Source organism: Pipistrellus hanaki, assembly GCF_964339955.1.
Source record: "Pipistrellus hanaki genome assembly, chromosome: 2".
NCBI classification, from domain to species: Eukaryota; Metazoa; Chordata; class Mammalia; order Chiroptera; family Vespertilionidae; genus Pipistrellus; species Pipistrellus hanaki.
In genome coordinates this window covers 52,676,517-52,744,932 of record NC_140504.1, presented here as the reverse complement: position 1 = coordinate 52,744,932, position 68,416 = coordinate 52,676,517, and the positions used below count along the sequence as shown (strand labels likewise).

Sequence of the window (68,416 nt, the reverse complement as noted above, 5' to 3'; positions counted from 1 at the left end):
TGGAATGATGGATTTGAGATGTATGCCTGCCACTGCATCATTTTGTGACTCTAACTAAGTACAACACTTCGTGCTCTGATTCTCCACCTGGAAGATTATGATAATAGGACTGTCTGGAAAGTATGGCAAACATTCTGAACAAGAGTCTGGGAAATTAGAATCCTTGTTAAACCCGAAACATTTTATCCTTGGTTAATAGAGTTTGTAATATTTGAAGAGCTTCTTTTCAATTATAGGATTTCGCCAAATTAATAGTACTCATGCATTGTCTAGCCAAAGAGACAGGTAAATGAGCAGTTTACAAAAGTTGAAACACATTTGGCCAAGAAGCATATAAAAACAATTATCATCCTCGCTAATAATATACAAATTGCAAATTAAACAATGAAGTAACATTTTTCCCCCACTTTTCAAATTAGAAAAAAAAAGTAAATAGTCTAATTATACAAGTCCAACTTTGATGATGATTTGGAAAAATGTACACATTATGGGTGAAGATGTAAGTAAGTATAGGATTTTCTCCTCCTCTTCTCTCTCCCTGGTCCCCAGGAGGGTAAAAATGATTCCAGCCTGGGAGTTGACACCCACAGCAGTCGCTCCCATCTGTCTAGAAGCTTCCATGACATGGGTATGAGAAGATGGGAAGAGGGTTGTTTTGTTTACGCCTATCCATGCTTTGGCGCGAAACACAAACTTAGAAAGAAAAAACAGTCCCTCTTCATTTCTCCCCCATGGATAATAATGTTTTTAGCAGATAGTAGGAAAAGGTCAAGATCTGGGCTTATTTAAAATAGACCAAGAAAAATGGGGATGTAAGGAGAAAAGTGTATCTAACTGCTTTAGGGTAAGGTTCCTTCCCCACAACTCACCCTCAACCAGCAGAGCCTTTTCAAGACCCCCTACAGCACTTGCTTCACAGATGACCTCTTTTAGGTATTGGCCCAGCTGAATCCAGAAGGAAATGGGACACGGACAGAAGCGAGAGCAGGGTATGGATCAGGTCTCTGTGGCGTGGCTGTCTGGGGGTAGGCATAATGAAAACAGGGGTGGCCACAGGCCATACCTGAGTGCAACATGTGGTCTCTTTCCATGGACTTCTTGACATGGTCCAATTCCCCAGTTAGAGCGCTCTCATCAATCTTGAGATCATTCTCCTGGTTCAGGATTCCATCTGCAGGCAGCAAATCACCTCGTACACAGAGAGGAAGGGGCAGCATGGAAAGAGGGGAGTTGAGAGGCTTGGGAGGGTGGGACCATCCAACCCCATCTTAGGGCTGCCCGCATGGCTCATCCTTTAGGGCAATGTCCCAGCTGGAAAGCCTTTGAAAGACAACTTCAGCTCTAACACCTGGGACAAAACTTCTTTCCAGGTATCATAAATTCAAACAATTACTGATCCCCAAACACCTTCTCATGGCCTGAATATTATATAATTTTAACCCTAATACATACAAGGTTCAAGTCTGATAATCTTTTGGGAGAGTTCCAGTTACTTCTTTCTTTGAATTTCCTTCCCATAACTTCCTTAAATGCTAATCTGGAAGCCAACACAATTTGGGGTTATATATAGACATTTCATTTGGTTCTTTTTACATTTTCTATTTCTTTTATTATACTTAGGTTTTCCTTTAAATTCTTTACCACACATATAATAGCTGTTCTTATCTGCTAATTTCATCATCCTTGTCATTTCTGGGTTTGTTTCTATTAACTGATTTTTCTCCTGCTTATGGTTTACATTTTCCTGTTCTGCATGTATACTATAGTAATTTTTTTTTAAAAAATAGATTTTATTGATTTTTCACAGAGAGGAAGGGAGAGGGATAGAGAGCTAGAAACATAGATGAGAGAGCTACATCGACCAGCTGCCTCCTGCACACCCCCCACTGGGGATGTGCCTGCAACCAATGCACATGCCCTTGACCGTAATCGAACCCGGGACCCCTCAGTCCGCAGACTGACGCTCTATCCACTGAGCCAAACCGGTTTTGGCATACTATAGTAATTTTTTATTAAATAATGGACATTGTGGGCATTACATAGTTTAGTGCCCCGATTTTGTTGTCTTCCTTTAAATATTCTTAAATTTCGTTCAAGCTAGCAGTAAACTTTTTCAACTTTGAGTGAGTCTAGAATAGCCTTCACTCTTGGGCTAGATTAGCTTTATCTCTGTAACCTGAAAAATTTGAAAACATTTATTTGCAAAGAAAAAAATGCACCCCTATGTTCATTGCAACATTATTCACAGTGGCCAAGACATGGAAACAACCACATTGTCTTTTGCTAGGTGATTGGATAAATAAGATGTGGTACATACATACAATAAAGATGAAATACTGGCATTTGTGACACATAGATGGATCTTCAGACTTATCATGCTAAGCAAAATAAGTCATACAGAAAAAGTTCAGAACATATGATTTCACTCTTAGGTGGGATATAAAACTGAAAGCAGCCAATGAACAAACAAGAAAAGAAAACAACAAAATACTCAAAGACACAGACAGTGGTTACCAGAGGAAGGGGGTTGAGAGGCAGTAATGGGTAAAGGGGGTCAAATATGGTGATGGAAGAAGATTTGACTTTGGGTAGTGGGCACACATTGCAATATACAGATAATATACCAGAGAATTGAACACTTGAAGCCTAATCTTTTAAAAAAAATAATAAATATTTATTGTTCATATTATTACAATTGTTCCTCTTCCCCTCCTCCCCTATAGCTCCCACCCACCCGGTTCACACCCCACACTATGCCCTTACCCCACCTCCCCATTGTCCTCATGCATAGGTGTACAATTTTTGTCTAGTCTCTTCCCACACCCCCCACACCCCCAGAGAATTGTCAGTCCACTCCCTTTATGCCTTTGATTCTATTATATTCACCAGTTTATTCTGTTCATCAGATTTTTTTATTTACTTGATTTTTAGACTCACTTGTTGATAGATATGTATTTGCTGTTCATAATTTTTATCTTTACCCTTTTCTTCTTTTTCCTCTTAGCATTTCATATAATACTGGTTTGTGGTGATAAACTCCTTTAGCTTTTTCTTATCTATGAAGCTCTTTATCTGACCTTCAATTCTGAATGATAGCTTTGCTGGGTAGAGTAATCTTGATTGTAGGTTCTTGCTATTCATCACTTTGAATATTTTTTGTCACTCCTGTCTGGCCTGCATAGTTTCTGTTGAGAAATCAGCTGACAGGCATATGGGTGCTCCCTTGTAGGTAACCAACTATTTTTCTCTTGCAGCTTTAAATATTTTTCTCTTTGTCTTTTGCTCTTGGCATTTTAATTATGATGTGTCTTGGTGTGGTCCTCTTTGGATTCCTTTTGTTTGGGGTTCTGTGAGCTTCCTGGACTTGTAAATTTATTTCTTTCACCAGGTGGGGGAAGTTTTTGGTCATTATTTCATCAAATAGGTTTTTAGTATCTTGCTCTCTCTCTTCTTCTGGCACCCCTTATTCAGATGTTGGTATGCTTGAAGTTGTCCAAGAGGCTCCTTATTCTATCTTCATATTTTTAAAAATATATATTTTATTAATTTTTCTACAGAGAGGAAGAGAGAGGGATAGAGAGTTAGAAACATCGATGAGAGAGAGTCAACGATCAGCTGCCTCTTGCACACCCCCCACTGGGATGTGCCTGCAACCAGGGTACATGCCCTTGACCGGAATCGAACCTGGGACCTTTCAGTCCACAGGCCAACACTCTATCCACTGAGCCAAACCGGTTTTGGCTATCTTCATATTTTTTAATTCTTTTTGCTTTTCCAGTTGAGTGTTTTTGTTTCTTTGTATTTCAAATCTTTGACTTGATTCTTGTGATCCTCTAGTTGCTATTATGTCTTTGTATAATATTTTTTATTTCAGTCTTGTATGCTTAATTTCTAGTTGGTCCTTTTTCATGTCCTCAAGGGTCTTGCTAAATGTATTGGACTTTTCTACAAAATTATTGAAAAACCTTATAACCATGGTTTTGAACTCTATATCCAGTCATTTACTTTCCTCCAATTCTTTCATTTATGATCTGTTTCTTTGTCTCTATATTTTGTCTGCTTCCCTGAATTGATAGTGGCTTTGTGTGCTAGATGTCCTATAGGGCCCATTGGCTCAGCCTCCTCAATTAGCTGAGGTGGAACTCTTGGGTCACCCCTTTGTGGGCTGTGTGCACAGTCTTGTTGTAGTTAAGCCTTGATTGTTGTTGGTATCACTGGGATGAATTGACTTCCTGGCCAATTGGCTATAAGGATCAGCTGTGTCTACGATGGGAGAACTTCTGTGCTGACAAGACTTGCAAAAGCCTCTTAGATGGGGCAGAGTCTCAGGTTGGAGCAGACAGCATTGGTTTCCCATCAGCCCTGCCCTAATAGGCCCCTGTGTCTCAGTGTCCCATGGTAATTGCTACAAGCATCTCTGAGAGAAGGCCACCCTCGAGTTCTGCCTGCTGCCAGACAGTCCAGTTTGTCCCCTAATGAGTCTAGGTCCAGAATCAGGGCCCCCCCTGGAACTGGAGTTCAGTGCAGTTGGGAGCTTTTGTTTCCCTCCAGCTTGAGAAAGCCAGCTGTGTACTCAATTGCCATTTCTCTCTGCGCATGTGTCTCAGTACCTCTGCCTCCTGCAGCTCCTCTCAGTGTGCTTTTCTCTTTCTTTCTAGTTGTATAATTTCCACTCAGCCAGCCTTCTGTGGTTCTGGATGATGTCCGTTTTGTCTTTTAGTTGTAGTTTTGAAATTGTTGTGCGAGGCAGCAGTTTAGGTGTTTACCTAGGCCGCCATCTTAGTTTCTCTGAAGCCTATATAATCTTATTAACCCATCTCACCCACAATTTAGTTAAAAATAATATAAACAGACTCACTTTAAAATAGAATCAGAGATGTCATCCCAGAGGAATTACCTTGCACATCTTATGTCTTAGACCTTAGGAATGTAAAGCAGGGCTAAATAACCTTTGGATTAGGCCTACAGCAGCATGTGTCCCAAAGAATTGTCTGTAGGGATAACAAGAAAGTAGATATTATGACTACCAAACTGAAAATTTAACTGTGTTAGCTTATTGGTATTCATGTAAACGCTTTATTTCTATTGATGTATTGTTCCCCTTCCCTTTCTCATAAATGCCCCTTGCCTTTGTCTTCTAATTGGACCACTATTTGGGTTTCTGCCTGAGTCAGTGCTTTCCTATTCTTCTTTTTAAAAAATCTTAAAATAAATGCTTGATGCCTCTCACTTTGGCCTTTTATTTTTAGGATAACTTCTCCAAAGAGTGGCCTTTCTGAGGTCTCTTTACAAAATGCCCACGTGTTTAATAAGGTTTCTCCATTCTAGTTGGTCAATTATTAAAAGCTTCCTGACTCTCTTCAAGCTCCAGGAGTTGTTCAACTTACAGTTCTCATAATAGTTGTTATTTAATCAGTTTCATAAAGTCTATTCTTAAATCTACACCAAAAATTCAAGGAGACCTTATGCATATTTCTCTGCCATGGAAACTTCAATTGACTCTATCTATCTTAATTTCAATTTTTTTTCCTCCCCAGTTACTACAAGTACTGTATTCTGCTTGACTTTCTTCTATCCTGTCCTTAGGTAAATACCCCCAGGAAGAGATCTGCAGAAATCTTGGGGTCATTTAATTTGTTTTCCTTCTTTCCAGGATCATAGAGTCTTACTGTACCCATTGTCCAATGTCTGAAAACATTTATTTCATAGATCTGGTCCAGTTTTCTATCATTTGTGGCAGGAATGTAAGTCTGGTACAAGCTACTTATTTATGGCTTGATCACTCATAACATTTTAGAAATGTAACCTTTTTATGGAATAATAAAATGCATATTATTGTAAAATGCATAAATATTAAGTACAGCTTGATGAATTTTCATTAATTAAACACACTGGTGTAATCAACACCCAGATCAAGTAGAACATTATGAGAGCTCCAGAAGCCCTCTGGTGACCCTTTCCAAACATTAATATCACCTAAGGATAAGCAATATCCTGACTTCTATTACCATATATTATTTTTGTCTGTTTTTGAACATTATATAAGTGGAATCATGTAGTATGCAATTGGTGCATCTGACTTTTTTCACTCAATTTTAAGATTGTGAGATTCATCCATGTTTTATGTGCAGTTGAAGTTTGTTCATTCTCTTTCCTGTGTACTATTCCACTATGTGAATATTCTAAATTTTTTTTCATCCTATGAACATTCTTATATATGTCTTTTGCTGAATATATGAATGCTGTTGTATATACATATAGGAGTTGAATTATTGTGTTAACCTACAACCACTACATTTATATAATTAGTTCTGACATTTCTGAATTCCAGACTTACATATCCAAATATGTTTGATATCACCATTTATAAGCACCTCAAATTTAACATATTCCAATCATTTTCTCTGCCTTCTATGTAAATGTCTTCTTAATCCATCTAGTTACTTAAGGAGTAATCCTTAATGCTCCTCTTTTCTTTAAGCTTCTTAGCAAACCAATCCATTAGGTCCCTTGGATTCCACCTCTGATTTCATCATGTTTCAAAATTATCCATCTCTTTGTGTCTCTACTGTCATTACCCTCGTTCAAGCCATCATCATTTCTGGCCTTGACTAACATAATTGCCTCCAAACTGGCCTTCCAGCCATCCCTCTTGCCCTCTTCCAAACTATTCCCCACAAACAGCCTGAGTGAGCTTTTAACTATGTAAATCAGATCTCTATTAGTTGCCCAATGACCTTAGGATACATTCCAACAGGATAGTGTCTAAAATTTATAATGTGGCCAATAAGAGCCTGCATAGTCTGGCCTTTGCCTCACTACAGCCCAAACTTGCTTCCTACACCCCAACCACAGACTTCCTTTCAGTTCCTAGAACACATCAAGTTCTCTCATGCCCCCCAAATCTCACATATAATATTCCCTTGGCCTTTAACATTTTTAAAGACTATTTCATATGTCTGGAACTTAAAAGGCACTTCTTCAAAGAGATTTTTTGATAGCCCAAAATTAATCCATCATCACATCCAATAATTTTACTTCAGAGTAATGGTCATAATTTATAATCTATTTATAATGATTTATGCTTTAACGTTTCTTGCTCCTGTTAGGCTTTAGATTCCACCCAGTGTTATGTTCATTCTTGTAACTCAATGCCGAACACGGTGTGTGGCACATGGTAAACTATCAGTAAGTGCTTGTTTAATCATGCACGGCAGGTGCAAAAGCTGGAAGGGGATGCGTGAGAAACAAACTGCTTCCCGAAACAGGTAGTAGGCAGAAGAGGTTTGTCTTATTTGTGTGTGTGAGTGTGGGGTGGGGGTCAGCATAGACCAGTAGTCGGCAAACTCATCAGTCAGCAGAGCCAAATATCAACAGTACAACGATTGAAATTTCTTCTGAGAGCCATCTGTTCTAAACTTAAACTTCTTCTAACGCCACTTCTTCAAAATAGACTTGTGGAAGAGCCACACTGAAGGGGCCAAAAAGCTGCATGGGGCTCGAGAGCCGCGTTTTGCCGACCTCTGGCATAGACTGTCAGTACCGAAGTTCAACATCTCCTTCAGCAGGTGCGTGAAAACCTGCCAATCCCGGAAAGGGGCGGGACTACCTGCGCCCCAGGAGGGGGCGGGTTGGCGCGTCCTTCCCAGAGAACCTAATTGGCCCGGGCACGCAGAGGGAAAGGGGGCGGGGCTTGATCCCGCCGGGAGCCAGCCACGTCGGAAGCCGGTTGCCCCGTGCTCAGGCCACGCCCTGGTCCCACAATGCACTGCAGGCCGCGTCATTCGGAGCGGCAGGTCCCCGCCGGACAGGTACGGACTGGCCCCTCCCAGTCTTCGTTTCTTCCCTCTCGGGGTCGCTCAAAATCCTGGCGGGCCGCTCCCCCTCCATTTCCCCGCCCCCCGCACGGCCCTGGCCCTCGCCAGCGTATCTACAGACCTATTCCTGGGCGGGAGCCCAGCCCGTGCCGCGGGGGCGGGAGCCGGGCGTTGTGGGAACCACGGAGCGCGGGAGGAGGGGGATTGCGCCGGGGACTTGGGCCCCTCCGACTGGCGGGGTCTTTGGGGCCGCGTGGGCGGCGGTTGCCCCTCGGCCGACCTTCCCTGGGTATGGCATAGCCGGGCCGGGGGCCGACGGGGAGGGGCAGTCGCCCTGGGATGTCAGCGGCGGGGGGCATTCCTGGGCGCCCAGGTGTCGCAAACCCCGCGATCCACCTAAGCGGCTTAGACGCCCCCGAGAGTTTGACGTGGCATTTTCCATTTCTTTTAAGCAGGGTGGGGTTTGAACCGGTGGCTAAATGTGCGTTTTCTGTAAATGTGCGTTTTCTGGGGACTGAAGGAGCCCTGAGCCCAGAGAGTCGCCCGCGTTGGCTCTCAGAAACCTCATCAGGCCTTGTTGTTATTGGCATTTTGGGGACGATGCGCCTGGAGACCTGAGCCGTCGTTGGCCTGACCGATGGAAAAGGGCTTCAGATTAAAAGACGGAGCCCCAGCCGGCTTGACTCTCTCTGCCCGTGAAAGCCGTTTTGGACTTTTCTGGTGCTCCTTAAGTTTCCTGGGTTGTCCATCTGGGGGTAGTTGGCCAGCTTTGAGAACAGTCCTTTCTGTGCCTGTTGAGCCAAGGCAAAGCCCAGGGGCTGAGGTGTCAGCCCCTAGACTGGAGATGTTGGGATCCCAGCTGACAGGTGCAATAGCCACTATTAAAAACTTCCTGAATGATGTTACTCATGTGCTGGCATTATAAGGAATTAGGCAGTATCTTGGAACATGGCATCTGCTCATGTGCTGACATTACAAGGAATTAGGCAGTATCTTGGAACAGTACCTACGATTTCTGGTATATGAGGGTTGTAGTTCAGTAATTGAATCTGACATCTGTGACCATACCCTAAGTTAATGGGACATCTGGATATTTCCTGTGCTTAGGACCCATGATCTCGGTTTAGTGCTTCTTTTGGTGTATGATTTTTAAAAAAATCTAGGTATATTTTGTATTGGTGTATGAAAGACGCCCAGCTCTTAGCAGAGCAGGGGTGCCTGTGACCTTCCTCGCCAAGTAGTTGAATAAGAAGCTTGGATATGTTGAGAGGCAATGCCTCAGAGGGTGGTTAGTGTTAGGCCTGAGTTTAAGTCGTCGATCACTTGCTAGTTTAGCGACTGAATAAATGAACCTTTCTGAGCTTGAATTTCCTCAAAGATAAAATGAATCAGATAATACCTACCTCACAGGTTATTGGAAGACTTTCCATGAGGTAATGTGTATAAAGTACCTGGTAAATAGAGGGTAGTAAGTAAATAATAATAATAATAATAATAATAACAACAACAACAACAACAACATCAGCAAATGCTTAATATCAGGTTCTTTACATGTTCCTGTAAGGTAGATACTATTAGTTTCTTTAAAATAATCCTATGAGATATGTACTGTTAGTAGCCACACTTTATAGGTGAGGAAATTGAGTATAGAAAGGCACAGTTAATAAATAGTTGAGCCAGTTTTGGAATCCAGACAATCTAATTCCAGAGTTCATCCTGTTAATTACTGTACAGCCTCTTAATAAAGAAAATGTAAACTGGTCTTTTATTATTACTTCAAAATGAGTAGCTAGATAGTTTGTCACTGGGTTCTTGCCCCTTGTTGGTTTTAGGTGGCTGGTGTAGCACAGAGATGTAGAGATAGAAGAAACTTAGGTTTAAGCACCAGTTCTGCCATATATGAGCAGTGTGACATTGAGAAAGGGAGCCTTCATTTCCTCATCTTTAAAATGAAGATTATACCTACGCACTGTAAACTATGAGGTGCTACACAGATGTTGGGGATTGATACATTTGTGCCTGTGTTTGGGGCCCTGTTCCTAGATGTGGCGATAATCTACTCTGGAGCCTGAGGTCTTAAACATACTGCTCAGTGCAAGCTCCTATAATAGGAGTATCAAAGGCTGCTGGAGAGGTTGGGGGTGGGACAAGTTGCAAAATAAATTCTTATCCTTGGTACGCTTTACATTTTTCTTCTTCAAACTGTTTCCCAAGTGTCTTCCTGTTAATGTATGGCTGTAGAAAGAACTTCCCTTTCCCCTTAATCTTGCTCCCATCCTGTGCATCACAGTTAGTACAACTTTCTCCCCAAATAACCCCCCTCCCAATTCTCACAGATCTGTTAGCATTTTTCATAAAAATTATATCTACCAGGGTGGTGTTTACCAAATTTTGGTATAATCAGATATGCAAGATAATTTGAGTAGTAGGCAGATGAACATTAAAAAAATAATTCTTGCCGAAACCAGTTTGGCTCAGTGAATAGAGCGTCAGCCTGCAGACTGAAGGGTCCCAGGTTCAATTCCGGTCAAAGTCATGTACCTTGGTTGTGGGCACATCTCCAGTAGGAGGTGTGCAGCAGGCAGCTGATCAATGTTTCTCTCTCATTGATGTTTCTAACTCTCTACCCCTCTCCCTTCCTCTTTGTAAAAAAATCAATAAAATATGTTTAAAAAAATAAAAAAAAATAATTATTCAAAAATTTCACACACTCATATTTGGATGAACCCCCCCAAAGTTCTTTTTTTTTTAAAAAAAATATATTTTATTGATTTTTTTCAGAGGAGGAGAGAGGGATAGAGAGCTAGAAACATCAATGAGAGAGAAACATCAACCAGCTGCCTCCTGCACAACCCCTACCGTACAAACCAATGTACATGCCCTTGACCGGAATCGAACTCGGGACCTTTCAGTCCGCAGACCCACGCTCTACCACTGAGCCAAACTGGTTTCGGCCCCCGCAAAGTTCTTTATTTTAACTTATTAAGTTGGGAGAAAATCCTAGCACATTATCACTGATTTCACAGATACTATTGCTAAGGATAGGGCAAAAAATAAATCAATTGAAAGACATATTAGGTAGATAAATAGTACAGGTAGTATATAGATATGGTAAGAATTCTGAAAATGATACTTGGATGCCTAAAGTTTGGGAAATAATGAACTAAAATAAAATGAGTGATTAACCCAATATAAATGTTTTTGTCTTAAAAGGCATTTATGAAGGCATCTTGCTAGAAAATAGATATAAAGTATACTTGTATCTTAAAATAGATATAAAATATACTTACAAAATATATTGGGTTTTATTTATTACTTTTGAGAGGGTTGCTTTCCTGGTACCTTGGGCCCACCGTGATTACCCCACTAGGTTCTGAGGAAGAGAGATCAGCATCTTATTATCTTGGGTCTAAGAGGTACTAACCACTGCTAGAGTAGTTTGGCATTGTGGAACTTTCTTTTCCTCAGCCTTTACATAAATATTTACCTAGACCTACCTAGATTTCAACCTTGGGCTTTTTCCTCTACAATTGCTTTTCGGGGAGAATATAGAGTTCAGTACTCAGATTCTCTGTGACTTTTCTGCCGCTGTCTAAGGCATATGCAGTATTTTTCCAGTGTAAAGGTGAGGGAAAATGACCAGGGGCCTAAAAATGTATCTGTGGCCCTTGTAGAACTACCATTGCTCCTAAATTTTCCCATGCCAAGTGTTAACTTTTTGCTTTCCCCAGTTCCCACTGGGCCACCATCTTGCCTACATTCTACGGGTACTCTAATCCTAGGTTGGCCTCCATGTGGGCAGATTCGTCTTTCTGCTAGCACAGTCCAGATTAGATGAGAGTGATTTTCTTTTTTCCCAAGCAACTGCATTGAGAATCCATGGTAAAAAGAAAAAGGGATGGGGGAGAATGTTAATATTTATTGAGTTGATAGAGGAGAGATTGCTTATTCTAAGATTATTGAAGTCTGTCTACACTTAGTCAAGCCTGGAGTTGCTCACTGGACAGTCATCACAGTTTCTTTTGCTAGTTAACTGGTTTGGATGGTAGGTCAAATGAGTGAAGAAGAAATGTTTTTATCTCAGAAAAATCTCACCTTCTGATAATTCTCTTGACAACCTTTTAAGAATTTTGACAGGGAATATCACTGCTGTATTGTATTAGCCTAAAGGCGTGTATAAGGAATATCTGAAACGCAAATTGTCTAGCTAGTTTTACAATTAGTAAGGTGGTAGTCAATGTAGCTTGCATTGTGTTTGCTCTTTTAATCTGAATTTCTTTAATTTTGGATTGATACCTCTTTTTTTTTTAAATGTATTTTTATTGATTTCAGAGAGAAAGGGAGAGATACAGAACATCACTAATGAGAGAGAATTATCAATTGACTGCCTCCTGCACACCCCACACTGGGGATCGAGTCCGCAACCTGGGCATATGCCCTGACTGGGAATTAAACTGTGACCTTCTGGTTCATATCGATGCTCAACCACTGAGCCACACCTGCCAGGTTGGATTACTGCTTCTTGATGTTAGGAACTATGTATTCCTAATGTCTGGCATACAGTATGGACTGTTACAAAATAAAACTTGAAGATGTAATTGGCTTTATTAAGCTAGTCATGAATACAGCTGCATATTGTCTAGCAACTAGTGGAGTGCTCTGAATGCCTATACAAAATGGAGTGTTTTTAAGGCAGAAGGAGGGTTGAGACTAAGAAGTTAAGAGTGGCCGGGACCGGTTTGGCTCAATGGATAGAGCGTCAGCTTGGGGACTGAAGGGTCCTAGGTTCGATTCCAGTCAAGGGCATGTACCTTGGTTGCGGGCATATCCCCAGTAGGGGGTGTACAAGAGGCAGCTGATCGATGACTCTCTCTCATCGATGTTTCTAACTCTCTATTTCTCTCCCTTCCTCTCTGTAGAAAATAAATAAAATATATTTAAAAAAAAAAAAAAGAAGAAGAAGAAGTTAAGAGTGGATTATGTTAGTTGAGGACAGGCAGTGGGGGTCTTACCTGGCATAACAGCCTCACTCATGTGAATCAGGAAATTTCAGATTGATTGGTTTAAAATTACACTCCAGGGAGATTCTGAAACTAAAATTAGGGAGGGTATTTACTCTAGCTTTTGGTATCATGGGCTTTTAGCACAAGTGAGCACTTCTGGCCCTGTGGCTTTTCTTTTTAACAATAATCAATAAATGTTTGTTGAATGAACGGAACTTACAGGTTGTTATTCTTTTCTCATATATGTTTTAGGAAGTATGGATCTTATCTTTTTGTCTTTTAAGTCACGAAGAAAGGAATAACTTTAAAGATTACATGAAAGTTATCACCTTGTAATAAAGATAATTTCTAATATTTCTGTTGGGATCCTAAAAAGGTCAGGCATGAAAGAATACAGTTTGCTTTTATTTTATTTATTTACTTTTCTTAAAAATCTTTAAATTGATATTTAGAGAGATGAAGGAAGACAGAGAGACAGAGAGGGATAGAGAGAGGGAGAGAGAGAGGGAGAGAGAGAAAGAGGGAAAGAGAGAGAGGGAAACAGTCATACAATTGCCTCCATCAGGTGCCCCAGCCACACTCCGACCTGCAACCTGGTATGTGCTCTGACCCAGAATCGAACCCACCACCTTTTGGTGTACAGGGCGACACTCCAAGAACCAAGCCATATTGGCCAGGGCCAGTCTACTTTTAAATACTAAGTATATGGATGTTTGGAAACTATCATTACAACCCTTTCCTCTTATTATCAGAGTAGTCCTTGTGTTGCAGTATATATCTGTAAAGATAAAAGTTTTACATTTAATTAATAAATATTTAAAGAGTATGAAATGACATTTTCCTGCTTTCTTAAAGCTAAATGTTGCACCTGTGATTTAATTAAATAAAACATGGTAACACTTTTAAAAAGGGGATTACAATATAGCTTTTGTCTCTTGAGAAATCCCAGTTTTCTCTTGCTTCTGCTTTTAGAGAAGAAATTGGTTGAATAGGGAAAAAAATGATTTTATCTACGTGGCGCAGTGGTTGAATACTGACCTATAAACCAGGAGATCACGGTTGATTTCTGGTGAGGGCACATGCCTGGTTTGCAGGCTCAACCCCCAGTAGGAGGCAGCTGATAAATGATTTTCACTATTGATGTTTCTGTCTCCCTTTCCCTCCCTCTCTGAAATCATAAAAAAAAAAATTTTTTTAATTCTTTTATCCAAATCATTTATGTCATGTTCGAACTTTAAAGAATCCATTATGGTAAAGGCTAATTTAATTCCTGCTGGTTTTTTCCCCCCTTTTAAGTAAATAGAAGAGAAAAATATAAAGGGTAATGACATTAATACCTAGCTATTTCTGTCATTTCCTCATGAGAACAGGAAAAGGGGAGAGTAAGTATAATGCTTTAGCATTATTATCTGGGTTAATGTTTATTGTCAATCAGTTATCATCGTCAGTGGGCAGTCAGATTTTGACTTCACACAGCAATAAAAACTAGGGATTCCTGATTTCCAAACTCAGTACCAGTTAGTTTTTTTTTGATATATTACTAACTCAATTTTTCATTTTGGAATGAGATAAAATTGACCTACCTGAACTGGGCAGGCAAAGATTAAATTACTCTCTGAGATATAATAGCATGAAAAAAAAGCATATGAAATTGTTATCAGATTTTCTCAGTTTTTAGTTGCCTGACTACTAGTGGAAAAAAAAAAGCATTCAGTGGAGTAGTGCTCTGATGGCCTAAAAGAAAACAGTTATCACTTAATTTCACACTGTCAACATGTTTAATTCAGTGTTTTTCAAAGTATGATCTTTAAACAGTAGGATAGTAATTATCTGGGGAACTTGTTAAAAATTGGAGGTTCTCAAGTCAATGGATCAGAATATTTTGGAGGTTGGCCCAGAAATTCTAACCAAACTACCAGTGATTTTTTTTATATAAACTAAAATTTGAGAACTACTATTTTTTCAAATCAAAGTTTGACTATTTACTTGATTTATTTCAAACCCAGGTCTATGTAGATCTTTTATTTTTATAAAACATGATCAGAATCTAATAAGATAGGCTATTATGATTTACTTTCATAATAAATGAAAAAGATTGAGGATAGTATTAAAGTCATTAATTCCTTTAGCTTTGAGCTTTACTTTAAATAATATTTTTTTCTGGGTATAAAAGTAAGATGTGACCATTGTGAAATATTATGAAAATTTAGGAAATTATAAAACGATAACCATCATACTATTTCCTGGAGTTAAGCATTATTCTAATTTTGATATGTTTCCTTCCTGTATTTGTTTCTGTATTTATCTTTCCCTTCTTCCTTTTCTTTGTCTCTATGGAACATAACATTTGGTGTTTTTATCATGCCTTTTTTTCTACCTAACAGAGAGCATTTTACCACATTATTAAACTATTTTTCACAAACATAACTTTCAGTATCTGCAATATATTCTGTCATATGGGTGTATCTTAATTTATTTAACTATCCCCCTGATATTGGATGTTCATGTTGTTTCAGTTATTGCTGTGAAAGGATACCTTTCTGTTTAAAATTTTATCTGACTTCAATTACTTTCCGTTGGATAGGGTTATATAGTATTTACTTTTTTTGTGTGTGGTCAAAGGGAATAAATATTATTAAATTCTGTTGAATATTGCCCAATTGTTGAGAATAGTGTTTATTCCAGTATTTTCTTCCACACATACTTGGGAAAATGCCAGAAAGAAACAAGTAGTTTTTTAAAAAAACTAATTTGTTAAGGAAAGCATAGTCATCATTTTAATTAGTATATCTTTGAATATTAATTTTTGCACTGTTTTATAAGCTTTGGCTTTAATTTTTTATCTAATCCAAATTTTTCGTTTTGTTTTAGGCCTTTTCTGTCGCTTGAAATGTCTATGATTTTATCTGCCTCAGTCATTCGTGTCAGAGATGGACTGCCGCTTTCTGCCTCTACTGACAATGAACAAGGCGCAGGCGTGCAGGAGTGCAGAAAGTACTTTAAAATGCTCTCAAGGAAACTTGCTCAGCTTCCCGATAGAAGTACACTGAAAACTGGACGTTATAACATTAAGTAAGTCTTTAGTTTGCTTCATGAAAATCACTTGCTTAGTGGATGTCATTTAATGAAATTTAATTGGTGAAAATAGAAAATAGTGTTTGTTTAGGAAAACTTGTTTGAGTTAATCATGTGATTCTTAACTTATATTAAATAGTAGTTACGCTTTTTTATCTGGCTTTAGAAAAATTAATAGTTTTGCAGACCTCAGATATGCCATCTTATAAGTTGATCACTAGGTATTTATTAGTGTTCTTATATGCGTAGGCAAACTGTAATGGGAAGTTTAAAAAATCTTATACCTGCCTTCAAAAAAACTTAAGTTTACATTCTAGTCAAAGGGGATAGTACTCTTCACTATTTATTGTATCTAAAGAAAGTAAAACTGATCGGATAGAGAGTGACTTTATGGTAGTCAAGGGTCTCTCTAAAAGATGAAAAAGAAAGCAGTCATTTAAAGAATGCTATGGATGAAGAGCAAGGCTGATATAACAACAGCAGGTGCAGAAGGCCATCAGTACAGATCAAGATGAACCAGAGATGCAGAAGCAATATGGGCAATTAATAGAGTGGCAGAAAGTGAGGTCAGAAAGGTAGGAATGGGATAGGTAATGTAGGGCCTTCTAGGCTATGAGAAGGAGTTTGAATTGAATAGTACAATAGGAAGGCATTGAAGAGTATTAAGATGGAGAGTTATATAATCTGATTTTGGCTTTGAGTACCGTAGATCATCGGGCTACTCTGTGAAGAATGGGCTCTAAGGGGGAAAGAGGAAGAAGAGAGATCATTTAGGAGACTCAGGCAGCAATGATTTTTATAACTTAAACTAGGGTGATAATGATGAGAAGTGGTGGGATTGTGGCTGTATTTTTGGAGTAGCACCAACAAACCTTCCTCATGGACTAAAGTGGGATGTGAGAGAAAGAAAATAATTAAGAGTTCTTAAATGAGCAAGACGGGAAGATAAGTGTTTCAGTGATAAAAATCAAGAGGTCTGTTTGGGATGGTCAGTCTGAGATGCCTGTCAGACATCCAGGAGGCACTGTCAGGCAGGCCGGTAGCTGGATGAGTAAGTCTGAAGTTTAGTGAAGAAGGACAAGTATGGAGATTTAGATTTGGAGGTCAGCTTACGGTTTGGAATTAAAACCATGGGAATAGATAAGGCCACTTGGAGAGCGTAGACAGGAAACAGTTAGAGTACAGTTAACTCCTGAGCAGTTTGAAACTGATTGTGCATACTGTCAGAAATCAGATAAGGGCAAGGTCTGTACGGTATATAATCAAGAGAGAGAGGGCTTCATTATTGAGAAAAGACATGAACCATGTCCTCAAGAATTAGTAAGATTTGGCTAAGGCAGAGAGGAGGTAAATCCAGTACAGGGAGGAGAGGCAGGATAAAGAATGTGATTAATCTGCTTGGCCCAGTGAAGTGAATGATGATTTAGGGATGTTTTGGGAAATGTGAGATAATTAGTGTAATGCCAGAACCTGACTTCCATGAAAGTTTAGATTGATAAATGTCACTTTGATGTAATAGGTCATAGGAAGCTATTACTACAGGTTTGAGGGAAGTGACTTGATAAAAAAAAAAAAAATGCTGACACAGTGGAATATAGGGTGAAATGGAAAGTCCGAGAGGAGAGAGGCTAACTTATAATTAGGGCTGAGCTAGTTAAATACAAACAAAAATGCAAAAGAAAATGCCAGCCATAAGGACACATCAGAAAAAGAAACGGCTAAGTCTTATAAAATGGAATCCCAGAGATGAGAAGGAAGGAACTGACTGAAACCTTGGAATTGGACAGAATGAAGTCTTTGGAAAGGGTTGCTTATGGGCCAGGGGAGGAAGGGTGGTGATGAAGGAGAGCAAGATAATGAAGTTCCATTTTGAGGTGGGATAGAAATTTTGGAATCATTCACATAGAAGTTGAAACAGAGTGGAAGCACTCTGAGTTTCTGAGAGGCCCAGAACAGAACCTTAGAGAATGTCGATAGTTGCTTGGATCACCTGAGTAATGGTAAGCTATTATTTTCTTACTAGAGGCCGGGTACATGAAATTTGTGCTCTCAGAGTGGGGGTGTCCCTCAACCCGGCCTGCACCCTCTGGCAGGCTAGGACCCCTCAGGGGATATCCGCCTGCCGGCTTAGACCCGATTCCCATGGGGATAAGGCCTAAGTTGGCAGACAGACATCCTTCTCACAGTCCAGGGCTCTCACAGTCTGGGACTCCATGCTACTTATCGCCCTGGCTGAGCAGCACTTCCCCTGTGAGAATGCACTGACTGCCAGGGGGCAGCTTCTGCCATCTGGTGGTCAGTGCACATCATAGCAACCAGTCATTCCACCGTTCAGTTGATTTGCATATTAGGGTTTTATTATATAGGAATTGGCTTTTCTGAAGGTGTAATTATAAAAAGGTGGTGGTGATGGTGGATATATCTAAAATGATGTCTTAGGCTACTGTTGCTTGGAGGAAAAACTGAAACATTTTAATATTTTATTTAATAGTCAGAGGCTCTTTGGATTCCCAGGATTATTCTGCATTTTAGTTATTGTATAACGCTATAGACAGATACCAACATTATAGAAGATTGGCCTGTATATAGTATATTAATTCTGACAGATATCCTGGACTTAAACAAACACACACAACTTTTTTTGCAAATATTTTCTGTTCCTCTACCTTATTCTCTTAAAAGTATAGTAGAATTTTAAACACCCCTCTAATTCTGTTTAACTGTTGTGAATTCAATTTACCAAAAAAATAAATAAATAAATAAAAATCAAGAGTACAGGTAAGAAAATCATGTAAAGAAATAAAATAAAGATAGTAAAATAGTACACTGAAATAACATTTCTGTTTAGAAATACAAACATGTCCTTTGGAGAAATAAATTATTTAATTTTTATTTATAGCCCATTCATTTATTAGAAAGAGCCACAGATTTTGAACTTTCTTGTAGCCAAAACAAAAGGGGATAATGGATCGTTTACAAGGTTCACAATGTCCATTGGATCAAAACATTGTTTTTCATATTACTGAGATCTGATGTACATAAAAAGGGACAACCATAACAATGAGCTTTTTATGATTTTTCTTATAACATTATTTTTTATTTCTCTTAGCATTGTGGTTTCCAAATTTGCATAGAAATTGAGTTACTGGCCAACACCAGTTTGGCTCAATGGATAGAGCGTCGGCTTGGGACTGAAAGGTCCCGGGTTTGATTCCGGTCAAGGGCATGTACCTTGGTTGTGGGCATATCCCCAGTGTGGGGTGTGCAAGAGACAGCTGATCGATGTCTATCTCTCATCGATGTTTCTTACTCTCTATCTCTCTCCCTTCCTCTCTGTACAAAATCAATAAAATATATTAAAAAAAAAAAGAAAAAAGAAATTGAGTTTGCTTTTCCACAGCAAACCAAACAAAGTAACTAACTAGATAATTATGTGCTAATTCAGATGGTACTTCACATTAGATTCTGGTTGAATAGATAGAGGAAGATCATATTTTTGAGAAAAATTTAGGAGAATAATATTTAAAATTGAGAAACTTCCTTTAATTTTCTGTCCCTGGAAAAATGATGACTTTATCAGAGTGTAGTGACTGAATATTTCAAAGTTCAGCTAGCGGAGCATATTCTGGGGAGCATGGCTCGTGCTGGCACTATGCTTGCACACATACTAGTAGCTGCTCAGTGAGGGATGGTTGTTTTGGGAGTATTGGCCGTGTTCAGAGTGCCATGAAATTAAGTCTTCAATTCTTTCCAAAATTCTTCAACTCGGCTCATTGATTTGGGGCAGGATGTGTGTGCATAATCCAGTTTTGTGATTTCACATTACGTAGTGATATTACAGTTCTCTGCATAAAATTTTAAGGTATTCATCTGTTAAATAAGTTAAACAATACTTTCCTTAAATTGTCATACATATTTAATATGTAAACATTTGTCACTACTTTGGAAACAACAATGACTAAAGCAGTAATTATGAACCACATGAAAACAAAGTTGAATCTCATGAGATCTTAAAACCTTGAGACACTGATATTATGAGAAGACAAACGTCTTTGGGAGGCCAATCATACTTGTGAATATTAGTGCAAGAAATAAAATTTCTTAGTTCTTTTCACTGAATTCATTTGAAGTCTGATAATGGCTGTGAGCTTCATAGTTCCTCTCCCTTCCTGAAGATTCACTTTCTCCATTTTCATCCCCAGACTGCTGGTATTTTATATTTGGGAAGGCTATTTTTATTTTAAGCTTACCTGCCTTTTGGTTTTAGTTCCTAGCAGTGCTTTTCTTTCACTCTTTGGGGTTATTTTCTGATTATAGAAGTATCAGAAAATTTCAACAATATCACAGTACCTCCAATTATCAGGCTCTGTACTTACGTTATCATTACATATCACAACAGCACTTTGAATGGCTAATGAATAGAGCTCTTCCCCATTGCTGAGGGCAGAAACACAACTCATACTGGCTTAAGCAAAAGCAAGGGCATTGTGAAGGGCTTCTTGGTTGGCTGCAGCCAGGATCTCAGAGGTTGTTACCAAGAATCTTTCCTTTTTCCAGTCTCTTTCCTTGTGCATATAGGTATTTCCATGTAGTAGAGAATAGTATACAGGCAGCTCCAGGCTTACTTCATTCCAGCTGAGCAGCTCCTCCCCTTCACGTTTCCAGAAAGGGACCTTATTGGTCTTGCTATGTTGTAGTTCATTTCTGGAGTAACATTGGGGTTAGAGGGTTGAGGTACTCTAAGTTGGATCCTGGATCACATACCCACCCTTTTGATGAACAGCTTTCCCAAGTCATAGGGAATAGATAGTAGGATTGAGATAATTTCCCAAAGAGGAGGCAAGAAGGATGCTGGGCAGATAGCCATTATAGTACTACTACACCTGTTTTATAGATGAAGAAACTGAAACTGAGCCGCAGAAATATAAAGAAACTTGCTGAAACTCACAAAACTAATAAATAGTATATCTGAACCACAGTCTTTTGTCTTTAGCATTCACATTATTCTGTGGTAGAAGAGTTGTCTCTCTTTAACTTTAAGCTTTCTCTTAACAGCATTCCTAATTTTCCTAATTATTTTCATTTTTTATGGAGATAAAAATTAAACAGGAAAAATAACTCAGTGAAAACTCTCTCTCTCTCCTTCCTCTCTCTCTCTCTCTCTCTCTCTCTCTCTCTCTCTCTCTCTCTCCCTCCCTCCCTCCCTCCCTCCCTCCCTCCCTCCCTCCCTCCTTCCCTCCTTCTCTTTCTCTTTTCGGGGGGGGGGGGTGTTGAGAAATAATGAGGAACAGAATATGTGTGAAGTCTAAGATTGATGAAGGGGGTATGGTCTCATTGGAGACTAGATATTTGGTGGGGAGGAGGCATGACAGGATAATGCAACCCACCAATAGCTGCCAAACCACCTGGGGGAAGAAAATAACTTGTGGTTCCTACTTTCCTGTTTCCTTTCATTACTAGCATTTTTTAAAACCCTTACTCGAGGATATGTTTATTGATTTTTAGAGAGAGAAAAACATCGATCTGAGAGAGAAACATCAATTAGTTGCCTCTCATGCACTCCCCAACCTGGGACCACACCTACAACCTAGGTATATGCCCTGACCGGAATTGAACCCACAGCCTTTTGGTTTAAGAGGTGATGCTCCAACCAACAAAGCCACACTGTTTAAGGAGAAATCTTCAGTTCTCAGCACCATATATGTCAAATAGGCTCTTATGAACTGGTCTAGGAACTTCCAATGTCGTTTATGTGGGAAAATGATTTATAGGTGCTATAAACTTCTGCAGTATTAACCAGTAAGTAAATTAGGGATTACCTGTGATAGATTATCTAAAAAAGTGAGCATCTACATTTTCTGGGGTGTGAAGGTGTTAGGGTTAGAGGGAAAGAGTGAATCAGGAAATAGATGAAATGCAGAAAAGGAAATGGAGGATGTCAAAGGCAAATTTTCCTTGCTCTGTGTTTTACCCAAGGCTTTGATGGTATAATCACCTTTGGCCACTTAAAATAATCGTTTTCTCCTTTAGCTTACTATTATAAGTTGCTATCAACTGGTATATTGTATATTAATTTTTTTTTAAATTTAATGAGGTTAAAATTACTGCCTAAAGTGGGTCTTCATTCATGGGATAACTTCATTATTTAGCTCTTCATGATTGGAGGGTAATTGAAAGTTGACCTATAAGAGAAGAATAAATGAGAAAATAAGTTCATGGTAGAATGCCACTCATGGTGGACACTCAGTGTTACTGAGCTCTCTTACCTGTTCTTATCTCCTTACTGTACCATTGAGGGCAAAGTCTTGTTTTCACCTTGTTTCCTATAAGTTGTATTTGGTTTAGATTTTTAAAATCTATAAGACATACTCACTTTTATAATATCAAAGATTTTTATATTCAATGGTTGAAGTGCTTTATTTTAGAGACTGTTATTCAGTGTGGAAAGTTCTATATCAAAAATAATATTTTTCTTATACTTAGCAGTTTTAACAGTAGATTAGAGATCAATGGCATGCATGTCCTACTGGAAAACTTTTTCATCCAGGAAAGCTTTTTCCCCTTTGCTTTCTACCCCAAGTGATAAATAACTGAAGTGTTAATATCATACTGTGTGTTCCTCTGTAGGTATATTCCCCTTTTTTGTCTACCATTTTTAAACCACGACTAAAAATAGTATTACTTTAGCTTCTTTAATTTTTTTTGTGAGAATATATAATGTTGATATCTTCATTGCCATTTGTAGTAGCAGTTTATGGTGTAATATAACCAGTCTTGTGAAGCAACGAATTGCCTTAATTTACTTTGAGATTTTTAAATCTATGTTTTTTACACTGTAGTTTTATTAGCTCTCTGGGAGTCAGCTACATGATGTTGTGCACTGAAAATTACCCAAATGTTCTGGCCTTCTCTTTCCTCGATGAGCTTCAGAAGGAATTCATTACTACTTATAACATGTCGAAGACCAACACTGCTGTCAGGCCATACTGTTTCATTGAATTTGGTAAGGGCTTGATTTTTTTTCCTTTTCATTATCCTGTCTCAAGCTAGTCATGAGCGATTTTTTTTTTAATCTTCACTGGGGGGAGGAATAGGGGAGAGGGAAAACTCAGAAAATTCTGCTACCTTGCCTTTAATAAAATAATTTAACAAGGGCTCTATAAATTATGACAACATCTTGATTTAGATGCATATTAGAAAAAATTGAGTTTGAGCTGTGGAGGTGATTTTGATTATTGGCACAAAGAATTAATTCCCTAGAATAGTTTCTGAATGAGAAATTTATAAGTCAGAGATTCAGAATTTTGTGTTTGTGTGATAATTTTTTATAGTCTGCTTAATATAGAACAGAAGTTGGCAAACATTTGCTGCAAAGGACCGAATAGTACTTATTTTAGGCTTTAAGCACCATATGGTCTCTGTCACAACTACTCAGCCCTGCCATTATAGCCGGAAAGCAGCCATAGGCAATGTAGAAATGGATGAATGCAGTTATATTCTAATAAAACTTTATTTACAAAAATGATCAGCAGGCTAGATTTGGCCTGTGGGCATTAGTGTTTTTGACTCCAGATGTACAAGGGAAAAAATAGTGAAACCAAGTTACAAATTGTGAAAATAAAAGTGGAATATTATTTAGGACAGCAATCGCCAACCTCTTGGACCTCTCGGACCGCCAATGGTCTGCAGACCACCGGTTTGCGACTGCTGATTTAAGAGATATCTTGGAAGATATTTAGGAATTGTCTTTTATTAAATTTATTTTTTAAAACATGCATTCTAGTGGCATAAATAAGAAAACAGGTTTATAAGAACATGCAATTTACAGTGTATGTTCTTATGGAATTACAACTGATAAATACAGACTTACTATTTTATGAGATATGAATCCCTATAAAATTAAGATTTTGATTTAAAAATTAAAGCTGTTATTTTATTGTTTTGTTGTAGAAGTTCAAAGTAATTCATTTAAGTGGATATAATAGTAGAAATATTCTCAGTCAAATAGTGTTAAATCATTAGTTTACTTACAATTATTAATTCCTACAATATCATTTCTAGAGTGAGCAACTGATAACTCCATGATATATTAACCATTAAACATAAATATCAGAACACTTCATGACAATTCAACAGTTTTGGATAACAAATTAAACAGTTTATCTGCAAAATTTACTACCCATAAACATCACACTCTCAAATTATTTAATTAACAAATGACTGCAAGGAAATTTATTTTTTATTTCACATAGATAACTTCATTCAGAGGACCAAGCAGCGATATAATAATCCCAGGTCTCTTTCAACAAAGATAAATCTGTCTGACATGCAGACGGAAATCAAGCTGAGACCCCCTTATCAAATTTCCATGTGCGAACTGGGGGCAGCCAATGGAGTCACATCTGCATTTTCTATTGACTATAAAGGTGCTGGTAAGATTTCTTCTGGTGAGTGCTGGATCTTAATTATTTTATTTCAAAAACTGAGGAACTCTCAAAAACTACTTTTATTTCAGTATTTTAAAGCAAGTACATGAGAGAATGTAGAGGTTCAAGGTAATCCTTTCTCAGTGTTTTATGTAGTAATCTACTAGGTAATGTGACTAAGCAGGAAAATACTTTTAAATAGCAATCTCAAAGGAACTCTTTGGTAGGGAAACATTTAAGAGGGCTTCTTTGTAAGCAAATGTTTCTGGTAGTGAATAGCTTACTTATACTACTAGTATATGTTTAGAGGCATGTGAAGTACTTTATATCAAAATGGCTAAATATATTCAAGGCCAGGATTTTCGACAGTCACAGAAAATGTGACCATCTACTACATCCTCCCAAACAAGGACTTATAGTTGTGACAGTTTGAAAACTTCTGCTTAAAATGGAAGCCTCGTTATTTTATAAGGTAGCTTATGCCATAGTTGAATTGCTTGTTTAAAAAAATTCTTCCTTATATTTGAGCTAAAGTGTGTTTGCTATGATGTTTATCTACTTGTAAAAGTTCTGTGACCTCTACCTCCCTCTTTTCAGCACTTCAGAACTTTAAGTCAGTAACTCTGTGTCCTTTCTATCCTGTTAATCTGGTCAACTTCATATGAAATATCCTCATTTCCCTTAGCCTTTTGTCTGTGACATTTTGAAACCCTCCCTATCCTCGAAGCTTTTATTTGTTAGTATTCTTCAAATGTGGCATTCAGGACTAAACACAACACTTCATATTTGGTTGAATACAAATTATGGGAGAAAAGGGGAAACAGATTTCACTAGCCAGTTGAGAAACAAGTAAACACACAAATACCAATAACAAGCCCTGTCGGAGAGGAGGTGGATGAAGACCCAGAGTTGTTACAGTATGTTATCTAAAATGTCCAACAAAAAGTTACAAGACATGCAGAGGAAAAGTATAATACATACACCGTGGGTGGAGGGTAGGGATGGGGGAAGCAGACAATAGAAGCTGCCTATGACAGTGATCAGACGTCAGATTTAACAAAGACATCAAATTAGTCAATATAATTATTTTCAAAGAACTAAATGAAACCATGATTTAAAAAGTAAGGAAGGAAGTGCCCTGTTTGGTGTGGCTCAGTTGCTTGGAGCGTCCCATACATTGAAAGATTGCAGGTTTTATTCTTAGGGCACATGTGTAGGTTGTTGCTGGTTCCATCCTCAGTTGGCATGTGTTTGAGGAGCAACTGATAGATGATTTTCTCTCACATCAGCATTTCTCTCACTTTCCCTTACTCTGTGAAATCAAAAAAATCATATCCTAAAAAAAAAACAACCAGGAAGATATGACCTTGCATCCAGTATATAATATAAACAGATATAAATTATAAAAGAAAAAGAACCAAATGGAAATTCTGGAATTAAAAAATACAACTAAAATGAAAAATTGACTAGTAGAGTTCAATAGAAGATTGGAAATGGCAAAAAAAGAGTTAATAAACTTGAAGATAGATCAATAGAGGTTATGTAATCCAAAGAACGGGGAAAAAAGAATTAAGAATAAAACCTCAGAAAAATATGGGATACTATTAAGCACACCAACATAGGCATGATGGGAGAACCAGAAGAGAAGAGAAAGAAGCAGGAGTATTTGAAGAAATAATGGCTGAAAAGTTTCCCAATTTACTATAAAAAAAAAAAAAGTACCTTTTTAGGAAGCTCATTTAACTCCAAATAGGATATATGCAAGACACCTATAAACAGTTAAAAATGTTGAAAGACAAAACTGAGAAAACCTTGAAAGCAGCAAGAGAAAAATAACTCACCACTTAACAAGAGAACTTCAAAAGATTAACAATTGACTTCTCAACCGAAATAGTGGAGACCTAAAGATAATGGAAGAACATAGTCAAAATACTCAAAGAGGGGGGAAAAAACCTGTCAACCAAAAATCCTTATGTTTCAAAACTGAAGGTGAAATAAAGACATTTGCAGATAAGTAGAAAATGAGAGAATTTGTTGCTGGCAGACTTGCCTACAAGAAATACTAAAGGGAAGTATTTCATACTTCAGGTTGAAAGCAAATGACCCAGACAGTAATTTGAATTCACACAAACACACACATGCACACAATCAAAGAGCAATAGCAAAGGTAATTATAAAAGATAGTAAATATACATTTTTCTTTTAAAAAGCAATTGTATAAGATAATGTATATAATGTATTGTTGGATCTATGATATGTAGAAATGAAATATATTTTTTAATAATAGCACAAAGGTAGTGGATGGAAGTAAAGCTGCATTGGGCAAAGGAAGTACTCTACGTGGTCATTTGAATTCACAGAAACAGACATGGGAAAGAAAAGGAAATTAAATCTAAAGTAAGAATAAAGGAAATAATAAAGATCAGAGCAGAAATAAATGAAAATGAAATGGGAAATAGAAAATCATTGGAGAAAAATCAAACCAAAAGCTGAATCTTTGACTATAGGGTCTGGTTTAAGGATAGACATGTAGACCAACATTAAAGAGTGGAAAATACGGAAACAAACCTTTGCATTATGGTAAATTCATTTTTTAACAAGGGTACCATGACAATAGTGAAAGACTAGCCTGTTCAGAAATCGTGCTGGTTCAAGTGGATACTTATATACAAAAGAATGAAGTTGGATTTCTACTTTACAAAGTTATCTAAAAACTAACTCAAATGGATCAAAGACCTAAATTTAACAGCTGAAACTATAAAAGTCTTAGAAGAAAACAAAGATGTAAATCTGAGAGGAAATACAAAAGTGTGGCTTTGTATTAGGCAGAGATTTTTTAGATTTGACACCAAAAGCACAGTGAAAAAAGTAAAAGTAGATAAAGTGGAATTCATCAAAATTAAAAACCCTTGTTTTTCAAAAGATACTATCAAGAACTTGAAAATTATGACAATCCACAGACATAGAAAATATTGGCAAATCATGTATCTTGTAAGGAACTTGTATCCAGAATATATTATAACTCAACAATAAAAAGACAATAATACAATTTTAAGAAATGGTAAAAAGATTGAAAAGACATTTGTACAAAGAAATTGTGCAACTGGCTAATTAGCACATGAAAAGTTACTCAGCATTATTAGTCATTAGTGAAATGCAAAACAATAAGGATATACTATTTACAATCATTAGGGTGGGGGTCCCTGCTGGGGTGCCTGACCAGCCTGGGTGAGGGGCTGATGGCTGATGGCCCCTCCCTCCCCCCTCCCCCCCCAGTGACCCAGGCTCTCCCAGGCCCTCCTTTGCTTTTTTTGTTTTTTTTCAGCCCCTCCTTGAGTGGAGGCCAGGATAGGCTGGAAGCAGATATCTGGGATTTATTTATCTTCTGTAATTGAAACTTTGTAGCCTTGAGTGGAGGCCAGGGCTGGCCAGGATGGGTGGGAAGCTTGGCTTCCTCCATCGTGGGAGGAAACCCAAGCCTCCTGCTTGCTCCAGCTCCATGGCCACCACCATCCTTGTTGGGTTTTTGCATACTCACTCTTGATTGGCCGGTGGGAGTAGCAGAGGTATGGTCAATTTGCATGTTTCTCTTTTATTAGTGTAGATTAGTGGCCAGGTGCACAAAAATCATGTACAAGGTGGGGTCTCCCACAGTCTGGCCTGTACCCTCTCCAATCTGGGACCCCTTGGGGGATATCTGACTGCTGGTTTAGGCCCGATCCTGCTGGCTCCTAACTGCTCATCTGCCTGCCTGCTTGATTGCCCCTAACCACTCTGCCTGCCAGCCTGATTGCCTCCAACTGCCCTACCACCTGGCCTGATCACCCATAACTGCCTCTGCCTTGGCCCTGCCACCATGGCTTTGTCCTGAAGGATGTCTGGAAGGTCTCCAGGTCTAATTAGCATATTTCCCTTTTATTAGTATAGATAAAAAAGGAACGAAGTATTGATACATGGTACAGTACTATGCTGCTGTAAAAAAGAAGGAATTCTTAACTATTTGCAACAGCCTGGATGAAACTAGAGAGCACTGTGCTAAGTGAAATAAGCCAGTCAGTGAAATATAAATATCACATGATCTCATTCATTTATGGCTAATAAAGAACATTATAAACTGTTGAACAAAAATAGATAGAGGCAAAGAAGCATGGAACAGACTATCAAACTACAGGGGAAAATATGGGAGGGTGGGAGCGGTGTAAAAGATCAATCGAAGGGCTGAAACTGGTTTGGCTCAGTGGTAGAGCATCAGTCTACGGACTGAAAAGTCCCAGGTTCGATTCTGGTGAAAGGCATGTACATTGGTTGCGGGCACATCCCCAGTAGTGGGTGTGCAAGAGGCAACTGGTCGATGTTTCTCTCTCATCGAGTTTCTAGCTCTTTATCTCTCTCCCTTCCTCTCTGTAAAAAATCAATAAAATATATTTAAAAAAATTAAAAGATCAATCGAAGGATTTGTATGCATGCATATAAACACAAGACACTGGGAGGAGGGAGGGCAAGTACCGGGGAGTAGGGGAGACCAGGGGAGGTCAATGTGGGGGGAATAAAAGAGACATATGTACTTCTATTTGTAATATCTTAAAACAATAAATAAACAACAACATTGTGCTATGTGAAAGAAGCCAGATATAAAAGGACACATTTAAAATTTCATTTATACAAAGTGCCCAGAATGGGCCTATCCAAAGATGTAGAAAATAGATTGGTGACATAGGAAGCTGGAGTGATGGAGGAGCAATAGGCAGTGACTATATGAATGGTTATGAGATTTCTTTGAGGGGTTATGAAAATGTGGAATTAGATCATTATGATAGTTCAAAACTGTAAATATACTGAAAATTTCTGAATTATACACTTTAAAGGGTGAATTTTATGTTGATGAATTTTCAGTCTTAAAATCACTAATAAACAAGTGATTATTATACTACTTTGAAGAATTCTACTTAGAGCATCATGGAGTAGTTAATTCAGACCAACAATCCCACTAAATACATGTAGAAAAGCTGAGTGGAATGTATATATTTTATAGAATATATAGGTTTAATATACATTGAAGAAGTTAGTCTAAAATAGAATATTCCTAAAGTCTTTGGAGATACAAGATAATTGTTAACTAAGAATTAAGATACCCAGGAAGATAAGAGGCCCTGGGAGTTGAGCCCAGTGTTTGGAGTAACTTTTTCCTATTAATTCTGGAGTGAATAGCTGACATCCTCAAGACTAGGAGACTGGGATTAGAGCAGACATAGCCCACCAAGGTGGTGAATCTCATGAGCAACCTCGCCTACCTGCTCCCAACTTTGGTTTAGCTGGACGTCTATACTTTAGAAATGTGGGTAGACGGGAATATGCAGCAGACAGCCTTTTGTCTGGACTGCCCTTTGTTTTGAATCATACTGGTCTCTAAAATTGGATTGAGCTGTTCTCCAAAGATCCTGGCAGAAGCAAATAGTTCTCCTGGAAAAAGTAGTCTCATAAACTTCACATTATATTTACAACAAGATTTTGAAAATAGAATTTTTGGCAAACAATCATAAATAACCAAGCATGTAAATAGATTAAAATGCACGAACACAAACCATCAGAATTAATCTTTCTTTCCTCCTCTCTCTTTCCTCCCTTTTCTCCCCTCTCATTAAAACCATGGAAGCTAGAGGACAACTTAATCATATCCTTTAAAGCAGTTGTTCTCAACCTTTTTAATGCCTCGACCCTTTAATACAGTTCCTCATATGGTGACCCCAACCATAAAATTATTTTTGTTGCTACTTCATAACTGTAATTTTGCTACTGGTTATGAATCGTAATGTGAATATCTGTGTTTTCTGATGGTCTTAGGCTCTACAGCAGCAGTTCTCAACCTGTGGGTTGCAACCCACAGGTTGAGAACTACTAGCAGGGTCACCTAAGACCATCGGAAAATGCAGATATTCACATTACGATTCATAACCAGTAGCAAAATTACAGTTATGAAGTAGCAACAAAAATAATTTTTTTTTTAAATCAATCTTTATTGTTCATATTATTACAAAGGTTCCTCATTTCTTCCCCCCTCCACCAGGTTCCCACCCCACCTTCTGCCCCCTCCCCATCCCCCATTGTCCTCATCCATAGGTGCACAGTTTATGTTCAGTCTCTTCCTCCCTCCCTTTCCCCGATAGTAAATCCCTTTTCAGATAGTAAATCTGTTACTTAGCATTTTCTCATATCAATAATACCTCCACATGCCCAATGATACACTTCACACAAAAGACATTTTCAAATAGGTCAACCAGCCTCATCCAGGCCCCACCCAAGGCACTCACAGATCAACACCCCAGCGCTATACTAACTCGACACATCCAGATCTAAGCCTTCATCACTTGATTCAGCAGACCCTCAAGTTCCCGCAAAAGTTTCCAGCCATGTCTGAGAGGCAGCCGTGGGCAGGTACAGGCGAGGAGCGAGCTGTTTCGGGCCTGGCTGTTCCTGGCCTGGCCTCTGTTGCTCTGGTTCGTTCCACAACCAGCTGCTCCGGGTCTGGTCACTGCCGCTCCCGACCTAGTTGCTCTGGACTTGGCTGTTGCTGCTACAGGCCTGGCCGCACCCGACCCGGCTGCTCTGGGCCCGGTTGCTCCGGTCCCGGCCGCTCCGGGCCTGGCCGCTCCCAGCCTGTCAGCCGCTGCTCCGGGCCTGGCTGCTCCCAGCCTGGCAGCCACTGCTCCTGGCCTGGCCGCACCAGACCCGGCTGCTTCGGGCCTGGCCGCTCCCAGCCTGGCAGCCACTGCTCCTGGCCTGGCCGCACCAGACCCGGCTGCTCCGGGCCTGGCCGCTCCCAGCCTGGCAGCCGCTGCTCCGGGCCTGGCCGCACCAGACCCGGCTGCTCCGGGCCTGGCAGCTTCCAGCCTGGCAGCTGCTGCTCCGGGCCTGGCCGCTCCCAGCCTGGCAGCTGCTGCTCCTGGCCTGGCCGCACCAGACCCGGCTGCTCCGGGCCTGGCCACTCCCAGCCTGGCAGCCGCTGCTCCGGGCCTGGCCGCACCAGGCCCGGCTGCTCGGGCCTGGCTGCTCCCAGCCTGGCAGCCGCTTCTCCAGGCCTGGCCACTCCCAGCCTGGCAGCCACTGCTCCGGGCCTGGCCGCACCAGACCCGGCTGCTCCGGGCTTGGCCGCTCCCAGCCTGGCAGCCGCTGCTCCGGGCCTGGCCGCTCCCAGCCTGGCAGCCGCTGCTCCTGGCCTGGCCGCACCAGACCCGGCTGCTCCGGGCCTGGCCGCTCCCAGCCTGTCAGCTGCTGCTCCGGGCCTGGCCGCACCAGACCCGGCTGCTCCGGGCCTGGCCGCTCCCAGCCTGGCAGTCGCTGCTCCAGGCCTGGCCGCACCAGACCCGGCTGCTCCGGGCCTGGCCGCTCCCAGCCTGGCAGCTGTTGCTCTGGGCCTGGCCGCTCCCAGCCTGGCAGCCGCTGCTCCGGGCCTGGCCACACCAGATCCGGCTGCTCCGGACCTGGCTGCTCCCAGCCTGGCAGCTGCTGCTCCGGGCCTGGCCGCTCCTAGCCTGGCAGCCGCTGCTCCAGGCCTGGCCACACCAGACCCAGCTGCTCCGGGCCTGGCCGCTCCCAGCCTGGCCGCCGCTGCTCCGGGCCTGGCCGCAGCCGACCCGGCTGCTCCGAGCCTGGCCGCTCCCAGCCTGGATTCTTCGTGGTTGTCTACTGCTGTTCTGGGCCTGGCTGCTCCCAACCCGGCTGCTCTGGGCCGGGCTTCTCCGGGCCCAGCCACTCCGTGTCTGGGTGTTCCTGGACTGGCCACCCTGGGCTTGGCCGCCTCTGCCTCAGGCCTGGCTGCCACTGCCCCAGGTCTGGCTGCTCCAGTGCTGGCCGTTGATGCTCTTGTTCTGGCTGCTGCTGCTCTGGGGCCTGGCCACTGCTGCTCCGGGCCCAGCTGCCACTGCCTTGTGCCTGGCCACTCTAGGTCTGGTCGCCGCTGTTCCAACATTCTGTCCCTTTTTTCTCTCTTTTTTTTTTTTCTTTTTTTAAAAAAACAAAACAAAACGCATTTATGTTGCAATGTTGGCTGGTGCGTTGAGTTCTGACTTAGTCTTTGATTTTTCAAGATCTTCTTTGTATTCTTTCTTAAGTAATTTTACTATCATTTGCTCTCACTTGATTTCTTCACATTGAGAACTTCTTTGGTTTCTTCCTCCTTGTCCTGGGAGCTCAGCAGGTTGGCCTGTGGCACCCCTTTGTTCTCCGCGGGCTCCCGCACTGCTCCAGCCTGTTGCCGGGGTCGGCGCCGCCCAGGAAGCAGCCCCCGTCCTTGGCTCCATTGCCCGTGCTCAGCAGTGGAAGGCTCAGGGGCACCCCCCCCACTGGGGACCCCGTCGCCCGGCTCCTTGCTGGCGCCCGGCTGGCCGGTGTCCGGCAGGGGCTCCTGCTCCTCGTGGCGTTCCTCCAGTCTGGGGCTTTCTTTCTCCCTCCCACTAGGGGAGTCCAGGATCAGAGTCAACAGACTGTCCTCTGCGCACAGTGTGCGCGACTCCGGGGGCTCGGCCTTGCGCCGCGCTCCCAGGACTCCACCTCACAGCTCCGTCTCCCCCTGCCCGAGCCTGGGTCCCCGGGGACTGGCCCAGACCTGGAGTTCGGGGGCGGTCTGGGCTGAGGCTCAGAGCTGCCGCCGGAGGCTTTGTTTCTTCCGGCTAGGGTAATCCAGCATCAGAGTCAACATTCAGTCCTCTGCGCGCCATGTGCGCGCGACTCCGGGGGCCCCGCATTTCGCCGTCCCCCGGGATTGTCTCCCCCTGCCGGAGCCTGGGTCCCCAGGGTCTGGCCCATAACTTGGGGCTCAGCGCTGCCGGTTCGGGGGTTCAGCCCAGGCTGGGGGTTCTATTTCCTTCCTGCTAGGGAACGCCAGGCAGCACCCAGCCCTCTCCTCCTCTCCGGCTGCGACCTCTCTGCGCGCGCGTGCGTGCGAGCGCGCAGCATGTCTCCGTACCTTAGGCTTTTTTTCAGCTCCTCTGATTTTCCTTCTGGTTTTCTCCCTCCTTCCTATTGTAGAGTTTTCAGTCAGTCGACTACCTGTAGCTCTGGGCAATGTCCACTCTACATTTTAGTTGTATTTCCTTGAAATTGTTGTGAGCTGCTGCGGCTAGATGTATACCCGAGCAGCCATCTTGAACAAAAATAATTTTATGGTTGGGGGTCACTACAACATAAGGAACTGTATTAAAGGGTCGCAGCATTAGAAAGGTTGAGAACCACTGCTCTACAGGATAAAAGAAATAACTGCAAATGTAGAATTCTGTGCGTAACAAAAATATCCTGAAAGATGAATTGGCAAGATTGGATATTCTTGTGTTGTTCCTGATTCTGATCTTAGCAGGAAAAGCATTCAGGATTCACAGTTAACTATGATGTTAACTGAGGGTTTATATAGGTGCTTTTTTGAGACAATGCCCTTATGTTCTCCCAGATTGATGAGCAGTTTTTATCAGGAATGTAAGTTCTGCACTTACTGAGATGATTATATGATTTTTCTTTTTAAAAGCTATATGTGATGAATTACTTTGCTTTTCAAATATTAAACCAACCTAGTACTTTCTGTGATAAAACCCACTTGGTCATGATGCATTATCCTTTTTGTATATTGTGAGACCCAATTTCTACTAAAATTTTGTTAAAATATTTTGTATCTGTGTTTATGAGGGAATTGATTTGTAGTTTTCCTTTTTTTTTTCTAATGTTTTAGACTAGTTTTACTCTCAGGATAAAGCTGGCGTCATAGAATAAGTTGGGATATATTATCTCTTTTTCAATGTTTGGGAATGTTTCTGTAGAATTTTTCTTTCTCCATTTTTTTACTCAATATACATTTATTGATTTTTAAAAAAAACATATTTTATTGATTTTTTACAAAGAGGAAGAGAGAGGGATAGAGAGCCAGAAACATCGATGAGAGAGAATCATGGATCAGCTGCCTCTTGCACACCCCCTACTGGGGATGTGCCCGCAATCAAGGTACATGCCCTTGACAGGGAATTGAACCTGGGACCTTTCAGTCTGCAGCCCCAAGCTCTCTCCACTGAGCCAAACCAGTTTCGGCCGTTTATTGATTTTTTTGAGAGAAAGGAATAGGGAGAGAGACAGAGACAGAGACAGAGAGAGAGAAAGAGAGCGAGAGAGAGAGAGAGAGAAACATTGATGAGAGAGAGAGAGAGAGAGACATTGATGAGAGAGAGAGAGAGAGAGAGAGAGAGAGAGAGAGAGAAAGAGAGAAACATTGATGAGAGAGAAAGAAGGAGAGAGACATTGATGAGAGAGAGAAACATCAATTGGTTGCCTCTCACATGTGCCCATCTAGGGATTGAACCCACAACCTAGGGATGTGCCCTGACTGGGAATTGAACCTACAACCCCTTGGTGTACAGGACAATGCTCCAAACCAACTGAGCCACCTGGCCAGGGCCTATTTCTTCTTTAAATGTTTAGTACAGTGAAGACTTTCAAGCCTCTAGTTTTCTTTGTGGGATGTTTTTGTTTTTGTTTTTAAAACTACAAATCAATTTCTTTGATGGAAGTAGGGTTATTCAAGTTATCGGTTTCTTCATTTCATTAGCATAAAGTTAATATTCTCATATCCCTTTTATATTTGTATAATAATTGTGATGTTACCATTCTCATTTTTTATACTGATAATTTTGTCTTTTGCATTTTTCCTCTGATCAGTTTTATTGGAATTTATAATTTTTACTGATTTTCTTAAAGAACCAGCTTTTCCTTTCATTGACCTTTTTATTGTCCGTTTGTTTTTTCTATTTAATTGATTTAAGTTCTGATCTTTATTACTTCATATGGTCTGCTTACTTAGGGTTTAATTTGCTCTTTTTATAGATTCTTGAGATCATTTATTTGAGAACTTCTTTTCTAGTCCAGACATTTAGTACTATTTATCTCCCCCTTTTTTTTCTTTTCTTTTTTTTTATTAAGGTATTATATGTGTACATATCTTATCATTGTATTTATCTCCCTTTCAATACTGCTTTAGACCCTAGCCCAGTGATTGGCAAACTGCGGCTCATGAGCCATATGAGGCTCTTTGGCCCCTTGAGTGTGCTCTTCCACAAAATACCACAGCCTGGGCGAGTCTATTTTGAAGAAGTGCATTAGAAGCTTAAGTTTAAAAAAATTTGGCTCTCAAAAGAAATTTCAATAATGGTACTGTTGATATTTGGATCTGTTGACTAATGAGTTTGCCAACCACTCCCCTAGCTTGTTTGCTCAGTGGGTAGAACATCGGTTCAAGAACTGAAGAACTGAAGAGTCCTGGGTTCGATTCCAGTCAAAGGCATGTGTCTCTCTCACATCAATCTTCCTCTTTCTCTGTCTCCCTCCTTCACTTCCACTCTCTAAAAATCAAAGGAAAAAATATCCTCCGATATACAAAAAAATAAAAAATAAAATAAAATAATTGGTTTAGCTACATTTCTTAAGTTTTAATATAGTGTATTTTCACTCTCATTTTGTTCAAAATGATTTTAAATTTTACTTTTGGTATCTTTTGTGATCCATGGGTTATTTAGGATTGTGTTATTTTTAAAAATGTCTACCTTTATTTTATTTTAATAATTTTAAATATGTAGAGGTTTTCCAAATACCTTGCTTTTATTGTTTTCTAGTTTAATTCCATTGTGGCCAGATACCAACTTATGTATAATTTTAAATATTTTACATTTATTCAAACTTGTTTTATTCCCCCAGAACATGATCTATCCTTAGTCATTTTCTGTGTTCATTTGAAAAGAACATGTATTCTATTGTTGGGTGGTGTGCTCTATAAATATCATTTAGATCAAGTTGGTTGATATTCTTTAAGTCTTTTATATCCTTGACGATTTTTTGTTTACTTCTATCAATTATTGAGAAAGGGTTCTTGAAATCTCTGACTATATTTGTGAATGCATATCTTTCTCCTGTTAGGTCTCTAATTTTCAATGTATTTTAAAGTTTGTTATTAAGTGGTGCACAAATATTTAGGATTGCTTTGTTTTCTTAGTTCAGGATAATTATAGTGGCTAGTTCATTGAGTTCTTGGAAGGATGAAATGAGATTGTATGTATAGAGTGCTTGGTGCCTGATACCTTGCCTGACAGTCTGAGAGCAGCCACTGTTACCAACAGCAGCAGCAGCAGATGCTGTTATTATTTGTTTCTCTCATTTCCATCTCTATGTTCATATTCTTTTCTCCGCATGGAATGCAGTTCTTCTCATTTGTACCTGTCTAAATTTTATCCATCTTCAAAGATCTTCACTAGTTCTCAACTTGTCTGTGTCACGACCACCTTCCCCCTAATTATCTTTCCTCTTCATAATTCTGTAACCCTTTTAGTTGAGAATTCTTATTATTTTTCATATGCTTATCTGTCCACTTCTCTTTAAAGCATGAGAAGTGCTGTGAAGGCAGATTGTAGATTCATTCTCATACCTTCTGACACACAACAGCTTATGCAGAATTGTGCCAAAAAGTGCTGAATAAATAAGTACGTTAATTCAGTATAACAAATAGCCCTTTAGTTCCAAGAAACTATTATCTTAAAAAAAACAGTTTTTATTGATTTTTAGAGAGAGAGGAAGGGGGAGGAATAGAGAGATAGAAACATAGATGAGAGAGAAACATCATCAATTGGCTGTGTCCTGCACTCCTCCTACTGGAGACTGAGCCCACAACCCTGGCATGTGTCCTGAGTGGGAATCCAACCAGGGACCTCTTGGGCCATTGGTCAATGCTCAGCCACTTAGCCACACCAGCCCTTACTTCTTCAGAAACTTCTGTAAACTCTATTAATCCTTGTTATATTTTGAGAAAAAAATAATTTTGTTATGAAAATGCACAATTGGGCCAAAAAGACTAATGAAAGAAAGGGCAGCAAAGCAGATGACAATATTAGCAAAAACAAACCGGAACAAAAACTAAGTCACAATGCTTTGTATTCAGCAAGCTTTTTTTCATGTTGTCTCTCAAATTTGTTATTGTTTCAAATCTACTCTATTCCTCGTGATGACTATCATGGTGCCAAATTGAACTGTGAAGTAAACATTTGTGAATAATAATGCATCTAAACTCTGTTTACTGAAACAACCAAAAATATCATAAAAATGTAATACATTAAAATGTGATTAAATATCTCATTCAGTTTGCCGAAACTGAGAAATTATCTCTAAGAAGTGTCACCTTCATATTGTATGCGGATGGAGTTTTCTCTGGATAGCCATTCCCACTCCTCTGGGGAAGGGGGTAGGGTGGGAGGGAATCTCTGCTTCAGAATTTCTTTCCCACAGTGATTTGGCACAGCTCCAGCCTGTCTTTCAGCATAATGCATTTCTTGTCCTTGCTAAAGGAGGTTTGTCATTTGCTTTCATGCCTTTAAAAATATTTCTGGTCATTTTTAAAGAAATAATTTATAAATAGTTTACTACCATTATATAGAGTGCTCCAAGACCACAGACAAGTGTTAGAAACTTTAAAAATACTTAATTTATATAGATATTTGTTTATTAAATAAACATTGATTAACACATTAAAATGATAATACCTTGCTTCCCCAAAAATAAGACATCCTCCGAAAATAAGACCTAGCACATGGAAAAATAAGACATCCCCTGAAAATAAGATCTAGTGCATCTTTGGGAGCAAAAATTAATATAAGACACTGTCTTATTTTCGGGGAAACAGGGTACTTTACAATTCAATAACGGCTATGCCTTATTTGACCATAAAAAGCTGAGGGTTGTTTTTCTTTTCTTTTTTTTTTTTTTTTTTTTGGTATAATACAGAATATTATTTGATTTTTTTTTAATAAGGTAAACTTATTTTGTAAACTTCAGAAGTGTGATTTATATCATCTAGTCAGTTATCAGGTGGCTTTATGCTTGAGACCCATATTGAGGATTTCCTTTTTTTATTAGAGGCCAGTTCTCCCTTATTACTGAGAGAGGAATGTGGGGGAAGGATGGGAGAGAGATGCAAAACATGACTAATTGGTAGGTCAGTTGGATAGCTTTTCAAATTGTGAGAACTTTTTTTCTACTGATAAAACTTGGTATCAGTACTTTACAGAGGCATTTAATTTTTTTGTTTTCATATTAAAATCTCAAAGAAATTGATTGAAAGACCAAGCTTGGGAACAGAAAAAAATTAAGAAAATCTTATCCCATATTAGCATTTTCTGCTGCACTTGAGGAATAAATACTTCCTTGTGATATGTGGGTTTGTGTTTTTATGAACTGTTTAGGGAAGTTTTTCTACTGAAATGGCTGAATATAAGTTCCAAAGATTTCAGCTCTTCCTTATATCAATGTTCCACCTCATTAACTTCTTTGTTAGGGCTTTTACACTTCAGTGATTTGAATAAAATGATCTAAATGTAGTTCTGTTGTCTTCTCTTTCCATCTGTCTCCTATTTGAGGTCTATATGATTTTGTATTTAGTTTTGTGTTTTCATTTACACTCTATTGTTAATTCTGTTAAGCGCAAGATGATGATGAATGGGGAAGCTATTGTATAACAAAATGTTTCACACTACTGAAGTCCTGACAGATAAGGAAATGTGTTTATAAAGATAAACTAGTCACTTCTTCAACTAGTGTTTTAGCATTTGTATCTCCAAGTGGTCTTCAGATACCAGGAACTTCGTAACTGTTAGACTCCATTTATTGTGGAGTTCAGATTGGTGGTTGCATTTGACCCTGAACAACATGGGGTGCCAACCCCTGTGCAGTAAAAAACCTGTGTGTAACTTTTGACTCCGCCAGAACTTAACTACTAATCCTCTGCTGTTGACTGAAAACTTTTCCGATAACGTAGTCGATTAACATATTTTGTATGTTTTCTGTGTTCTTACAATAAAGTAAGTTACAGGAAAAAAATGTTGTTGAGCAAATCAGAAGGAAGAGAAAATACATTTGAAGTACTGTATTATTTATTGCAAAAGAATTCATGTGTAAGTGGACCCACGCAGTTCAAATCTTGTTGTTCAAGGATCGACAAGATAGCTGAGCATTCCTGTGGTATTTATAGCCCTGGAACCCAAATTAGGGAGAGCTTTGCTTAAAAGCAAGCTAGGTTTGTCCTTTAAAATGTTTCCTAGAATGTTCAGGAAAAGTATAAATTATGCAATGAATTTCTAAGTAAGATCACCTTTGCAAATCTTTGCAACTGCTTGCAAATGGTAGACATATTTAGGGGCAGAAAGGTTTTTTCTACCTGATTTACTGCCAGATGTGAGCACTCCTTAGCAATATATATCCCAAATGCATGTGAGATGTCTTTATTAAAAAGTAGAGGAAAATAAGTTAATTTTACTTGAGTTTAGGGGAATGAAGCTGTCATGTTGTTAGACATTTTTTAAAATAGTTAATTACTAAGATATAGCATTAGATTCTTTAATGAAGATTAATCTATATTTGACAATATAAATTGAGCAATGAATCTCATTTTACATAAGTTTAGGTATTGATATGAGATATTGATATTCATTTCTGACCATTTCTTTTTTTTTTTTTTTCCAGCTCACCAGCGATTGGAACCAGCAACTCTGTCAGGGATTGTGGCATTTATTCTTAGTCTTTTATGTGGAGCTTTGAATTTAATTCGAGGCTTTCATGCCATAGAAAGTCTTCTGCAGGTACAGTGCTATTTTTGCATTTTTGCTATGTCAGGTACTCTGTCTATTGATTCTGCTTGTTACAGAATTGCTTCAAATTGATTTGAGTATTAGACAACTTACAAAGTATGCTCAGATTTTGTATTCTTTATACTTGCCTTATTCTCCCCTTTCTCTAAAACACTAATTTCAAAACACAAACCTCTGATTTCTAGTTGACTGCTTTGTCTCAATTAGCACATATTTATTATCTGTTCTGCAGGAGACACTATTTATTGGTACTCTAGGGACATTAAGATATGTATGACATGGGCCTAGAGTTGAATTAGGAAGACAAATAAGACCACAAATAATTGCCAAGTGCCCAGTACACAGAGAGCAGGAGCGGGGAGTGGTCAGTGTGAGTCGGGATAGGAGAGGAGGCTTTGTGGACAGGGGTGAGCTGGACATGGAAGGATCTGTGCAGACAGACAGGGCAGGAGAAAGAGGGCAGTCATGGGCAGGTTTTTGGCCTATCCTCTGTGTATTCCTACTTAGTTATCTGCTCTTGTCCCTTTTTTCTTGGTGCCTACCTGTGAAACCACTAATTTTTTCAGATATTGCCAATGATTTTGTTTTCTAGTAGAGTTGCTTTCAGAGAATGTGGCTATCAGAGTATATTATTTTTTCTCTTACTTTTTTGTAAACTTTTTGAAACTTTTCTTAAAGTTTAGCACATTTCAGACCATACAGCTTTCCTTTTCTTTATTAATATTCACTTTCTCTGAAGACTTTTGACACTCCTGCATTGTAAATTAGTTCTCTTTTGCCAGGTGAGGGAGGGTCAGCATTAAACCCATAAAAATGCACTCAACACACTTTATATTCTGTTTTAAAAATTGTTATCAGTTTGGGAGCACTCAGAGAGTACCACTCTGAGGACCCTCTGGATGTCCTCAGCTGTATGAAGCCAATAGTAGAGGACATCACAGGTTCCAGGTGGCTGAGCTGCCCTCGGGTGAGGGGTGGTGCACCTCATGATTTCCCAATTTCACTTCCGCACACCGTGAGCCTGCAGGTAAAGCCTTTTCTGTTTAGGCACAGGACTGCTGAATATTGTCTCTTGATGTTCCTGCCCTTATTCCCTAGCCAGGTCAGCTGTATTCCAGTAGGAGTTCAATTTGGAGACTCTTGGTCAACCTGCCAAGAGGAAACAAAGGCAGTTTGAAGACTGTTGACTGAAAAAGCTAATAAGATTCTCTCTCTCTCTCTCTCTCTCTCTCTCTCTCTCTCTCTCTCTCTCTCTCTCTCTCTTTCTCTTTTTAACTTGATGTAGTGGAAAGGACAGTAGTGGAAGTGTGTGAAGAGTTGATTTTTGTTTGTGGAAGAAAGAGAGCATTGGCCCCAGCTCAGCTACTGATTAACTCTATGACCTTGAACAGCTCACCTTTCTTTCTAGTCCTCAGTTTCATTGCTCATCAAATGAAGAAAGAGGGGTGGATTTGATGAGTATTTCTTGAAGTATGGTTCACACTTACCAATAGTTAAACAGATGACTAGCTGATAGAGGGGTGAACATTTTTTAAAAATATATTTTCATTGATTTGAGAGAGAGAGAGAGAGAGAGAAAGAAACATCAATGATGAGACAGAATCATTGATGGTCTGCCTCCTGCACACCCCACATTGGAGATTGAGCCTGCGATCTGGGCATGTGCCCTGACCGGAAATCAAATCATGACCTCTTGGTTCATAGGTTGACACTCAACCACTGAGCCATGCCAGCTGGGCCAAACTTTTTTTAAAATATATTTTATTGATTTTTTACAGAGAGGAAGGGGGAGAGATAGAGAGCTAGAAACGTCAATGAGAGAGAAACATCGACCAGCTGCCCCTTGCACACCCCCTACCGGGAACGTGCCCGCAACCAATGTACATGCCCTTGACTGGAATCGAACCTGGGACCTTTCAGTCTGCAGAACGACGCTCTACCACTGAGCCAAACGGGCTTCGGCTGGGCCAAACATTTTTAATTTTAAGAATTATGTATTTAACTCAAGATGTATCACAGACCTAAATGTAAAACACAGAACTTAAAAGTTATCTATATTAATAAAAGGGTAATATGTTAATTAGACCAGATAGACTGGATGTCTTCCGGATAAATCCACGGTGGTGGGAACAGAGGCAGAGGCAGTTAGGGGTGATCAGGCCAGCAGGGGAGAGCAGTTAGGGGCAATCAGGCCAGCATGGAAACAGTTAGGGGCACCAGGCAGGCAGGCAGGCAGAGGCAGTTAGGGATGATTAGGCAGGCAGGCAGAGTGGTGAGGGGAGATCAAGCAGGAAGGCAGAGGTGATTGGGGGCAATCAGGCAGGCAAGCAGGTGAATGGTTATGACCAGCAGTCGTAGATTGCTAGAGGGATGTCCAACTGCCGGGTTAGACCCGCCAGCAGTGGGACATCCCCCAAGGGGTCCTGGATTGGAGAGGATGCAGGCCAAGCTGAAGGACCCTTCCTCCCTGTGCACAAATTTCATGCACTGGGCCTCTAGTAAAATATAATACAAAACCTAGGCAACCTTGCTGTAGCCCAGTGGTCGGCAAACCGCGGTTCACGAGCCACATGCGGCTCTTTGGCCCCTTGAGTGTGGCTTTTCCACAAAATACCATGTGCGGGCACACATGTACAGTGCAATTGAAACTTCGTGGCCCATGCACAGAAGTCGGTTTTTGGCTTGGGCAATTCTATTTTGAATAAGATGGTGGTTTGCCGACCACTGCCCTAGCTGGTTTTGCTCAATAGATAGATCATCCACGTGGGGCCAAAGGGTCCCAGGTTTGATTCTAGTCAAGGGCACATACCAAGGATCCTCCCCAGCCTGGCCTGGTCAGGGCTCATGCAGGAGTCAACCAATCAAAGTGTTTATCTCACATCAATGTTTCTCTGTCTTCCTCTCTCTCTTCCACTGTCCTTAAAAATCAGTGGAAAAGTATCCTCAGGTGAGGATTAACAACAAAAAAGAAACCCTAGGCAACCTTGAATTTGGTGATGAATTTTTAGATACAACACCAAAAGCATAATCTATGAAAGAAAAATTGGTAAGTTAGACTTAATGGGAAAACTTCTGCTCTATGAAGGACATTAACAGAATGAAAAGATAAGCCATAGATTAGGAGAAAATATTTGCAGAACACATTTGACAAAGGTCTTGTTACCAAAACATACAAAGAGCTCTTAAAACTCAAGAAAGCAAACAACCCAATTAAAAAATGAACACAAGAACTAAACAGACATCTCACCAAAGTATATGAAAAGATGCTCACATCATATGTCATTAGGAATTGCAAGTTAAAACATTAAGATATCACTAAACATCTATTAGAATAGCAAAATCCAAAAAAGACACTTGATGATACCAAGTGCTGATGAGGATATAGAACAACAGGAACTCTTCATTGCAGATGGGAATGCAAAAGATACAGTCATTTGGAAGACAGTTTGGCTTAAACATAGCCTCACCATACTATCCAACAGTCGATCACTCCTCAGTATATTTGGCCAAATGAATAGAAAACTTAATGTTCACACAAAACCTATACATGAATGCTTATCTCAGCTTTATTCATAATTTCTAAAAACTAAAAGCAACTAAGAAATCCTTCACAAGGTGAATGGATAAGCAAACTGACAATTTGTACAATGGAGTATTATTCAGTAATGAAAACAGATGAACTGTCAAGTCACAAAAAAGACATGGCTAAATCTTAAATTTACTAGTATATCGCTTAATGAAAAAAGGCAGTCTGAAAAACTATACTACTAGAGGCCTGGCACATGAAATTCGTGCATGGGTATGGTCCCTAGGCCTGGCCTGTGATCAGGGCCATCTTCCCTTCTGCCCACAGCCAGCCGGTCCCCCCTCCCCCACCCCCTCCCCGCCTACTCCCACCCCCCAGTTCCTCGTTTGCCATTGGGTGATCAGTGCCAGAGGAAGGGACTGAGGGATCGGCTGTTCCTGCCCACTTCCAGTCCCTGCCCCTGCTGCAGTTCACCCTCTGTGTGTGGGTGAACCCCCAGCACCCGCATCTGCCACCACCCACCCCTGGTTCCCTGTTCACTATCAAGTTATCAGAGCCTGCTGGCCGGAGAAAGGGACCGAGAGGAGCTCAGTACGCCTCTTAGTGATTGCACTAGTGGTCATTCTGCCATTAGGGTTAATTTGCATATTACCCTTTTATTATATAGGATAGTGGGGGCCTTCTGGCCTGCCCTAATGGAGGCTCTGAATCAAGGTGGGGGTCCCTGCTGGGGAGCAGGGATGGCCAGGGCAAGTGGTCATGGGAAGTTTGCAGGCCAGTTCTACCCCCAACCAGTGTGGGGGGTGTCTCTGCTGGGGGGCAGGGCCGGCCAGGGTGAGGGGCTACAGGTGGTTTGGAGGCTGGCCACACCTTCAATTGGGATGGGGGTCCCCACTGGGGAACGGGGCTGGCTAGGGCAAGGGGCCACTGGCGGTTTGCAGGCTGGCCATGCCCCCAATTGGGGAGGGGGGGTCCCTCCTGGAAGGTGGGGCCAGTCTGAGCAAGGGGCCGCAGTCTCTGGTCGTTCCGCCATTTCGGTCGTTGGGCTTTTATTATATTGAATATATTCTAACTATATGACATTTTGGAAGAGGCAAACCTGTAGTGACAGTAAGTAAAAAGATGAGTGGTTGCCAGGGTTTTGGAAGGAGCGAGAATGGTTGAATAATTGGAGCATGGGATTTTTTGGGCAGTGAAACTATTCTATATATTACTTAGTGGTGGTTAAGTCATTACACATTTCTCAAAACCCATAGAATGTACTACACATGGAGTGGACCCTAACATAAACTATGGACTTTAGTTAATAATAATGTCACTGTTGGCTCATCAGTTATAACAACCAGATCACATTAATGCAAGATGTTGATAACAGAGAAAACTGAGGAGGGGAAAGAGCAGATATATCAGCACTCTATTGCTTAAGTTTCTCAAACTTCTCTAAAGACAAAAAATCTATTAATTTACTCTCCTCCCACCTACACACACACACATACCACCATTAAAACAGACTGGAAAAGGGGAGCATTCTCCAGGCTTGGATGTTTCCTTTGATGTGGCTCTGCTTAGCAAGTGAAGTATTACATACGGTCTATTGCACTGAGCCAGCTCCTGGAGAACAGCGGATCAGGCTTTCTCTTTTCATGCAGGGGCTGAGCCTTCCCATTCACACAGGCCAGGTGGGACCTCAGAGCCCCAGTCAGAGTGGAGCACAGGTTCAGGAATCTGATTCATGTTTCAAGGTCAGATGTACAATACTGTGTCCTCTGAGGACAGTCGTCATTTTGAGAAAGCCAGTGAGAGACAGACTAGGTTCTCTGACCTTGCACCTACCAGTCTCCAACTACTCCCACCAAAGCTGGCCTAGGAAAATAACAATATATTTTATGTACATTAATTCACATAAAGAAACTCTGGAAAGATAAGAAATTAATAAATGTAATGGGAACTGGACAAATGGGAAGCAGAGTGTAAATGAGAATCTTCACAATATATACCTTCTTATATGTTATTTTTATTTTTTAACCATATGAATGTATTATTCAGATTTTAAATAATAAACATAAATATTTATTAGCACTTGTTAAATAAGCAGGAAAAAAGACAACTTTTGTTAAGCAAACTTAATAGGTAGATTTTCAAGTAATGAAAGTTTTAGAGTAAAGGTAAATATTTTTGTGAGGGATAAGGATATCCTTAGCATTTTTTCTATTTTTGTAATTTCCCGACTCTGTCTTAGAATATACAGTTTCCCTAGAAGTTCCAAGGTTTTTTGTTTCAAACAGTTTCTTAAAGTTATGGCGGTGGTGTGTGAAATAAGTATGAGGTAAATTATAGTTAGGGACAAGGTAAGAGTGGCCTTTTTTTTATTAGTAGATCATTTATAACTTTGGGGACTCTCTGGATGCTTGTACCTTTGAAGGTGTGTCTTTCTGCTGTTTGATACAGAATTCTTTCTTTTTTACTGTTGTCCTAGACTAAATTTACTCCAACAATATTTCTTTCTATTGATCTAGGGGACTGTAAATTTGTCCATATGGGATTTTTAGATACCATTAAACTAGACACACCAGCTTGTGTTGTTCCCTTAGCATTATTTCTAGATCTTTCTCCTGCCATAACCCACCTAATATATTCCACAAATACTCATCAGTAATTGAGGTTCCTAAAACAGGCAAAGGATTTTATTGGGGATCATATTTTTACATCTAGCTGACAATATATAATGTATTTTCTGAACATGAGCAATTTATCACTGTTAATTTAAAGTTTACTTCTTTAAGGCCATGAATTCTAAATACTCTTTTGAATGAATGTGCTAAAAATAATTGCCACATTTATCTTCTAGTATGTAACTTGGTGCCTGAGACACATTCAAATTTGAGAACCCACATAAATTAACATTCGTGTATATTGTTAATGTTGTTTGAAAATTCAGCACAGGTTTTTTTCTTCTAGATTAGTATCAACCTCTTAGGGTGATAACTAGTGATTTATTAAAGTATATAGCACTGAAGTTTTTCTTTGGTATCTCAGTTCAGACTGGGGAAGTTTAGGATGAGCACATTTTTCTTTTAAGTTGGTAAATTTGATTTGGTGTTCACAGTAATGTGTAAATTAGATTATTTTCACTCATTTGCTAACTTGTTCTGAGTTTAGAGATGTTAATAAGTTTTTTGGTTTTTTTTTTTGTGAATTGGCACTTCGTTCATGCATAATAAGCTTTTATCACATTGGGTTTATATTACCTGTGCTCCTTTAAGGGTAAACCTTGAAACGAAGATATTAATTAGGCTGATGCCAACCTAGAATTAATTTGCATGTGGTGCATTGGGGAAAAAAAAGAGTATTCTTATGCAGCAGTAAGTCAGGATCCTGGGTCCCATCTGCCATAACTACCTTTGTGTCTTTGGATGGGTTTTACTTTACCTCCTTGGATCTTCCTGTTCTGCAAGATGAAGGTTTTAGATTGCGTAGGCTCAATGATCACTTCTGAACAAACGTTCTAAGACACTCTGATTCTAATATTGTTTCTAATGGTTACTACCAAGCAGAAGTAATCAACTTGCTTTTATTCCTTGCGTTCTGTTTTCCCCATAGATTTGTTAAAGAAATTGCAAACCTATTAAAGGTCAATGGGAGTTCCTTATTTATTTAGTGGTATAATATCTATGCTAAGATGCAGTGCTTGCTTTCAAAAGAAATAAAAATGTTTTTCCTGTTTCTGTATTTATTGTTAACAAATTGGGGGGAAATGTATAAAGAAGAAAATAAAACCATCCCCAAATTTTCTCTGTATAGTACATATATACATATATACACACAAACATATACTTAACACACATATACAAGTATATGAATCTATCTATTTTATAATTTTGTATCTTTTCACTTAGAGTAAAAAGTGAATATTTTCTAATTATTATAGACATTTTAATAGTATATCCTAATACCCTTTGTGGCTACTATACTTTATTTTCACCTTAAAATGACATTCCCCTTTATTAGTTTTCAAAGCAGTGTTTTTGTAATCCCCTAAAGGTGAATGTGACTTTTTTAAGTTTTTATTTGAATTCCTTACCTTTGCCCCCTCCTTTTCTGCCTCACATTACCCCAGCTGTCATTCCTTTGTCCCATCCTCCACTTCTATCCCCTCTCTGCACCTATGCCTCACCTTCCCCCAGTTTTTGGCTATTATTCTCTCAACTGGCTCTTTTCTCTCAGCCTGTAAACATTCTGAGAGAACAATCTTTAAAAGACAAAGAAACAAAACATCTTGATGTATGTTCCCTTCTAATTTTTTGAAGAAGTAAACCATATTTCTTGTCCCTACTCCCTTACCTCTATTCTCTTAGTCTCCCAAGATCTCTTTTCTACCCTCATAGTAGGCTTCCTTAGTACCCTGTATACATATCTATATCCTCATTTATCATTTAGGATGGGAATTGTTGGTTTATGTATCTGCTTTCTTGGTTAGAGAGTGAGTTTCTTGAGTTGGTATGGACTTAATTGTTTTCACTCCTAGGTCTACTGGCTCATGAGTGCTTAATGAATATTTATTGAACCAAGTAGAAATATTTGTCAAAGCTCAACTCAATGTAGCATGCATTTGTTGAATTCCTACTATGTGCAGTTTCCTGCAAGAAGTTAGATTTTTTTTTTCTGCCTTGAAGAAAGGTTAGGGTCTCATTGAGAGGGTAAGGCCAGTACACTAGAGACTTAAAAAATACTGAAAGGTAAGCTAATTATCAATGAATGATCCAGGGAGAAATGAGGTTGGTGAAATATTTTTAGTGCTTTCTGTGTGCCAGTTATTCTTTGTATTTGCAAATTTTATTTCATTTAATCTCTACAACTTTTATTTTTCAAAAAAGGAAATTGAAGTTAAATAGCCCAAGATCATACAGCTACTAAATAAAGATTTAAACCCACATCTGACTGACTCCAGAAACATGCTTTTAAGTGTTCCAAAGGCAATTAAGAGAGTTATAAAGTGATATAAATGTTGGAGAAAATTAATAACCAACTCAAGGACAATAATTAAATCATGGTATATCTCTAAAATGAAAAGTTATATAACCATTATAATGTGAAGTAGTAAAAAATAGTATATAAAAGTATGATTCCAGGTTTTCAAAATGTACATATATTTTTGTGCAGAAAATCTTGAAAGGAAATACATAAAATAGCAGTAATTCTCCCAGAGTTGTGATACTATGGACTATATGAATTTTTCTTTGTAACAATCCATATTCTCTACAATGAACATAAAATTTTATAATCAGAAAAAAGATCATTTAAAAAATAAAGGATTAAGAAAATAAGCAGAACTTACAGGGTGGGACAAAAGTAGATTTACAGTTGTTAATATGGAAAGTAATACAATAATTAATAAATACAATAATAATACAAGAATAAACTGATTCACATACAACTATAAGCCTACTTTCTCCCCACCCTGTGTTTAAAGTCTTAGAATTATTAAAGTGGAAAGGTTCATGTTGACTTTCCCTTCCTTTGGGTTAGAACTGTCCCTAAGCATCCCAGACAGATCAATGGCTCCTATCTCAAGATCTTCGTACTAGGATAAGCCCCTCTCCCTCTGTCTTAGAGTAAGTTCTGTTGTTCAATAGCAAGTGGAAAAGGAATTTTCTCTTCATATTATTTCGTGAGGAAATGGTCATGGGGGACACTCATGTCTTGTGGAAATTTCCATTGTATTAATTTTTTTTTCTTCTAAAATAAGGGCAAATGTATGCTCCTGTCTAGGCTTTGTTTTCTACTTCATAAAAACATTGAGCAGGAACCAGTTTGGCTCAGTGGATAGAGCGTCGGCCTGCAGACTGAAAGGTCCCAGGTTCGATCCAGTCAAGGGCATGTACCTTAGTTGGGGGCATATCCCCAGTAGGGGGTGTGCAAGAGGCAGCTGATCGATGATTCTCTCTCATTGACGTTTCTAACTCTCTATCCCTTTCTCTTCCTCTCTGTAGAAAAATAAATAAAATATATTTTAGAAAAACAACATTGAAAGAAGTAGTAAATATAGTTATTTAAGAGAAATAAAAAAGCAATAGGAAAACACTGGGCTGTTATATGTTTCTGTGAGTTTTCTTGTAAAAGAAATATTCTATGCATGGTGTATCTGGCTTTCCTCTGGGTGGCTTTTTTTCTAGTGCAGCATGCATGACTGATTTTTCTCATTGGGGTTTAGCACACTCTAGTGGGCAATAGCTTTTCAGGTCTTTTCTTCTTTTTTTAATCTTGTCAAATTACTGTATTGGACAATTTAGTGATGTGCTTACTAGATAGTAAAATTTGTCAGTATTATTTAAGTTAAGTAATGACCCTAGTGAGGAAGACTAACTTTATAGGCCACCGGGGTGTTGTACACTTTCATATGGTTTCTTCAGTAGAGAGAAGAGAGCCTTTATGCGGAAACCTTTTCCCGTTGGTTTTCATCTTCTCTTAGGTAAAATGACATTGACAGGAGCCTGGAGGAACACTGGTGGTTTTCCTCACCTCATACTCCTTGGATCTTATGATAGATTTTATGTTTCCCTTTTAGGACTCTTGAGAGTTTTTATAGACCACTTAGTGAAAATTTTGGCCATTTGTGCATCAGTGTTTTCGTATGCTATTCTGGTAGATTGGTTTTTGAAAATGGGCTTCCATCAGAAAAAAATGTAATTTTTTATTTGTTTTTGCAGAGTGATGGTGAGGATTTTAATTACATCATTGCATTTTTTCTTGGAACAGCAGCCTGCCTTTACCAGGTAAGTAAGTTCTCTCCTATTTTTGAGAAATACTTTCCCATTATTATTTGTTTCCAGAATCAATTCTAATAATTGCTTATGCACTTTTAAGTAAATAAAAATAATGTCCAAAGTGTTTGTTTTGCCTTCCTTTTAATTTGAGTCTCTGTTAGTTCTGTGACCTACTTGTTCATTTTGAGTGGGCATAGATACCAGTGAACTTAATGTTAACTCTCATGGGCTGGGCTTCAGAGGTCCATGTCATTTGCTTGTGGCGGTAAAGATTATGTCTATGTTTAGTGTGACTGATTGATTGTTCAGCTTCCAGACTCTGCTTATACTCTAGGCTGAGGATTTTGTACTTTTGAGAAAATATTTAAATAGGGAGCAGCAAAAGCAGAATTTAGAATATTTAATTTAGCAGAGAATAGGATGGATTGTCAGAGCGGAGAGATTGGAAGCAAGGAAATTAGTTGGGAGGTGATTCCATTGCTTCAGGCAGGAGGTAGTAAGCGGTAATGGCAGTTAGGGATGTGTGGGGGAAGGACACGGAGAGGGAAGCCTGCTAGGACTTGACAGAATAGATATGAGACAAGGTGGGAGGAGGTTTTGTTCCTGGATGATAAGGAGTTGGGTGCTTGTATTTCCAAGAAGAGAGGAGGCACAGGTTTGTAGGGAGGGATAGGATAACCATGCCAATGGTCCAAACTCAAGAATGTCTTTGTTGCGCAGCTGGTGTGGCACAGTGGTTAAGCACCGACCCATGCACCAGGAGGTCACTGATTCAATTCCCAGTAGGGCACATGCCTGGGTTGTAGACTCAATCCCCAATAGGGGATGTGCAGGAGGCAGCCAATCGATGTTTCTCTCTCATGGATGTTTTTATTTCTCTATGCCTCTCCCTTCCTATCTCTCTCTAAAAATAATCAATTTAAAAACCATTAAAAAAATGTATTTGCTAAAGCATGTTAACGCATGCATGGCCTTTTGATCAAACTTTTTTTTTTTTTTTAATATATTTTATTGATTTTTTACAGAGAGGAAGGGAGAGAGATAGAGAGCCAGAAACGTCGATGAGAGAGAAACATCGACAAGCTGCCTCTTGCACACCCCCTACCGGGGATGTGCCCGCAACCAATGTACATGCCCTTGACCGGAATTGAACCTGGGACCTTTCAGTCCGCAGACCGACGCTCTACCACTGAGCCAAACCGGCTTCGGCTTGATCAAACTTTTATAAGTAATACATTTCTCTGGTTTGCACAGAAAAAACATTAGGAGGACTCAGGACTGCAAATATAAGGCTACCTAAAACTCAGTAAAAGTTTCTAGGAGAAAAATTGAATACCGGTATATATACATTTGATTTTTATGTAAAGACTAGAGGCCTGGTGCAAAAAATTTGTGCATGGGGCCGGGGTGGGGGTTCCCTCAGCCCAGCCTTTGCCCTCTCCAATCTGGAATCCCTTGAGGGATGTCCGACTGCCCTTTTAGGCCCGATCCCGGTGGGAAGGTGGTTAAACCGGCAGTCGGACATCCCTCTCACAATCCAGGAGACTGCTGGCTCCCAACTGCTCGCCTGCCTGCCTTCCTGATTGCCCCTAACCGCTTCTGCCTGCCAGCCTGATTGATGTCTAACTGCTCCCCTGCCAACCTGTTTGCCCCCAACTTCCCTCCTCTGCCGTTCTGGTCACCCCTAACTGCCCTCCCCTGCAAGGTTGATCGCCTCCAACTGCCCTTCCTTGCAGGCCTGGTGCCTCCCAACTGCCCTCCCCTGCTGGCCATCTTGTGGTGGCCATCTTGTGTCCACATGGGGGCAGCCATCTTTGACCACCTGGGGGCAGCTATTGTATGTTGGAGTGATGGTCAATCTGCATATTACTCTTTTATTAGATAGGAGAGAGGCCTGGTGCATGGGTGGGGGTCAGCTGGTTTACACTGAAGGGTGTCCTGGATCAGGGTAGGGGATTCTTGGGCATGGGGCAGCCTGAGTGAGGGGCCTGTGATGGTTTGTAGGCCAGCCACGCCCCCTGGCAACCCAAGTGGAGGCCCTGGTATCTGGAATTTATTTACCTTCTACAATTGAAACTTTGTAGCCTGGAACTGAGCCAAGCCTCCTGCTCACTCCATGGCCAGCAGCCATTTCTGTTTGGATTTGTTTACATTCTATAATTGAAACTTTGTTGCCTTGAGTAGAGGCTTAGGTCAGCAAGGGCAGGCAGAAAGCTTGGCTTTTTTTGTTGCTTTGGAAACCCAAGCCTCCCTCCTGCTCTCTGTGGCCATAGCCATCTTGGTAGGGGTTAATTTGCATACTCCCTCTCATTGGCTGGTGGGTGTGGCTGGGTGATGGTTAATTTGCATATTACTTTTTTATTAGGTAGGATGTGTTATAATTTTTAGTTTCAGTGACCCTATTTTTGTAATCCCCTAATTTTTCTTAATCATTTATATTATCTTCAGAAATTGTTTTTCTATTAAATATGACATTTAATTATAATGAATGACATTTCATACAGGAAATGTGAAAAATTGTATTTTTTAATGTAATAGTACTTTATTACGATGTATTCTTATGTAGATTTTCTAAGCTATAATCTCTGCAATCTTGCTGCACAGGGGATATTTTCTCATTTTTGAAGATGAGAAATCTGGGGCAGTTTCGGTATTATCCAGAGATTGCAGAGCCATTAAGTGGAGTCAGTTCTTGACTCTGAATTTTCTAATTTTAAATATTATCTTCATTCTACCTGCTCTCTCTAAGCAAAATTCCTACATTTGTATAATTTTATAATGCTATAAAATTATAATGTTATAACTTTTACATACATTACCTCATGTGATTCTAAATAATGTGAGGTGAATATTAACTTTAAAATAATTTCATGAGTAATTATTTTTTAAAACATGCTTTCGACTATTTTGCACTAATAACAATTTTAAATGCTAATAATAATAGCAAAATGTATTGAGCTGTACTTCATGCTAAGCCCTCTACATTCCTTGCACCATTAAATTCTCAGAGTCCCACACTAATCTTGTTATCCTCATCATAGCCAGTCTGTGACTCAGCCCAGGCTGTGTGACTCCAGTCCCAGTGCCATGGCCTGTAGGTGGGCACATCTAGTATTATACATATCCCAGAACGGCTGGAAGCAGTTCTAAGAGTTGCCTCATGGAGGAGCTGTGTCACTCAGGTGTTCTTTCCTTTGAGAGAAGCAAACAAATTCATGCTTTAAAAACAAAGAAGCATTGAACAGATTGTCAAACTACAGAGGGAAGGCAGGCGAGGGTTGGGAGGCAGGTAAGAGATCAACCAAAGGACTTGTATGCATGCATATAAGCATAGCCAATGGATGCAAGATACTGGGGGACGGAAGGGGGGGTGTGCTAGTGAGGGCATGTGCAGCAGAGCGACGTGGGGGGGGAGGTCAATGGGGGGAAAAAGAGACATGCGTACTATTACAATTAAAAAAGGGCAAACAAAAACATTTCTTCCTATCAACAGGCATGAAATTGCATGCTTTCCAAATATGCTGGGTAGAGCGATAATAATGCTTTCCACAGTAAAACAAGGGATTATGTGTTACCATATGACATGCTGTATTTCTAGGCATCAGGATATTTTTAATCTCCTTTCGATCAGCCCTCAGAGGCCACCACCACATGGTTTGTTGGCTTTTACTCCAGGCTGTAGGTACTTATATAGAGCTCCACCAGGTAGGAGTACTTTTGCTATGTAGCATTTCAAATAGGAAACCAAAGGAGACACTAGAAGGGATTCCTTTTCCCTCGTTTTATTTTGAAAACTAGCAAACTTTCAACACTAGTCTTTATTGAAAGACTAGTAAACCTACCTAGAGTCATCAGTTTTTAACATTTTGCAACACTTCATCTCTCTCTTTATCTCTCTCTCTATGTGTGTGCATCTAGAATCCATTTTTAACTTTATAAACTAAGTTGCAGGCATATATGCATGTATAAAGTTGTTTCTGCTATGGAACATATTGAGATTATTATGGATTCACTTGGAGTTGTAAGAGAGATTCTATATAACCTTTACCTGGTTTTCTTCACTGGTTCCATCTTGCTAAACCATAACACAGTATCCCAGCTGGAATGTTGATGTTGATGCAGTCAAGATAATGTACATTCCTATCATAAGGACCCCTCGTGTTGCCCTTTCATAGCTACATCCACTTCCTTCTGCCCCTTCATCTCTGGCAGCCTCTAACGTGTTCTCCATTCTAACGTTCTCATTTTAAGTATGTTATGTAAATGGAACTGTACAGTATGTAACCTTTTGTGACTGGCTTCTTTTTACTCAGCATAGTTCTCTGGAGATCTGTCTAGGTTATTGTATATATTAATGGCTTGCTCCTATTTATTACTAAATAGATTTCCATGGTATGTATGTGTCACAGTTACTCATTCATCCATTGAAGGACATCTGAGTTCTTTCCAATTTTGGGATTTTATAAATAAAGCTGCTTTAAACATTCACATGCAGGCTTTTGTGTGCACTAAGTCTTCATTTCTCGGAGATAGTTCCTAGGAGTACAGTTGCTAGGCCATACGGTAATTGCATGCCTAGTTCTAGTAAGTGGCAAACTGTTTTTCAAGGTGGCAACCATTTTATATTCCCTCCCGCATGTGTGAGTGATCCAGTTTCTCCACATCCTCTCCAGCATTTGGTGTCTTCCATATTTTTTTAAGCCATTCTGATAGGTATGTCATTATATCTCATTATGGTTCTAATTTGCACTTAATCTAATGGCTAATGATGTTGAATATCACTTCATATGCTTATTTTGTCATCTGTATATTCTCTTGGGTGAAATCTCTATTCCTGTTATTGCCTATGTTTTTAATCTGGATTGTTTGTTATGTCAAGTTTGAGAATTCTTTACGTATTCTAGACATTAGTCAGTTGTCAGATATGCAGTTCATGAATATCTTCCCCGAGTCTATAGCTTATCTTTTCATCCTTTTAACTGATATGTTAGGGATTAAATCTGCCATCTTATTTTTTTTTTCTGTTTTTAATTTTCATATTTTATTTTTCCCATCTTCCTGTGGGTTATGTGAATATTTTTTTAGAACTCCATCTTGATTTACCTATCATGTTCTTGAGTGTACCTCTTTGTATAGCTTTTAAAATGGTTGTTCAGGTATTGTATTACACACAGTTATCACAATTTTCTGGTACTGTCATTTTACCTGTACAAGTGAAACAGAAATTGAGCTTCCTTTTATGATCTAACTTTGCCCTCCTCTATTTATAATATATTTGTTTAAATATTTTTTCTATATATATTTAGAACCACTCCAGACAGTGTTATAATTTTCACTTCAACCATCAAACATAATTTAGAAAACTCAAGAGGAGAATCTACTGTATTTACCTGTTTTTGCTTACTGTAGTTTTCTTTTTTCCTTTCTCAATGTTCTAAAGTTTCTTCCTTTATTATTTCCTTTCTGTTTAGAGAACTTGTTAGCCATTCTTTTAGAGTATATCTGTAGGCAACAAATTCTCTTAGTCTTCTTTCACCTGAGAATGTCTTTATTTCCCCTCCCATAAGATACTAATTACAAAGAGAAAATAGTAACTTCACAGTGGAAAAACCTGTCAGACACCACCTACCAAAAGATCAGAGTCAACATTGCCAATAATAATACATTGCATACCACCATAATGTTATTTTTGCCAAAATTGCATATCACTCAATTGTTTTTTGTTTGTTTGTTCATCCTCACCTGAGGACATTTTTACCTTGATTTTTAAAAAATGTTTATTGATTTCAGAGAGGTAGGGGGAGAGGGAGAGGGAGAGGGAGAGGGAGAGGGAGAGGGAGAGGGAGACGGAGAGGGAGACGGAGACGGAGACGGAGACGGAGACGGAGACGGAGACGGAGACGGAGACGGAGACGGAGACGGAGACGGAGACGGAGACGGAGACGGAGAGGGAGAGGGAGACATCAATGATGAGAGAGAATCATTGATCAGCTGCTGCCTGCAAGGGAGAGGGAAACATCAATGATGAGAAAGAATCATTGATCAGCTGCTGCCTGCACACCCCCTACTGGGGATGGATCCCACAACCTGGGCATGTGCCCTGATCGACAATTGGAACTGTGACCTCTTGGTTCATAGGTTGACACTCAACCACTGAGCCATGCCAGCTGGACTCCTTTAATCTTTAGAGAGAGTGTAAAGGAGGAGGAAAGATAGAGAAACATCAATGAGCCAAACCAGCTAGGGCTCACTTCAATCTTAAGGAAATATCAGACAAACCAAAATTAAGGGACATTCTGCAAAACAAATGATCAGTACTATTCAAGAGTGTCAAGGTCATGAAAAGCAGAGACTTAAGCCATTACAGATTTGAGGAAACATGACAGCTACATGCAATATGGAATCCTGGACCAGAAAAAGGGCCTTAGTGGAATAACTGGCACAATTTGAATAAAGCCTATAGATTAGTTAATTGTATTGTATCAATGTTCATATCCTGGTTTGTTGATTATATTATGGTTATGTGAGAGGATAATATTAGGGGAGCAAGATGAAAGGATACAGGAACTCTACTATTTTTGCAACATTTCTGTAATTTAAAATTATTTTAAAAGAAAAAGTTTTCCTCTAATGATTTTTATGCAATGTAAATGCTTCCAATGCATTTTTCTTGGGTGGCAGTATTCTTTTTAAGTAAGCAGAGTCCTATATTTATAAAAATTGAACACATTGAATAGAACATTTCCACATTCTTTCTGCATTGTCACAAATACCCTAATATCCTTCCTATACTGAAGGGTGGATATAATTTTATAAAGAGACCTCTGCTTCTTTCTTAAGACTTTGTGATCACATATAATTCCTATATTTACCAGATTGTGAATTTTAGATATCGTCTAGAAATCAGTTCATTCAATAAAATTCAATGAGCACTTTTGTGTCGTTCTGTGTATTGGAGATAAATGAATGACTTGACAGTCAAAAATCTCTCATTTCATGAAGCTTAGATTCTATTGGAAGAATATAGATGGCAAGCAAAGTAATAATATTTTTAAAGTATATTAATAATATGGGGAAAAAAATAAAGCAGGAAAAGGTGAATGCCAGGATTTGGGGTAGAGTAGGGGACTACTTTAAAATGGCACTCAGCCGAAACCAGTTTGGCTCAGTGGTAGAGCGTCGTTCTGCGGACTGAAAGGTCCCAGGTTCGATTCTGGTCAAGGGCATGTACATTGGTTGCGGGCACATCCCCGGTAGGGGGTGTGCAAGAGGCAGCTGGTCGATGTTTCTCTCTCATTGACGTTTCTAGCTCTCTATCTCTCTCCTTTCCTCTCTGTAAAAAAATCAATAAAATATATTTTAAAAATAAATAAATAAATAAATAAATAAATAAATAAATAAATAAAATGGCACTCACTGCCTTCTGTCCCTCCCCCACCTTTTTTTTTCATCCTCACCAAAGGATATTTTTTAGAGAGAGTGGAGGGAAAGTGGTGGTGGTGGTGGTGGGGGGAGAGGGGACAGAGGAGGGGAGAGAGAGGGGAAAGAGAAATATCTATGTGAAAGAAACACATCGATTGGTTGCAACTGCATGCGTTCTGACCAGGGCAGGGGATTGAGCCTGCAACTGAGGTGCATGCCCTTGTCAGGGAATCAAATCCGAGACCCTTTGGTCCTTCGGCCAGTGCTCTAACTGCTGAGAAAACTGGCCAGGGCTGTCACATTTTTAAATTTAATCTTTTTCAAGACATAACTGTTATGTATATAATGTTTATAATCTTTTTCTCTCCTTTAGAATGTAAACTCTGCATGAGCAAGGGGTTTGTGTGTTTACTTTAAAGCTGAAGAACGATGCCTGATTTATAGTAGGCCCTCCGTAAACATCCCTTGAGTGACTTCTCCCTCAAATGTTCACTCATATCCTCCTAGCTTAATTCCTTGCACTGAAGGGGTGGGGGTGGGCAGTTTTCTTTTTAAGTAAATATTGTTGATTTCAGTAATCTTCATAGTTAGGTTATATAAGAGTCCATTTTGCTAAATGGTTTATTTGAGCTTTTTCTACTTTTCTGGGATGAATACAAAAGATGGATCCCCCTAAAATCCTGAGAATGCTCCTTAGTTGCCTGTCACCTTGGGAAATTTGTCCAGCCTGTTTGCAAGGCAGTCATTCAATTATTCCTCCATTTTTCTTTTGAAAAATGAAAAACATAAAAAGAAAAACAGTATTTCCCTTTCATGGCTGAATGCCTTGATGTTACATTATTTTATCTGTAGATGAAATTGCACTCATATTTTACTCTGTGTCCTGTTACAGTTTTATAGTAAAAGCATCTGGGTTTTTTTTCCCTATAATCCTAATCATTTTTTATTTTCTATTTTAAACAGTGCTATTTACTTGTCTACTACACTGGCTGGCGGAATGTCAAATCTTTTTTGACTTTTGGCTTAATCTGTCTATGCAACATGTATCTCTACGAACTTCGCAATCTCTGGCAGCTTTTCTTTCATGTGACTGTGGGAGCGTTTGTGACACTACAGATCTGGCTAAGGCAAGCCCAGGTTAAGGCTCCGGATTATGACGTCTGACCATCCTTCATTGCCTGGGCTTCCTGGGGACCCAGGAGGGAGCATATCTTAACTGCCACTGTGATGAGGAAGCTGTTCACCACCAACGAGAAGCTCTGCTTTCTTTCTCCAACTGTCCTTTTTGTTTAAGCCAACGTGGCATGCCTGTGAGCATACGGTACCCTCAAGGCAAACTCCTCTCAGAAGGAAGTTGGTCCTGAGATTACAGCCAGGGGAGGAGGAGACCTCTCTGCAGAGCTGTTCCCGTGGAAGAGCCGTCAGCGCCATTGGCACCCTGGCCAGCAGGCCTGAATCCCTGCTGAAGTTCAACCAAACATATATAGATCTTCGGGGGACCAAGCAGGAATCTCCCATCAGGGCCTGCCTTGGTGAGGCATTAGTATAGGCCAAATAAAAAGATCCACAGTAAATTGAAAAGTTTGTTTCAAACAAATGACTTGCTAAATTTAAGATTATTTGCACATTTATGGTACCATGAGTTTATGGAGTCCAGAATGGTCTGGAATTGGTTCTTTTTTCTTTTATATTTTTGCTTGAGTTTTAACTCTGGCACAGCAAACTCATCTCTAGAACATCTTAAGTTCTGAAAGTACAGAGACAGGTTTCCTTTTTAGATTACGTTGGTAGTATCTTTTTGAAAATATGATTGTTAGACTATAGCCATTGTTTTCCAAACATAAATCGAGTATTACATACTATTATTTACTTAAAATTTTGTTTTTAATTTTAAAATAATTTAAAAGGAAACGAATAGCTACTCCAAATGGGAAACCAGGATCCGTTTCCCATAAATAAAAGGTGACTACAAAACAAATAAAGTAAAAATGAAAAATGTTATCTAAATTCAGCTGGATGCTAATGCCCGCCAAGCCACTGAATCTGAGGGGCCTGCTATTTCTTTGTTGCGGTGAGAGAGAGGTTACGCAGCACCACCAGAGGCTCTCTGTGTGGGATTCTCAGGATAAAGAAAAGTGTAAAGGGAACGACATTCTCACTGTGATGCAGTATTGTTAGGTTCAGTGTTGTGTGCCACCTGAACCATCTCGTGTGTGCAGGGTAGGATCCTGCGCTAGGGAAACACTGAACTGTTCTCCCAGCAGCTCATTCCTTTATGGCTCTGAGGAGTTAAATTGTGATTATAAAATATCATATTGATATTTTATAGCAAGAGAACTTATTTGCTCCTTGATAACATTATGAAAGTAAACACAGTTTGATTCCATTAGCAAAATATACAACTTCCCTGGTTTTGAAGGTCATCGTCATGAGTTCTTTTTTTTTCTTTTTTCTTTTTAAGAAAATATTCCAAACAAGGAATTCATAAAGTACTGAAATTTGATATTCAGAAAAACAGTGGCCCCATTCCATGTAATTCATGTTATTGGGCATATTTACTGAGTAGAAGAAATAGTCCAGTGGGTTAAAAGCATTGGCCTTGTTTGCCCAGATGTGTCTACAACTGCTTACCTAGAACCTTTTTGCTACACTCTCTTTATAGAAGAATGAGACAAAAGGAAGATAATAAGCTAATGATATCAGGGTTTTATTTAAAACAAGAAACTCCAATTCAATATAACTTCCTGTCTCTAACAAAACTGCACAGAAATTAATGTATCTTTTGAGAGATACACCATGATCCTAAATTATCAAAATAAAATTGATTTGTGTTTGGCATTTTGTACTGACTGAGTCAGGAAAGTGAAGTGGTTCAATTTTGAAAGGTTTTTCTAAACTAATGGTTAAAACAAGAATAGTTCTAAGTAGTCATTTAGAAGTTGGAGCATTCCAATTAATTGTGATTTTGCTACATATTGATATTTTATAGCTCAGTTTGGTTCAGTTGGTTCTCCTTATCATTGAATTATTGTTATGTTTGATATTTAGATTCTTCAGCAAGGACCCTTGAAAATTCACCAGCTATCTTTAAAGGCTTGATTTGTTTTATTTTTTTCACCAGCTATTTTGGATAAGGGGATGTTTACATCTTAATGTAAAAAAAAAAATGAAAACAGATATAAATAATGTTTTATGTATAGAAATGCTTTCTTTCGTTATTTGGTGCCTGCATCTCTGTGTGTGCATATAACTTCCCTGCCTCTATCGTGTTGTTACAAAAAAAACATGATTTTTAAAAGAAGTTTTTGCCATGGTGAAAAGCAGTCCTTAAACTCTTGGGGAAGTATCACATAGGCCTCTAATGTGTATGATGGTAATATCTTGCATGTATTCTGCACGTCCACCCCTAAGAGCCAGTCTGTGCTTACCCGACCAGAGTGAGAGTTGTGCGGTAGAGGAAGTAGTACAATAGTTGCCCTGTTATGAAGGAGGAAACTGCTGGCCAGGCAGTCAGAGGTCAGTGGTTCACCAAGGGTCTTTTGGAAACTAATGAAGATAACCAAAATTATGTTCAGGGAAGAGGTCTGTGCTTGAAAAATCAAGGAATTGAGGACTTCTTAATGAGCACAGGGCTGCTCTTGCCACATATAGGTATATGTTATCTTAAGGTAATTCTGAAGTACCACTTTTTATTAAGGTGTGCTGTAAGAACAAAGAAAGATACTTTCCTTTATATCCTAAAAAGTAACTGCTTTTTTGTTTTTTTGTTTTTGTTTGTTTTTTAATCTGTATTTGAAATGTATCTATACCTGGCCTCTTTCCTAAAAGAATTTGAAGAAGCATACCATTAGAAAAAAAAAACCATATAAGATAATGGTAATAAAATAAGAACAGAAAGGGGAGAAAACCAAGATCAATAAGAATGGAAAAAAGAATGTTATCAGATGCAAAATTTGATTCTTGAACTTCCTGGCAGTGAAGGCTGAAGGGCAACAGTTTCCATTGCTCTGTACCAGAGCATGCCGGCTCCGCAGGGGCACTTCTTCCTGATGGGTCCTCATAAAAAGGTTCACACTGGGGACCCTATGAAATGCTAAAATGAACAAAGTCCTCACTGTTTTATGCACAATTGCATACTGTGTTTGTGCCTTGGATCCTCAACTTGTACCAGCTTTAAAAGTTTTTATTTCAGGGTGTTCTGTGTGTGTGTGTGTGTGTGTGTCTAATAGAGGATTTTGTTCTCATAAGTAAGAATTCTTATTTTAAGCTAAGAACAAGTATGTTAAAGCTTGAAAATCCATTCGAGACAAATGCCTGGAGACATGGAGAACCTTTGCCCAACTGCATGTCTTATAACTTACGTGGAGTGAATGTGCTGTCCTTTGATTATCTTTTTCACAGGGGAATCTAGTCTGGAGAGATGCTCAGCTCGGTTTCTGTTAGGCCACGTCTGGAATCTCATTAGAATCCTGACTCACCAAGGCTCTCACAGAGATCAGATTTATCCTGTGAGCCTTAGCCCCAGGCCACAGAGGTGCTTCCTGCTGCAGTTAGCCGCCCACCAAGCAGGCCTGGCCTTTTCCCCAAAAGTAACTGGTGGATTCCCAGAGACATAGAGTGTGTGTGTGTGTGTGTGTGTGTGTGTGTCTGTGTCTGTCTTTACCTACTTGTTTTAAGACTCTGTTCACTTTAAGAGTTTGAGTTATCATGGAATATGTGGTAAAAGTACAAATAAATTACTTCAAATGCAGCCACCTCTCAGACTAAATTGAACACTTAGCCTCACCACAAATTACAGGTCAGTCTTCAGGGCTGCCTCCTTTGTCTATGGTCAAGCTTTTTTTGTATTTTTATGCTTCATTATCTCAAAGGAAATGGAGTTTTTCTACCTAAAAATGCCGTGGTAAAATCAAACCTAATTTTTGGTTTACGCTGGCTTTAGCATAATCTTAGCTAAAAGTTGATAAAAAGAAACCCCTTCATCTCCAAGAGTCATAGATGAGCTTGTATACAAAGGCTGTGTCAGCTGAGAATTTAATTCATGTAGTATTACAGATTAGGGTTTGAGGGGCTGACACCTTTATCCATGTTCTGGGACCAACACTGAGTGCTGGCATGCTGCAGCCTCCAGTGTAAGCATCTGAGCTTTTCAAAAAGCAGCAGCATGTGCTGCCACTCCCGTGGCCTCTCTTCGGGGGCCAGCCTTCCCAGAGGACTCCCTTCAGCAGCTGGAACCACAGCGCTGAAGCTCCACACGTCGGGAGCCATGTGGTGTGTATCCTCCCTGCTTGTTAACGGTGAGTGGTGTTGGCAGGTGCGATGCACTGTCCTCCGCATTGGCAGGGAGGAGGGGGGTTGGTGAGGGAGAGTCCCAGCACAATTAGAGGCTGTAGGAACTCGGGGAGAGAACAGGCTCGTTCCCAGATCGTTCCTGGAATCAGTACCCTAGCCTTACCAATGGCTCCTGGTGTTTCCTTGGCAACACACAGCCTTTCAACCCAGCCTCACGCACGGCTCACATTTGCCCTTTCCTCCTGCAGCCCAGAGCACAGCAGTGCAGGTGTCACCCCTCAGAAAGCACTTCCGGGCTCCGGCTGGCGGGTCCGGAGGCACGCAGCCCGCTTCCCAGCTGCTCCAGGCAGCCCCACCCCAGCTGGGCCTTGGCCCGTACTTCTCTCTGAGGCACGTTGTCAAGGACCTGGTCTAAAGGGCCTTCCGTTTCAAACGCCTCCTGGGCCAACTAATAACAAGAACGCATGTTAGCATCCTTTCTGGGCAGGGCTGGGTCCTCCACGGTTCACCCCAATGGCAGCTGGGGCAGGAAGGGGCGGGGCAACTCTCATGCTCACTTGGACAAAGACACATTCAAACCCGGGGTTCAGGTTTAAGTGATAGACAAGTTTTCCTGTGTCAAGAGGCTTTCAGAAAGAAAACTGTGTTTCTGACAACGGCAGTGAGAGCACACAGCTGACCTGGAGGGGAGATGGCCTTGTGTGTGCTGAGCTTGTTATCCCCACAGACAGCGTTTTCGAAGGCCTTTCTGTAAAAGGCCTTCTGTGGTCGACGAAGCCCCGAGGCCGAGAGAAGTTAAGCCACGTGCCCACAGCCACGGATGCCAGTCCAGATCCGTCTTCCTCAGAACTCCGGCTCTTAACCACCAGCTAGTGCAAAGCTAGGAAATACGTTGAAACACTTAGGAAATACATGCTGAGGTGAGTGTAACCTGTAGTGTAGATGTCTTAGACCAGATAAAACCGTTTCTGAAGTTCCTGCCTCTGTGGCAGGGACAGGACGATGACTGAGGGGAACGATGACCCTTCAGTGTGTCTAGACTCTGGGGCAGGAGGTACCCCGTTCAGTCTTTGTAGTAAAACCAGCTCACAAATGTACAATTCTCGGTAGGGTGTTCAAGCCCCAGTGTGTTCATGTGTCAGAGGCATTTTCTTTTTCTAGCTGAAGTCCAGAATACATTGGTTCTCTGACAGGGAATAATCTCATGGGCATTCTGCTTGAAGTGGTCCAATTATCGGAATGCTGTGCAAAAAAAAAAAAATGAAGGCAACCATTTGCTCTATATCGAATAGTGGTTGTGGGTTTGGAGCCAGACTCCCTGACTCCCCTTCTACCGGCTGTGACAGCAGTAATCTCTGCCTCGGCTTCCTCTTCCACAAAGGGGGAAATAACAGTGCCGTGGGCAAGGAGTTGTGAGAATTAAATGAGTCAATAAATATAGAGCACTTAGAGCAGGGTCTGGCACAGTGAGCGTGAGGTCTGCATTTATCACCAGGCTGTGGTCTTTCTTATTGGTATTGCTATTCCTTTCAAGGTAGCAAGGGTCATTTTAATTGCAAATGCACCAAGCACGATAAATCATGGCACAGAGCTTTTCAGAAATTGCCAGTTTAGGTGAGGATCCTGCTGAAATGTCTGGCAGGCAGGTGCCCTGGCAAGCTCCCGTGAGCACACTTCTGGACAGGGCACGGGGGACACCGGAGAGAGAAGGGAGTCGAGGCATTTTGCATGCAGGAGGTTATGTGGGCTTAACAGAACCCAGCTGAGGGAAGAAACAGGATTAAGTTATCCGGTGTCACCCCGCCTGGGAGTGCTAAACTGCTGTAGGATCCGTCTCCCAAGCTCTGGGCCGCTGCTGAATGGGAGGTGCCTCTGGGAACCTCGCCTTATGCCTTGCCTTATCCAGTGTGGCCCCTTCTTCCTTTACTTTTTTTTTGTCCTTTTAACATTCCAACCTGATCTTCAGGGTAGTCTTGGATGGCAACCATCCTAGTGCCCTCCACTCTATGTTAGGGCCCCCAAGTGTGTGTGTGTGTGTGTGTGTGTATTTGTGTGGGCGCGCGCCCATATGTGCATGTGTGGTCTGCATTATGGGAAGTCGGGTGGGGAAGGCAGCCAACAGCCTTCAATTCACAAATTGGAAATATGTGGATGCTAGGGATGTGAAAGCTCAGGCACTCTTAAAAAGCAGAAAGGCAACATGGCTTTCAAAAAACGAATCTGAGGCAAAAAGCATTCCTCCACCCGCCCCCCCAAAAACCCATGTGAGCCAGGGAAGTGCCACTCTAGCTAACTGACAAAGTCAAAGCAGAGAAGCAAATTTTGCAAAATTGGAAAATAGTCTACGTTAGAATAACCAGAGATGCTGACAAACCAGAGATTTCTAGGCAGGTCTAAATTAGAAATTGGTTGATGGTGGTGGCGGGGAGAGGAGGGAAGGAGAGGACGGGGAAGAGGCGACGCGGTTCCTAATGGATTCCAGTGAGAATTCTTTAAATTCATGGGCTAATAACCAGCGATATGAAAGGGGCCTTGGGGACCAGTATGTGCTTGTTGAGTGAGGGGGCAGCTCGGCTCCACTCCCTGGAAGCAGAGGGGCGGGCGGGGCTTGGGGCTGGTGCGCCAGTGCAGCGGGGATGCCGACTTTCCTGCTCAGTATGGTCTTTCTCCCTCGCCCCCTGTCTTTCGGGACCCCCTGCTTCCCCGTGAGCCTGCACGGATCTCCAGCCAGCCCTGCCCTCCCCTAGATCAGGGCTATTGCCGGGAAGGGCCCCCGGCCATGCTGCACGCAGCTGTGGCTACTGGCTTGGTGCCTGGAGGGCAAAGCCATTCCTGACTTGGTCTGGAGGTGATTTCCTCACAGGTCACTCAGGGAACAATGCTTTCATTTCATTTGCTTCTCTGCCTTTGGCTCTAAAATCTTAAAATCCTAACCCGATGATTTGCGCTTTCACCGTACATGTGGTCTGGCGCTTGATGATGAGGTAAAGAGTTGAGGTTATTTGGAGTCAGAGAAGCCAGAGGAGGAGAAGACCTGGGAGACAGCCGCTCCAGCAGCCTCACCTGACTTTGTCCCTGTGTCCGTCCGGAGAAGCAGTGACCCTGCGGGTGGGACGGAAAGACAGGCAAGAGGACAGCAAATGTCCTATTTTTCTTCCCACGACCAAGAGAAAAAACGCCACCAAAGGACTGTCTGAACCTGGGGAAGTCTAAGAAAAGCTATAGTGCTACCATCATTGGATCCCATTTCACCTGGTGTCACCTGGAGGAGTGGCGAATCCTCTTCTGCCAAGATCGTGGGCACCAGATGGGCACACGGGGGAGACGTGCCTGCGGGCTGGTGCCACAGCTTTCGTTCCTTTCGTCCCCAGGGACCAGGGCAGCTGCAGGGCATGTACCTCTTGGGCCTCGGGGAAGGCGAGTGAGAGCACATGTGGGAACTTTTTATACCCTGGGAGGTTCACTCACATGGTGGGGGTGTGGTGAGGGATGGTCTTCTCTGATCTGCTATGCACCCCCCTCCCACACCCCCACAGATAACACCAGCCCTCCCACCCCCTAACCCCCAACCCCCAAGCCTTGGCTGAGTGGCACTGGCCAGGGCCAGAATAGCCCAGCCTTCTCAGTCCCTTCCTTCTGGAGTGAGGGTACATCCATGGCATCTTCTCTAGGTAACACTCTGAGATTAGCTCAGTGGAGAAGCGGATGGACGTTCCCGAGTCCACACCTTTGTCGCCCGGTGTGCACACGCGTGTGGCTTCCTGACGCCTGCCTGCCGGCTTGGGCTCCGCTGCCCACAGCAGTGAGAGCTCTTCAGGAGTCGAAGTTCCCACACAGACCGACCCGGCCCCTCTAGTCTGGCCTTCCTTGTCATTCAGTCTCCTTTCATAACTGACCAACCCCCACCTGAAAAGTGGAGTTAAATGCAAGCTCACAATTGCATCCTTCACCGTGTACATCTGAAGTCCTGCCCAATCTCTGGAGCAGGAGGCCACCCCTGCCCGAGACTGCCACATCCCCGTCCCCACGTGGCCACTGTTGCAACGAACCCGTGATGTCTTTTTCCCCACTCCATCCCCACTGGGTTCACCCTAATCAGCCCAAACCCCTCTGGTCTCTCCCTGAATCCTGCAGTGATGGTGCAGGGGGCGGGACCTGCTGTAAGGCCCTTTCCCTTCCTCAGCGGGGAGGGTGGGGAAGTGCTGGGCATGCTGGGAATTTCTTGCATGGGCTCAGCAGGCAGGCTTCCTTTGCTTTGAATGAACCGAGAGGTCTGGATGGTGCTTATCCTGGTGTCTGGCACACAGTGCTCAGTACGTGGTAGCTACCTGTCAGCTGTCCAGGTCAAAGCAGTCCCCTCCCGCCTGCATCTCCTCCCTCCCGCCGCCTCTGGAGGTTTCAGTGCTCTGCGTTCTCTCCTATTTCAACTTCCTCTCCCTTAGCACAGAGACATGTTTGGCTCATGTTTTAAACAACCTTCCCTAGACCCTGGATCTTTCCTGACCCCATCCTCACTCTGTCCTCTTCACTCCTTTCTTTATTCAGCCTCCTGCCGCCAGGCGCCTGCCCCTCAGTCCAGGGAGCTGGCTCCTGCTCCAAAGGGAGCAGTAGTGTTCTCCGGCCGGCCAGACTGCCATAGGCCTTGAGTCTCCGCGGACGCCCTCCCCTCAGCCCCCTGCTGTTTCCCTCCCCGAGTAGGTTCCTGCCGCCCTCGGCTCCCTCTCCAGCCCCAGCCCAGGGCGGAGTGCACGGTTCTTTAGATGAGGACTAGGCCCCAGCCCAAGCAGCAAATCAGACCCGGACACATCACCAGTGAAAGTGTTTAATAGTTAAATTACTCAAATAGACTTTTCAGTTTCCATGGGAAATCATAATTGTATCCGTTTTTGCAAGAGCAGGAGTAAAAAGAGTGCACACTCCTTAGAGGGAATAAAAAGCCAGCACTGCACATGGTCACCAGTCACTGCTGGGGAGGGGCGGGGGGGGGGGGGTGGGCCCCCACGAGGCCGGTGGGGGTCATGACAACAGTGGAACATGGGAGGGACTCTGAACACACACACACACACACACACACACACACACACACGTTAGGTTGGAAGCAAAATGAAAAACCAGCACCCCCGGCAGGTGATGGGGGAGGGGACTGGAAAACAAGATGTGCAGAAAGCCAGCCCAGCGAGGGCAAGAGGCCGATGCGGAACTCAGGGCGGAACAGCAAAGGTGCGACAGACTCAGGCTGGCAGTTTTGGGCCCATGGCCTTGCTTCTCAGAACTGTGTTCGGACGGGTGGGCAATGGGTGTGGTGGAGGCTAGTGCCAGGGTCCAGCCAGAGGTGAGCAGGTGGGCGTCAGAGTCATGTCCCAGCAGCTGGCACACAGTGCCACCCCACCTCCTTCCAGCTTGTGTTGGAGGTGAGAACAGTTCTGCCCTGAGAA

At 40.8% G+C, this 68,416-nt stretch overlaps 2 protein-coding genes across 2 annotated transcripts in view; one reads left to right on the top strand and one right to left on the bottom strand.

Annotated features, from left to right (window-relative positions):
• Positions 1-7,716: 7,716 nt before the first annotated feature.
• On the top strand, positions 7,717-60,145 carry SEC22A (SEC22 homolog A, vesicle trafficking protein). The gene is made up of 7 exons (XM_084871767.1): positions 7,717-7,811; positions 15,692-15,892; positions 22,735-22,898; positions 24,148-24,342; positions 39,853-39,968; positions 50,211-50,276; positions 58,653-60,145. Exons 2-7 carry the CDS (start codon positions 15,711-15,713, stop codon positions 58,851-58,853), a joined length of 924 nt encoding a protein of 307 aa, XP_084727893.1. The 5' UTR covers positions 7,717-7,811; positions 15,692-15,710; the 3' UTR covers positions 58,854-60,145.
• Positions 60,146-67,789: 7,644 nt separating this feature from the next.
• Positions 67,790-68,416, bottom strand: part of ADCY5 (adenylate cyclase 5) — a 143,411-nt gene continuing 142,784 nt past the window's right edge. The window contains exon 18 of the mRNA XM_084870286.1: positions 67,790-68,416. This exon is cut by the window's right edge and continues 1,817 nt beyond it. The gene's annotated coding sequence lies outside the window, so the exon portion shown is untranslated.

Coding starts and splice junctions, on each gene's coding strand:
- SEC22A (XM_084871767.1), top strand. CDS start 15,711: ATGTCTATGATTTTATCTGCCTCAGTCATTCGTGTCAGAGATGGACTG. Junction 24,343..39,852: donor TGCTGGTAAGATTTCTTCTG/GTGAGTGCTGGA, acceptor TTTTTTTTCCAG/CTCACCAGCGATTGGAACCA. Junction 39,969..50,210: donor CCATAGAAAGTCTTCTGCAG/GTACAGTGCTAT, acceptor TTGTTTTTGCAG/AGTGATGGTGAGGATTTTAA.